Source organism: Stegodyphus dumicola, chromosome 3 (assembly GCF_044657685.1).
Source record: "Stegodyphus dumicola isolate Sdum_Otavi_A_Nest chromosome 3, ASM4465768v1".
Lineage (NCBI taxonomy): Eukaryota > Metazoa > Arthropoda > Arachnida > Araneae > Eresidae > Stegodyphus > Stegodyphus dumicola.
Window position 1 is genome coordinate 230,493,385 of NC_140770.1, and position 72,089 is coordinate 230,565,473.

The 72,089-nt window shown below is 33.1% G+C and overlaps 1 protein-coding gene across 1 annotated transcript; it reads right to left on the reverse strand.

The window, feature by feature from the left end:
- Window positions 1-2,588: 2,588 nt before the first annotated feature.
- LOC118192669 (uncharacterized) lies at window positions 2,589-24,025 on the reverse strand. Its single transcript, XM_035363671.2, has 3 exons — window positions 23,421-24,025; window positions 11,597-11,722; window positions 2,589-8,856 (listed from the first exon to the last, which is right to left on the reverse strand). Exons 1-3 carry the CDS (start codon window positions 23,427-23,429, stop codon window positions 6,532-6,534), a joined length of 2,460 nt encoding a protein of 819 aa, XP_035219562.2. The 5' UTR covers window positions 23,430-24,025; the 3' UTR covers window positions 2,589-6,531.
- Window positions 24,026-72,089: the final 48,064 nt, after the last annotated feature.

Genomic DNA, 72,089 nt, shown 5'->3' on the forward strand with positions numbered 1-72,089 from the left:
ATTTAAGAAATGAAGTAAAATTCAGAGTATATCGAAAATTAAAATCCTTAAAAGATATCTTAAAAATTAAAAATTTGCTCAGAAATTAAAGCCTTGAGAATCAATCATTAAATTCGAGACTAAGTTCTGTTAGGCGTACACATGAAATAACTATTCTATATATAGCAAAACAGCTGGAATGCGAAGAAAAATATAAAAGCTAAAAATAATAAAATTAAAGCATTTACGTTCGGAAAATAAATCAATAAAAAATAATCGATTATCAAAAAGTCTCTTATTTCAGTTCTTCCCTTTACCAATTGGTTTGCACCGCACACCGCCTGCGAGCTTGTTGCCCGCTACGCCTCCTGGCCCTGAACCGCCACTTCTCGGCCGTTTCATACTACTTCTGCCGTAATATGATCTTTGTGGAAAGAATATATAATCCAAACACGCAATTTTTTTAAGCAGAAAATCCTCAACTGTCTGTTATTACCAAATAAGAATGTTACCATTAAAGAAGTTCTAATGTTAATGCTGTAACTCTTTATATAACATAGCTTATGACGCTAATGCCAAAATAATTTGTCTGTATATGCACGCTTGTGTATTTATGCTTATTACATTTGTGTGTATGTGTGCATGTTGGTAATATTTAAAAAATAATTAGAAATACGTTATCGATTTGAGCGACATTTTGATATAAAATTTTTGCTAGAATATTGTTGATGTTGTGACTTATGTTGCTTGTCTAACAGTAAAGTCAGAACAAGCCCGCGAAATTCATCGTGGCAAGGAGTGCAAGATCTCGTTGGTAAGAACCTTGAGCACCATACAAGTAACAGTAGAACTTTGCCGAGTTCCCCCCTCACAGTTTTGAAGAGAGCACTCCGAGATTCAGGGGAACTGGTCCGAGGGTGTTCTACCATGCATGCCGGGATAGCATGTATTTCATGAATATACTCAGCCAAAAAGAGAAAATTCTGCAGAGCACTTGCGTTTCATAATTTAATCCCGATTAAATCGCTTCCCACAATATTTCAGATATAGAAAGTTTAGTCATCATTTCTGGGTTCCCCACGTGACATATTTTATATCCAAATAAGTCAATTCACATTAAAGAAAACGTTTTAATAAAGTAACTTTATAACGAAACGCCCTTTCGAAAAACCAACAATCAGATAGTGTAAAAATGCGTATAATGTGTTTATAAATGCGTAAAGATAGTCTACTGAAAATGATGAATTGGACTTTAAGATTTCTTACTCATAATTTTATAGAATGTAAAATAATGTACAATTCTGTGTTCCAAATCTTTAGATATTATTTTAACAACCTATAAGAAGTAAAGCATTTTGGTATTTCAAAGAAATGGGATTTGCGGGGAGGAATGCAAAAAAAATTTTCTCAAATGATGGTGGAAGAGTCCTAATAAAACTACAGGAGCTTAAAAAAACACTGTTGATAAAGACTAGTTAAAAAAAAAAAAGAATACGCTCTACTGAGAAAAATGCTTCTTTCAAACTAATCGTTAAATCGCATGCTATTGACATTTGCCGCTTCACATTTAATTTGATTTGATTAGAAATACTGATGAATTCCGGTATAAAATTGAAGAATCAATCAGTTTAGGGAAAATGCTAGCAATTATCTCATTTGCACTGACACGGAAAGCACGGACTAGATATAAATACTTATACTCTTATTTTCTCAGAAATCAAAAGTCGGAAAATTGAAAAAGAATAATGAAATGAAACAGATTACTGAATGAAGCTTTGCATCGCAAATAAGTTTTGCTTCTTACCTACAAATCAGTAATTCTAAGAATGTTAATTGTGATTAATTCAATCGTGATGGTTTCATAAATGAAGGTACAGATGAACTATAAAAAGCAAGGAATTTATTTTGCTTGTGTAATACTTTTTTGTACCTTACTATACTTGTATCATAAAGACCTTATTCAATGCAATGTACAGAAGAAAGAAGAAAAGGCATTTTGAAAAATTGAAAGTGCATTTAATGTTATTCAAAACGTTAAAATTTTGTTTGGGATGAAGATAAATATTCCCTAAATAGAAACACCAAACTTATTTTGATCTTGAAACTCAATAACATAAAAATTTTGATTTGGAATCACGAGTTTAAAGTAAAAAAGAAATCCGTATTTTAATCTGATGGTCAGAAAAAAAGTTTACTTTCATTTACCTGTATAATACAAAAAAATATTTCTAAATTATACTTTTTTTAATAAAAATTGTGTTTACTATTTTAAAAGTTTGTTTCAAAAGAAAACATTTGAATAGTTTGTCTTTTTTCAAAATTGATGTACATTCTGAAGTAAATGGCAAGTATAATTTCATGTAACTATAATGTGTACATAAATACAAATATACCATTGTTATAATTTTATCGTGTCCTCAGTTGGCAACAAGTTTTAGTCAGAAAATACACTTTCTGATTATACAAAAAAGAACGCTGTGTCTTTAAATTTACTAGAAGTGCCATTAAGCCTGCAATTTAGCGATTCGTCAGATTATCCTACGGTCACTGATAAAAGAAACACGCACTTCTAAAATAGCATAAATAATTTATTATATACTGTGGATTTACAAAATGAACATAGGAACAATTCAGTTATAAATACTTATTCAATGAAATGCGAGCAATAATAACATTTAAATAATATTATTTGCCTTTGTTTAATTAGACATAAGAAAGGTCTAAAATTAAATAATAAATATGGCAATTTGTAAACAAATCGCTTATAATACTGAGAAATTTCTACTAATTTGCAAATAAACATAGACTTAAACGCTCTGACATCTAATAAGCACACGTAAAGGAAAGAACAGAATTATTAATAAGCGAAAATATGAACTCTGTACAAGACTACAAAACATATTATTAATATATTTATTTAAAATCTGGCATTATATATTTTGCGCTTTCCTGCTGCTGCAAACATACATGTATGTTTACATACATACAAACATACAATAAAAAAAAACATGTATATGATGCCGAGAGCAATCTTTAATTGATTTTAGTTCTTATAATCTTCCAAAAATCTTAAAATATTTTAAAAGCGATGACTTTTCTCATTTACAAAACGCAAAGCTCATGCTGTTTCTATCTATCCAATTTTTTAATGTTATAAATGACATATGAATTGAATATCATATGTCTATTAATTCCACTGTCTTCGATAAACTAAATGCATTGAGGTAGAATTTGAGGAACAGAATAGTATATCTTCGTCATTCTTTCCTCGTATGTTCAACACCTTAATGAAAGAATACTTTCTAGAAGAATATCGCTAGTTATAAATGACTTTCTCCGGCAGGAATATCTGTGGATGCACACTACGCTATTACAATTCAAGAAAGACAAATTTCAAAACAAAAATGTTACATCATTAGGTTATTCAAAAAAGTAGTGTATATAGCTGTCTTTTAGCATTATTTCTTTAATTATATGTGAACTTAACAGACAGCAAATAGGCAAGTATATCATACACATAACTAAAACAGGCTTACTAGCTAAATTCATGCACATAGAGCATTATGAGAGAGAACGTATAGCATCCAGCCGTGACATTTCTGAATCATTCTGAATCAGAAATGTAAATATACATATCAAATTTCTTTTCAGACAATCTTAGTTTCGTTTCAGGAAATAAAGACTAACAGAATCCTGAATTTCACAGTGATTTAAATTCATATTTGACGTATTTTGGATACTGTAACCATCTAAAATATTTCATGTTTTATATTGCAATGAGTAAAATCAAAATAACAATTTAGTTAACTCTTTTAGGTGTATTGGTAAGTCATATTATTGCTTCCCAGGCTTCGAAAGATCCAATTTTGACTGTCATAGACATGCTGAATACTGGGTCCACAAAATTCGTTACCCGTCCTTTATTTTCCAATTATTTGGCGTAGGCAAATGCTTCCAGTTATAAAAATGTTTTAAGTAATTCAAAGTTTCATGTTTAAAGATATAAATTTTATAAAAGTTCAGACGTCAAACTTTTTGTGTTTTTTTCTGGTCCTTATACTAATATTTATAAAAATGTTGTGCTCTGTGTAAAAAAAAAATAGCATAAAAATTTTGACTTCAGTACGACAAAAATTGGCAGGAATGTTTAATTTCAAAATCTACGATTTTTGACGTCATATTCAGTTTGCATTAAGTAGTCACTTAGTAAGGAAAGTCGAAAAATTCGAGATTCTTTTTTTTTTCCTCTTAAGTGCCACTCGATGCTTTTTCGTGATTTATTTATTTTAATTATTATAATTTGTAATTTCATTACATCTGGTACGCCGAAAAAATTTCCACATAAGTAATTTTATAAGTTTTCAAAGACTAGAAATGCATTATGAACATTTTCATGAAGTTTTATTACTTTAGAATCATAATCTGGCAATCGTACAAAAAAGTCCTTAATCTATTAAGTATTTTTCATTTTTTAATTAGTGCAAATAATATTAGTAGTTTGCTAAGAGTCAATACTAAAACCTGCCAGAGTTTCGGGCGTAATATAAAGTCTGAAAGCTTTCAGATTTTATATATATATATATTGCTGTTAAGATTAGCACATGTGAATTTTCACCAGTTTGGCTTAAAAACTCACATTTTTCACACATTCAAACTCACATTCAATTTCACACATATTAAATTATTAATCTCAAAATAATAATCAAAGTATTTTGAAAGAAATGTAAAAATTCTTGTTCCCTCTGCTAACAGCATTGCATATTTAAATTTATAAAGAACTTTACATTTTTGCAACTCAAATAATTAAAATTTTAGTGAGGTAATTCTGAACTGAAAACAGATAAGTTTGAAGAAAATCGGCTTCATAATACTTGCCTAAAATAAAGTTTGAATTCAGCTTTCCCTATGATTCTGTGACGTACTCAGTTATCCGTATACTCAGTCAACATGTCGCACGACTCAGTTGGTGAAATGGCTGCATTTCGTATTGAATACCACGTTCTGCGCTTGCTCAACAAAACAAAAAAAAAATGAGCAAACAGTTTGTTTAGCAGAGACCTATTGTCGTGTTTCAACAAATATTTCCATCAAAATTTAAAAATCACTTTTATGTAGAAAATATATCTATAGTGTGTAAAAGCAGTTTAAAAAATGTGCGCAGGTAAAATTTTGGGATGACCTCACCTATCTGAAAAAAAAATTAATGGCATTCTTGAAGCTTTTCAACAAAATCGAATGAAATTAACAAGGAGAACGAATCTCAGTTTATATTCCGCAATTTGAAACATTATATGAAAGCTATTAAAATTCATTCAATACAAAGTGCAATTATTGCAGCACCTAAATTTGCTTGATGAGATCGAAAAAGAGGCTTTTTCGCTGCAGATGAAGTCATTTTGTTAACCGTGCTACATAATACACCGTGATCGCATACCTCGCACTGCGGGGGGGGGAGATCACATATCTTATGCGTACATACTCCTTTCCAGTTTAGTCGTGAAATTTTTCACTGTGCTTTTTTCCTCTCTAAGTTATTAAAACTGTATTTATTATAACTTTTGTAATAAATCTGTATATTTATACAGAAAATAAATATATAAATCTCTAAATAGTGCACATGATATGTTTATTAAATTATGCATTATAAATACCGAGTCCAAAAAAAATGGCGCTTAGAAAAGCCATAGAGAAAAAATAATGGCAAATCCATACGTGTAAAGCTAATGAGAAGATAAATCATTATTAAACTACATGAATTCGAAGTGATTTAAAATTTTCTCAGTATGAAAGGTAAATTAAGTAATTAAAATTTATTAATTGAATAGATGTATAAAGAGTTTAATAAAGTGATCAACGTTCCTAAATCTCTCTTGCTGAATATCTGAAGCTACTTTTATATGACCCAGACTTTTTTTTAAATCTTTATAGTCTCTTAAGTATAGATTTAACATGCGATTTATTTGAACATTAAATAAATAAAAAATTATCAAAATAACGTTTGCGTAACTTTGTGCCATTCTACTTAAAAATCGAAATAATTTTAACGAAATATACTTTCAGACATTCTTCCTCTTACATGTGATTTTACGGTGCTATTGTTTTAACAGATCCCAGGCTTTTAAAGTTTCAAAGCTCTCTTTTTTATCACCTTTTTGTCAATGTTGTCAAATTTTTAAAACATTGTCTTTCATTCAATGAAAAACCTAAATTAAATAGAAATTCGTTAATAAATTCCTTCGGGCTGTACAAAAAAGCAATTAACATCGATTATAAACATTATTTTAGTTTTGGTTTTTAAAAATAAATATTAATACTAATTAGTGTTCATAAAAAACAGCACCTTGAAAATCAAGCACATAACTTAAGTTCGAATATTATGATTAACGTAGACTAGGGATAGTAGGAAAAAACATAAGTAGTTATTCTCTCTTCTTAAGTTCCCTGAAGGATTCTAATCTCCAGCGTTCATTATCTTATTTAATATAAATTCTTCATCATATGTACTTAACGACCGGAATAGTGAAAAATCTTCTAAAACTATTATTCTCTATTTCAAGTTAGAACTGGAGGTTTAGGGGGTATATCAACACTCCTCGGTGGGGCTGGTCTAGGAATTGTAAACTTCCATGGTAAGGAAGTAATTCCAGACGGTGGTATGAATCTATGTAAGTGCAGAGGAACATTTTCAGGCTTAATTTGAACACCTCTTGAATCAAATAAAGGATTGGCTGGTTTATTTATCTCATATACTCTTTGGTCTGAATTCTGTAAGTTAGAGGGCGTAGCAGAGACCATGTCATGGTATCGAACTCCCTCCTGCGAATCGCTTTCCTTTAAACTTTTTTGTAATTCTTCTTCCAAGATCTTCCTCCAATTTGAAGTATTTCCTGTGTTATTTTTTCGATTTGCTTCCCCTGCTTTCTCACTAGAATGCGATTCAAAGTAGTCCGTATCATCTAATATGAAAAATTCGGAATTCTTGAAATTACCATCTAAGGCTCGTGTACCGGCTTTATCATTACTGTTAAATTCATCAATGGGTATTTTTTCTGAATTATCCGAGTTCAAATTAATTTTTGGGATTGTTTGGTGATTTTCTCTTAAAATATCATCAGAAAATAATTCAGTGTTGATACGTTTATCATGTTTCAGTAAGGCTTGTATGATACTGCTTGAAGTACTTTGGCTGTTCTTAATTTCAGATGAATTACTTTTCTTTGCATTCAAAGGCCTAATTTGACTTCCTTCTGGATTTAACGTTTCAGGGTCTTCTGTTGAAACCTTTACTGACTTTTCGTTTGTTTTATAAGGCAATAATACAAAACCAATTAAGTTTAAATACGCGAGCAGATTGATAGGTATTTTCTGAGGTTTATCGGAAGCCATGTTCAAGGACAGAAATAGCAGGTCCTTGTCGTTATTCAGAAAGCTATGCTTGTTCACATTTCCTCCAAGCGCCAAATGGTTTTCAGTGTCATGTGGGTTATATATTAGTCTTCTTCTGGACAAAATGTCAGTAAGTAAAAGAGAAGACATTACAGTGCTTTCCAGTATTTCTTCATTGCTTTGAAAATCAGGCATTTTATCTTCGGAAAATGTATTAAATACGTCTAATTTTTTTAATGAAGGAGCTAAACTCAATTCATCTTCATCAGGTATTAAAGATTTCTCATCACAAGGCAAACTTAAATCTGAAGGTTTCTGAAAATCCCTTGGATATCCTTTAGAGTCGGAAAAGGATTTATAGATATCAGACTGCAAAGGATATGAATTCGGTATTAAATGAGGTGGAAATGTTTCAATGGAAAGTGTTCGAAGAATCTCTGATAATTTTTTAATATTTGGGTTCGGACTCATACTATCCGCTGCGTCTTTCAAATTTTGAGCGCTATCAAGTATATCCTTTTGAGAAACATTAGCTGAGTTTTGTTGCACATAATTACTACTAAGAAAATTTGGTGGCTTGCATAAAACTCCACTGTTAACAGACCCACAGTCTGGCAAAGATTTATGAACTTTGTGTTGCGGCATACTAAGCAAAATATTTAATATTGGTGAATGAGTCGTAGATAAAGAAAAGGAACTCCCTAAACTGCTCCCTTTTCTGGAATTCAAGCCATATTCATGGCTATTATTGGAAGCTTTATTGTATGGTTCAGAATATTTTTCTTCGAAATTTTCGGGAATCCTTTTTACAGAATCCGGAAAGGAATTTCTATCCCCAGAAGGAAGAATTTGGTCTAACTCTTGTGGAAATCTCGATAACAGATTTGATTTTCTTTTATAATGAGATGGATCGTTATCTTTAATGTACGAATTAATTTCACCAGGAACTCCTAATCTTGAATTCCATCTTTTGCTTGAATACCTGTCATGCCGATATTGCATATGATAATAAGGATTATTATGTCTGTAATCATTAAATATTCTTGATTTCGATGGATCGTTTTCAATCTTTGGTGGCCGGTAGTATAAATCTCCACTGAAACGGCGCCTCTGTTGAGCAGGAGCAAATGAATGGGGATGAGGATAATCTTGATTTTCTAAGCTTTGTGACTCAACTTTATTATAACCTTTTTGATGAGATAAAAATGGATTTCTCATGAAAGTTTTCTCATCTTGGATTGAAGGTCTTCTAGCAAAACGGTTGATGTTCACACTTGCTGGGTTCTGTTGACCTAGACCATGCTCGTTTGAAGTTACATGAGCACGAAATCCTTTATCATCAGCTATGTAATGAACTAGTCGGAAAGCTCCTTCAGGATTCTGGAATCCATAACTTCCTCGGACAACACCATTAGCATCTCTTTGTTCTTGTCTAAAATGATTGGATCTGTCGAGCGAATCTTCTACAGAATAACTGAACCTCATGGGCACCTAGGATAAAAATTGAAACAGTTTTAATTTTCTGTTAGACAATTCGTTAAAAAAACTATGAAAATCTTTCAAATCTCTATTTTTACTCTTCAAAAAAATTTATTTGATTAACTCTCGCTACGTTATATGAATACTTTTCTTGCATTACTTAATATAATTAATGCATTAGGGATTAAAGTAAAGGTTATTTTTTTTTTCAAATTTTGAAACTCTTATGCAAATTTTGAAAATTATTATTGGGTACAAAACCTTTTCGCTATCAAAAATGTTGATCTAACTTCCGTTGAATGTGAAAGAGAAAAAATAATCGATTCAATAAATTAATTCTCATTAATTTCGTTAATTTAAAGAACAAAATATTTCAAAAATCTGAGTGATACGTCTAGATGTTTATTTATTTATATAGTAGCAATTATTATTTTACCTTAGAATAAACTTCATTATTTAAAATGACAATTTTACAAAAATGACACTTTTTTAAGCAACATATTCTACATACACTTCACGTGAATTTCAGCTGCATGTAAGCATTACAGAGTATAGTCAGAAAATTTTTAGTACAGTTAAATGCTATCAGCTGTTGCCAGTGACAAAGCGGTCTTAAGATACCCTGATGTGGAAATTTCAGTTTGCAGACCCAGCTTAAAAATGGAAGACTAAGGCAGGAGGAAAGATTTACGATGCTTTATAAAGTTAAATCCATGTATGTATTACTACTAACACATAGTAGAAAGCTATTTATATACAATGAAAATCAACAGCTCATTTCAAATGCATAAAAAAATTCTCATACTGATGTTTAAGTTTACATGTAACCCAAACATCAATATCTGAAATCCTTCATCAATGCATAATATGATTTGCACTTATTTGTTCACTTCTTGAAGCTAATATTCTCGAAAACGAAAGTGATTCATCCCAACATAAAAACAAAATCTTCACAAGAAAACTGGAACTGCATCAGAAAAAGATTTTGCTGTACGTGTGGTGGAACTGAGGAAGATATGATTTAATTTAAACTGTTAGAAATAACCAAAATGTCAATTCAAACATTTGCTGTTATCAGTTAGATGTTTTCAAACAAGTTTTTACCACCATGCGACTTCTATTCTCTATAAATATAATTCAGTTCTTCAGCAGGATAATGCTAGTTAAAACAAGGCAAGAATGACTTGAGAAAAGCTTAATAATAGGACATTATTATTCATTCATTTAAGAAACCAGCATACCCTCCGTTCAGAGATTGCCATTTAAGGTCACTGTAGCATTTATCTGTGGGTAAAAACCTTGTGAGTTAAGCATGAGATTGAAAATATTATAAATGAATATTTTGGGTGAAATCAAAATAATTCTTCCAAAAGGGTGTAGAAAAGGTACCTGAATGATGAGCAGTAATCATATAAAATGATGGATTTTATATAAAAAATTAAATTTATACAGCCACAGTTTTTGCATATTTGAAGCTGTGCATCTCATTCCTGCTTTATTTTTGATCATCATGATAATATAAGCCCTATTTACCAAACTTTGGTATTTTGTGTCATATCCAGATTTCTCGGATTTTTCATCAAAATATTAATAATAGGCCTTTTTCCTCATTTGTTCTTCAGTATGACAGCGGATCTTGCATTAAATTAAATTTTTGTTTAATTTTAGAATACTATAACATTTTACTTCTTAATCTCTTGTCTAACATTTAGCAGTAATCAACAGTAAATACTTCTGTAAAAATTATGAATTTTCAAATTATGAAATTATGAATTAAGAGCATTGCGCATGAAAGTGTTCAGAAAGAAGTGAACCTTAATATTTAATAACTGTAGCATCCAAATGACATCCAACATATTGGTAAGCCATAAAGGATTCAGTTTGCAATAACTACATTAAGCATCGTTGCTAAATGTGGCGTCTGTCTCCACAGCGTTTCATTTCGTTGTGAGACATTTTTCTTTTTATGTGTAGGCAACTGCAAGTCACCATAATTTTCGGTGAATGGATCGGTAATTTCGAGTGAAATTGTAGCGTTTTTCGTTAACACTTCGAAAGATCAACGTTCGGTGTTACATCAAATATGATTGTAAAATTGGACTATTTTCCCCATCAGTGGGCAATTACAGGTGCAACATACTTGGATACGGTAGAAGTTTTCGTGTTTTCTAATACTTATATTCAAGTCCAGGATTATATTCAAGTGTCAGAAAAGACACCATGTGTGAAGGACTTGTCCGCATAGAACACCTATGGGGAAACCATAGAAGAACAACCATAGAAGAAATTTCTGCTGATATGTTTTAGGGTCTCAGGTGAATATCGCTTTACACTCTGCCAGACTAATGCAAGCATTGATTTATATTAACAGATAATAAAATTTGTAACTTTGTGCTTTTGTGGGCCGTGCATTTCTACTTTAGAAATGCCATAAAAATGTTCCATTGAAAATGTTTTCTAACATCATGTACTAAATAGCAATTTTTAATATTCGCTTAAATTCGACTTTTTATATTGAAAGACTTAAAAATAATACAAAAATATTATTAATTTTGCGATTTTAAGAGTTGTATCAGTGGTATGAGACCTAACAATTTAAATTTTAACTTTGAGAATACTCCCCTCCCCAATTACTTATTCTTCTATTCATTATCTTGGTTTTTTAAAAAATTATCTTTCTTTTTATTTCTCTTATCTTCAAATTATTTTTAAAGATATATTCAATTTTTAATATATATATATAAGTTCTTACTTCCTTGGTCCTAGTATCTTCAGCTGCTTTATCTGCGCCTTTTACTTGATGAGCTTGTTCTGCTTTTCCTGTCAGGAAAATGGTTTGTATTCCAATTATCATCAGAAAATATCGAAATCGACATATCTGAAACAAAGAACACAAGATATACTTTCAAAATACATGAAGGTTTTTCTTCTCACAAAAAAGTGCGTTTTGTAACATGCTTCAATTCATAAACATGAACAATGAAACTTTGGCCCCTTACAAGCTTAAGTTGTGCACATGGAACGTGCTAATGAGTTTTGCTTTCTTTTGACAACACATTTATTGATGAACTGTTTTAAAAATATGTTATTTATTCTATGGCATAAATTTACTACTTTTACGGTATTAAATTTGTTACGAAATTTAAGCAGATGTATCATATAAAATAAAAACAAATAAAATAAATTGATCGATGTAGTGATTTATTGAAACTACGACTTTTGCTCTTGGTAGCAATTACAAAAAATATCTCCCTTACAAAAACTTAACATTACATGGTTGGAATGATGGTTAACACATTGAATGTCTCCCAGACGATGAAATACATTCCATAAAACACCTAGGCATGCTGAGTATCAAATTATCCCTTTGATCTTGTGGAAGATTACTTCACTCGGCAAGCAATGCTCTCCGAAGTTCCGATCACACGTAGGAGATGGTTGAAGGGCTGCAATTCGGGTAGCAAGCATGTAGCTCATATGTTCTATCGGATTCAAGTCAGATGAAAGTTCTGGCCATTCCATACGTGTGATATCCTCAGATTGCAGGCATTCCTTTACAATGTTCGCACGGTAAGGACGGATGTTGCCATCCATAACACAAATTCTGCGCCCATGGCACCCCTTAACAAACATACATGTTGTTCTAGAATGACGTCCCGATAAATCTGACCTGTCATGATTCCGATCTGAACATGCAGATCTGTTCGGGAGCTTTGTATAATTCTAGCCCAAACAAGCAATTCTGCACCATCGAAACGCTGTCGTTCAATGACTTGGTGGTAGCGGGTACCTGGAGTTCTCCATATGTCCGACGTGAATCAGACTGCAAGCTAAACCTGGATTCGTCGGAAAGCATCAGACAAGTGTGATGATGTTCACATTGCATGTTCTCTACTCCAGGCTAACCGCTGGAGACAGTGAGTTGCCGTGAGCTGAACTCATCTGACAGGCCTGCGAGTATATAGACCAATCTGTCTCAAACGTATGTACACAGTTTGCCTTGAAAATGTAGTACCCGTGGCTGAACATAGCTGACAAGACAGGTCTGATGCTATATTCCATCTGCTTCTTTTGGCAGTTACTGCCAATTAACGGTCGTCAGTCGGCGTTGTAACTCGGGGAAAGGGCGACCTGTACTGTAACGTCTACTGATATTTCCATCATTTTGGAATCATAGCCAAAGCCTCTAGATGACACTTTGGGCTATTTCAAGTTCCTCGGATACATCCATCAGAATACGCCCACATTCCAGGCGGCCGATAATTCTACCACGTAAAAAATCATCCACATGCGTTCTCTGTGTTATAACTATTCGGTTGTGGCACTGAGCGGCTTAAAGAACGCTTGTGAACAATTTTACTTCTTCCGTGTGATTCTGAATTATCCTTAATTTATGGCCATGAGTGTATTATAAAATTTTCATAACATACGAATCTGTTACGTAATAAAAATAATATCATGATGACTTTTAAAGTGATTATTATAAGTAAATATTAATTTTTGTGATAATAATCAACAATGTTCAAGTTACTTTTTATCCATGTTACTTAAATTGTTTTCAGATGTATGGAAATAACTTGCAGCCGAAATGTGTTCGCTATTTGTTTTTATTCAGATAGATGATAAAGCAACTAAATAGAAAAAAAATCACTAGGAGAACGTTCCTTCTAATTTTTTCACAGCTACGCGATGCAGAATCTAGTTGAATGTTGCATAATTTGGATAACTATAATTATATTTCAGTTAAGAGTAGCATAATTTGGATAACTATAATTATATTTCAGTTGAGTGTAGCATAATTTGGATTATATATAATATTATAATTATGCATTTATAATTGTATTTATTTAATGAATCTCTCAGTCCAATGTGTGTGTTTTATTATTTTAGTTAAGTTACATAAGTGCTTTTATTCCTGCGCACATTAATGTGTATAAGAGTAACTTCACAAAAATAAATACACTGTCGCGAGTTTAAGCATATTAGAGAAAATAATTAGCGAGAATATTAGCTAACATCATAAGCTTGGTTAGTTGCATGATTACTTGACTGTGCCGAAGTATGTGAGAATTGACGGCCTCAGGAAAATTGTTTTTGAGGATGCTAAAAGAAACTGTCTCATGTTCACGCTGTACATGAGGTAACCTTTGGAAGCTAGTCCTGAAGCATACAGCCCGAATATGGCCATATGCTTTAGAACGGATGCCTAGGGAAAACTGACTCGCATATATGTATCACATGGGGGATAACATAAAAACTCCACACAACCAAACTGCTTAGTTGACGAGAACAGAAACCACCCTCAATTCGCAGTGATCTTCTCTACTCTGTCAATGACATAAGAATATTTTCCTCAGTCAGAGAATCATGCCCTTATGTAAACGTTCACTCTGATCTTCACATTTTATTTATTTTAATACACGAAACAATTTAAAGATAAATAGCTACAATAGACACCAAAATTTAAAAATTAATAGTCAGAAATTCATGGTAGAAAACATAAAATTATACATTTAAAACAAGCTTTTCCAAACGATGATCCTAAATGGTAGGTCTTATTGAACACAGAAAAGGCTTATGACTAAAGCATTATTTATGTGTCTGGGGGAGTATATAAGGTATTTTCTCCTTCCTTCCAGCATGCTTTCGTGGTGTAAGGTAGCACACTCCGCTCGTATTCGAGAGGTCAAGGTTCGAGCCCTGGAGAGGGCATAGCACATTTTTCACATCTCCTGCATAAAAATCCTAATGACTCTACAAGGTTTCGAAGAAAAATTGGGTTGCTACTTCTGTGTGCAGTGTCGTTATTTCTCACATTGTAAGCCACCCTGGCGCTGCTACAGAATCAAGGAAGGGAGGAGCAACACTAGTCGATGTGCTGTACAGTCCGTGTTGCTGCATATGTCGTCGCAGTGTTCTTGGGACACTTGTCGTGCTACACACGAGCCAAGTTCCTGACTTAGTACTAACGCGGCTGTAAGATACCACAAGGCCGAGAGGGCAAAATATGTATCCTTTCAAGCATTAGTGGCCTAGGGACGCTGAGATTCTGCTCGCCGTTCAATATGGTACTTTAGGGCTCATCTTTACCATGCTCGCCTAACAGCCATCGGATCCCAACCTATAAGAGCAGCTGTGTGGGAGAACCATAAACCGTAGTTCCGGTAGGCCAAGATCCTTCTCAAACGTAATGCTTCTCCTTCTTACACGAGGCATAAAACGATTTTAGAGAAACAGCCAACGTTCAGATGCCATTTCCAAATGACAAACCGGCTGTACAATCTTCTCATTTATGCATAATGTAAATGCTGTTTCTCTTACCTCTTTTGAGCGCTTGCGCTGGAATGCTAATACTTTGCATTTCACAACATGTACTACTTCTCACGCAAATGTGTCGTTTATTGCCTGTCACCTTCATGGCGTAACAGTTTTAATGGTCAGTAGTACTCGTATATGTCGTTTCTAAATGAGGACAGTGCCTGGACTAATTCACTAAGTTTGTTTCTAAAAGTGTAACCTTCTGTTCTAATGTAATTTTTCGTGTGTTTAGTAAAATATTGTTAAGTTTATAAAGTGTATTATTGTAAAGCTTATGTTTCATAAAGCTTCGTAAAGCATTTTGTGTATTTCGCCATCTACAACTATGTAATAAAATGTAATGTCCTGAACCAGAACGTCAACAGTGTCTAGCAAGGTTATTTACATAACAATATACAGAAATGTTGTGTACTTCTGGTTTTAGGTATGAGGGTATGCAGGATGATAACTACTGTTAGAATAATGTATCCTCATGCTCCCATCAGCTATCAACTATATCGACACAAAATGCCAGTTTTGAATAAATATGCTTCCACAAACAGTATATATATATATATATATATATATTAAAAAGTGATTAATTGCAGTATATCTTAATCAAGAACGAAGGAATTTTCATGTGTGAAATGTATGTAATGACAACAGAAACTTACATCCGCAGACACATCCAAAAGTAAATCTGTTCAGCAAAAGAAGTATTTCAGTACACGTATTGGATTTAAATCTAACGATTTCTGTACTCTTCTACTCGAATACTTAAGAAATTCCAATCTTGGATTTACAAATGCTATCGGAGCCTTTACTTCTGGAATAACTTCATTCTTTAATCTAAATGATATAAAATTATAAAAAATTAGGAAAAATTAACACAGAAATATAAAATGTCTAGATGCATTTGCTTTCCAACAGCAAAATAGCTGAACATAATTAGTTCCCCCTGGTCTTGTTCGCAGCGGATGGGCTGACAACATGAGATTTCCGTTGTTTTTCCGAGCATAAATTTTCCCTTGTGTATGAGTCAGTTTCCTTCAAAAATTCCTCTAAGCATCCCTCCTATAACAGATAGTCTTAGTATATTCTACCGTAATCAATAGGTAATTGATCCTGGATATATAGCCACATGCGGTAGCGTAATAAAATCGTTGAGAATTGGTAATGCGAACCCGAACGAAAGTTACGGCTGTATGGGAGTTTTTATTGTTTTCTGTATATGCGTCCAGTATCCTTTAAAATGTCTTCCGCGAATGCACACCTCCCTTAGGCAGATATCCTTCTATGCATCGCAAAAATAAAAATAATAGTAGTAATAATGTTGCATAGGTGAAATTTAAGAGAAATGTTGGTGTTTTCAAATCTTAGAACATGATCAAAAAATTCGCAAAAATGATTGGTGACACTCGCGTCACAAAAAAAGAAAGAATGAATGAAAAAAAGAAAATCAAATCTGAAAGGTTTCAGATTTTAAATTATTGCGTTCAAAGGGGCCACTTTTTTTAATATTTTGTGTGCTACCTTTATTTATTAAATATTCTTCGCACTTTATTAAATATTCCCGATATAAGTTAAATAGGCATTTTTTTAGGAAGTATTCATTTTTAAAATGTAAGAATGATAAAATGTAAATGTTAAAATGTAAGAATGTGTGTTGAATAGAAAACTGACTCTCCATTAATTCTAATTATGTGTGAATTCAGAAACTCTTTCAATTTTGACATTTACACTGAAAATTTAAAAAAACATTTCAAAGCATTTTTGTATCCGAAAAGTACATTTATTCAAAAAGCACAGAGATAACTGATTGAAGTACTCGGATAAAGGAGTAAGAAATTAAAGAATTTCTACTTATCTGCTCTAATTTAAGAATTCCTAGTATGACGCATATCTGTAGCATAATGCCAATTAATTTCTTTGTTAACTGATTTATAGTTTGATATTTTGGAATATCAAACTGTAAATCAGTTAACATCAGTTTATCTTTTTTTCATGCTTCTTTTTAAATTTTATGCGGCAATTACTCATTTAAAATATATAGTTTTATAACTGTTATTTCTTTAAACGTCAGCTAGTTTATCTTAAAGTAGAAGTATGCATTTATTGGCTCGGTTTATTTTTAATTTGAATTTAAATTTTGAATCTATATCCTTGTTTAAACATAAAAATATAACTTTCGAGAGCTTTTCAAAAATTAATTAATAAAAGGGTAGCTCTTATCTTTTGGATAATTAATTATTAAACAATATTTTGCTCTAGCTAATCATACCGAAATTCAGATGCTTTCCAACTTTTCGTTCAAATAACTCTGACTAAGAATATATTGTTGATCAAGTAGTAATAAAAGGAAGTAAAACTTGGCAATATCCAAATGTTTTATTAAATAAAAATTATTAAAAATAACCTAATGTTATACTGAGACATACATACACATTGGGTATTAAAATGTTTTCATATCTCAGTTTAAAATTAGATATATTTTTCTCTTTTTTAGAAACAATGTAATTTTTGTTTTACCAATTAAACATAAAAAAGGACTAAATCAGACGAAAATAATATTAGAGCAGTGCTGTAAATATTTCAGTTTATCGGAATTATGAGTATCTTATACAAGAGCTGAAAACGCAAACGGATTATACAAAATTATAAAATTTACATAGAGCTAATAAAATATGCAAAACAAAACTTCCCAGTATTTCAAATCCCATTTATATTATTATTTTTTTTTCTTTTTTGTGCGTTTGTGTGCATGAGGTTAAAGCAGGAGGAAATAATTTAGTGATTGATTATTTTAAAGTCTAAGCGTTATGTCATTCACTCAAACTAATAAAAGCAGAAAAAACGTTTAAAAAACTAAAATACTTACTAAAATACTGGTAATCTTTTTAAAAACAATATTATTCCTAAAAATGCATTAATTAGCAAGTTCTAAACTGATTAACCGAATGTGGCGAAGAACGGATTTTTTTTTTTAATTATACTATTTAGTATTACTGTAGTTTCATGCAACTGCAATTATTCTTATTGCAGTTGCCTGCATTTCTGTTATTGTTGTTGCTGTGACTTATCTCACTTGTCTGACAGTAACATCAGCACAGGCCCAAGAACTTCATTTTGGCGAGGAGTGCAAGATTGCACTAAACATTGGTAAGAGTCTTGACCATCATGCAGGTGACGATACGATTTTACTCCCTTCCACCCTCCAATTTTGCTGGACAGCATCTGAAGGACTAACCTCTCGAGAGGACTTTCGCCTCACCGCATATTTAGAGTGCCCCCATGCCGCATAGACACTACATATTTACAGATATCCATGCCTTCTCCGGGATTCGAACCCGGGTCCTTCGCGACAGCAGTCAGCAATGTAACCAAATATTAACAGAAAATTCAATTATTAGAGCAACATTTTACTGAGCGGTTAACGAAACAGTTACTGGTGCAAGATACTGAATATATGTGTCAATTTTCCTGAGCAGCCTAACCGGGATAGATGTTAGTGACTCTGACTGCTGTACCGAAAGACCCGGGTTCGAATCCGAAAGAAGACATGGATGTTTGTAAATATATAGTATATAGTTTGTAAATATATAGTATCAGTAGCGATACGCTAAGAGACTCTTTCGGTGCACTCGACGACCCACTCGGCACTCGCTGCCCAGCTGTCAACTCGATCGACTCCGCAGTGATTGACTTACTAGACGAGACACCAACTCGATACTAACTAACTCGCACACCAGACGAGGCACTGTAAATATATAGTGTGGCTTGAGCGCACTCTAACTATGCGGCGAGCCGAAAGTCCTCTCGAGAAGTTAGTGGTGTGGAAAGAGGGATCAGAGAACCTAGGCGATGAATACCATGGGCTTGAGCTGATCATTGTCAGGCTAGTGAGACTGTAACAACTGAGAAGAAGAAAACACTCCGGAAAATTGAACAATTAAGGAAAAATGTCATCATGTCAAAAGGCAAAAGCTAAAAAGTCTGGTCTGTACGTATTGAGTCAAGAAGTCTTTAAGTGAATTAGAAACCAAAATAAGGAAGCAATTTTATCGTGCACAAAAGACTGTTGAAAACTTTTATCATTCTTTAATTCTGAGTCCCATATCAATGTTATAGTTCACTCAATGGTAACGTTGTTTTACAGTTTCATTTAATTTTAATGATACTTTTTAAAATTTATTATTAATTTACTCATTTTTCAATTCTTCTTGTTTTATTTAATTTAATTTATTTATTTCAATGATATTTTAATTTAATTTTTATATCAGTATAATTAGTTTTATTTAATTTATAAATATTTTTATTCATTTTTTTAAATTTATTCAATTTGAATCGCATATTAGTTACTAATTTATTTACTTATTTTTGTTCACTGTTTCTGATAATACTCAACAGGATTTCGGTATTTCTGATTTTAGAAATTAGCGTCGTTTAAATACCATGTTATATGGATTTTCCCTCTGTCTGTCTCTGAATAGGAGACATTACAAGAGGCTCTAGACATGCTAGTTTCTGCACTTTAATAGTAGTATTTCATTTTAACACTATTAAATTCTCTTCCTGGTTGCTCCTTTCCCTCTAACTGTGTTTTATATTTTCTCCTCGATTGCACATAGAACTGCAATGAGATAAACTAGGAGAAATTCATGCAGAGGCGTGAAGATTTTAAAAAGTAGATTATGCAAGATACTAAAAAGCAGTTCCCATTCTGGAAATCGATTTTGGTTTCAATCTTCTATCCGTGTGTTTCAAGAAGTATAAATTATTTGTCATTCAAGAAGTATAAATTATTTGTCCTATTTAAAATTTTTCAATTCCGACTTTTTCAAAAAAAATATCAGATTAGTATTTAATGTAACATACCAATTTCACATGTAAGTTAAGGAAACTGTTAGCAATGATTTCATCGTAATTAAAATAAGAACAAATAATCATATTGTAAGTTTAAAAGGTCTCACTTCTTTTTATTGTAAATTGACTCGAAAATGTATCCACCTACGGTTTTAAGTACACGAACAGTTGGATTTCACGTCATGCGGAAATTTACACAAAGTTGCAATAAAAATAGTGTATAATTTATGAAGCTGTAAATAAAAAATTCAGCTCCGTATTGCATACTTACGGCAACGATGTGCAATTTTAAGATTTCATAAGAATGAATCTAGTGAAAAATCAAATTGCATGCTTGTAACCGGCGATTACCAGAGGGGGGCTCATTTCAACTACTATCTTTTCTATTAGTCGCCATTAGATAGCCTAACAATAGCAAATGAAAACTTAAACAGCTTTCAGACAGACCAGCAGATGAAAATCTTGAATTTACTATTAACTTAAATTCAAACAAGGAACTATTGCTTGTAGTTGTATTAAATTATACTCAGATTTTTTTAAATCATTTACATATATAGCCAGAAAGTTTCCTGTCGTTAGTATTAGATAATGCGCTACACACCTTTTCTCATCTCGTTCTGCAAAACACCAAATTGCACTTCTGTCTGCGAGTACAGCTTCCTTTATTCAGCTTTAGATTAGAGTATTGTAAAGTTTTCAGTAATCTTTTCAGAAAAGATGTCGTTTTAAAAATGATAAACAAATTTACATCTTTGACGATGCAAGCATTTCAGAAGAAATAACTATGTCGATACTATTCGATATTATAGTCAGTACATGCAGGGAGGTAAAACACAGTTAAAAATTCTTGCAGTAATCGAAAAACGAAAGGATAGTTTAAATGACGGTAATATTCAACATGGATATAAATTAAATCTTACAGTAGGTTTTTCTATCTTAGCGTTAATAAATCTGAAATGCTGTTATTAAACAAACTCTCTAGTTAACTATGCATTAAAAAGAATTTTTTAAATCAGTTCTTACTTTTATCCAAATCTGCTTCAAACTTCGAGTGCCAGTTTAAGCATTCGAAGTCTTGAGGATTTATTATTGAAGTAACTTCGTGCAGGCTGTTCGCACACTTTTTAGATGCTTTTGCTTTGTTGTAAAAAAATAATCTTCTTGGAATTTTTTTAACTGCAGCTATGTTTTTGAAAATATAAATTATCATCTGTTTCTTGACAGTTTTGTTTTCATGCAAAGTGGGTTCTTAAAAAAGCAATGAACGGAAGGCTATGCTTGTGAACTTTCCGAAGAAAATTATTCGTATCTAATTATTAAAAAACTTTGTGAAAGCTGTGGTTTTTTAATATCTAAAACTTCTATAGATAATATTGTCAACAACAAAAGAAAAGGGAAGAAAAGTTCAAAGTTTAGCTTCAAGTGGAAAAATTGCTCCAAATACATATCCAAGGAGAAAACGGAAGGCTTCGATTGTTGCAAAAGTAAGATGTCTAATGTTATAAAAATTCCGCCAAGCCAAATAACAGTTGCAAAATCACTGAAATGCTCAGTGTCAACAATAATAAAGTGACTGATGATGGCGGGATCTTAAAGAGGCGAAAAGACATCGTGCATCTTCTGTCTCCCCGACATATTTCCGAATGCAGAATGCGCTGCAAAATTCTTTATAAGAAACATTTATTCGGACAAAAATGAACGAATGTTGTCACATTAGATGAATCTTGTGTGTAAAAGTTTGAAAAAAAAAGTTTAAATGACTGCAATAAAAAGAAATCCATTTATTTTCCTCAAACTAAAACTAAACTCAGTGGCGTAACAGCCCTAACGGGCCAAGGCCTGCAATGCCCAAAATTTGCTTTCTTGACTGTGGGCCCCGGGGTGCGTAAGCATATGCCCTGAATAAGTGCTCAGCTTGGACCCCCAGTGCTTAGTCCCCAAGTGAACTTGGTACTCATTTTATCGACCCAAGTGATGGAAATCAAGAGATGAAAGGCTGAGTCGACCTTGCCCAGCCCGGGTATCGAACTCCGGACCTGTAGCGCTGCTGCGCGATGCGCTAGCCACTGCGCCACTCGGCCTTTTATTATCATCGAACAGGAGGAAAAAATCTTAAAATATGGTTCAAAACCTCTAAAGAACGTTTTTCAAAGGGATTTGTGATTGCTATTGGTTTTTCATATAACGGCAAAATAAAAAATAAAGAGAGCGGAGAAAAATGTTAAGGTCAACTCTACATACTATGAGAAACATATTTTAGACCCAATTCTCAAATATCATATACTTCTGCTTACCCACAGTGCTATCAATCAAAAGAACTTCATCGAGACAAAGCAAGCAGTCACACTTCAAAAATTCATGTTAATTTCCTGGAAAAAAAGGAACACACACACACACAAAAAAAAAAAAAAAAAAAAAGGTATCAAGGCCATACCCGTTCCCTCATATTCCTACTATCTCATGATGTATCGTTCATTGATTTTTGAGCTTCTGGAATTTTAAAAAGCACATTTCCAGACTTAAGCTCTCCTTGGATTTTTGGAAAGCTGTTCAAGAGGAATGGGATAAAATACCTCTTCCGCTACTAAAAAAAGCTTTATTGCTTTGGAAATTACGATGTAAAAATATAATGAAAAATAAAGGTATGAATTGAAACATTTAAAACACAAATATTTTAGGCAAAATATTTCTGTATATACAATGAAAATCGTTTAAAATATGCGCAATCTGTCTTTGTAATTTTGCGTTTTAAGGAAGAATAATTACGTCTATACCGATATTAAAGTATCAGTTATTTTTTTAAATAAATGTATTAAATTAATGCCGTTACTGTTAAATGCGTATGTAAAATTATTTAATATTTCCTATAAGTACGCCTGCAGAAGTGCAAGAGTAGTTCGGTATGACGTCATTCAGCATGATGACCTAGCATAAAAACAAGAAATATTGTCCACTTTGAGAAATAAAAAAATGATCATATTATCCTTACAATTCTGAAATCGAAATAATTAGTTAAAATTTAAGCAGCCTAAATATTGTTGAAAGATATTTGAATAAATAGAGTATTTTTATTAGGTACGAAAGAAAAGACAAGATCTGTGAATACAGATAGAATCAATTCTTTAAATACAGCTAGATATATTTGGCTATTAATTCAAGCCGCTATTTGGCTATTAATAATTTCTGCTAACGGGAATTTGTCTCTATAGATTATAATCTCGATTGATATAATTCTGCAAAAACGAGCTAAATTTTTAACAAGCAAAATTTTTTCTACATGACATTTTTCAGTTAATACGTATCTACAAGAACTAGAAGAAAGTCTAAAAGTTTACTTCCTAAGCAGTTCCTGCAATACTTATGGAAATTAAAGAAAACTTGAAGACACTGCTGGTATTTAATATAAAATATATTACCTGACTCATTTTGTAGCTTTTCAGTTTAAATTGTAACGGTAATCCCGCTCTCGCCGTCTTAAATGCTGTAAATTATCCAAAGAATCTTCTCAATGTTAATATTTCACAGGGTGTTCATCCAAATGTTCTTTAAGCTGCGCTCCGGAAAAAAGGGCAGAAAGCAATAATGTTATTTAGATTACAGTGACAGAACTTTCACTTTTATATACAGGAGTCTATAATATCTGCTCAAACAATCAGTCACACCCGGCTTGGTACGATCTCTATCACAAATGGCAGTTCCAGAAATAGATGGAAGCATCATTTTTCTTCCCAATTTTTCTTTTTTACGACATGCCGCTTGCGGCACCGTTTTCGTTTTACTTTTGTTTGTTGACGTTCGTAAAGAACCCGGCGACCAGAGAAACAAAAGATGAAGAAGAAAACTACACACTGCTCTACATATATACATACATTGGCTGAAGAATCGGCCTCGTCAAGGTTGTTTTGGGAACTGTTTTCATCCTCAAATAAAAAAGGCGTTTACCATAATCTCGAAACAGCAGGCCAGCGACCAGAGGAAAACCAAGTGGGGCGAACAGCGAAAAGGGGGGAGGGCAAAGAAAAAATAAGAAAAATAGGGAAGGTGAGTGGGAAGGGGATGTTCTAAAGGGGAAGGAAGAGTCCGGTAGGGATGGGAAGATAAGCAGCGGATACCCGGACGTAATCCCAGGTAGTGTCTGCCCACTGCTTCGGGCAAGCGCAAAGTACCGGGTTCGCTGACTTGTTTCTTGCACTTACGTTGAGGTGCAGATCACCTGTTGCTTCTCCTGACTTCAGCACTGAACAGTAATTTATGGACTAATAAAAGGTAGGCGATAAATTTCATCACCTCCGAATTCTTGAACTCTTTGAGAATTTTTCTCTTCACTTTCAATGGTTTGGCTTTGAAAATCATAACTTGAATTACTTGAACTTAAACATCAATTTCGACTAAAATAGACTACTAAGTGAGGGCTATCTGCCAAAGTAAAGATTCCTTTGCGGGGGACATTTTAAGGGAAACTAGATAGCATTCCTCTACCTTTCGACAAAAACAACAAAAACGCCCAATCAAGCCTAGAAAATGGTTTTTGTGACCAGTTACCAGCATTCAGTGGTTTTTGCTTACATTCAAAGGTGAACATTTGTCAAACACATTTAATTTTGACGTGAATTTGACGTAAAAAACCTAATGACTCTACAAAATAATTACATCTTATAGAGCACCTCATTAAACTCCCTGTATATATATGTCCTACAAATATCTCACTTTACTTATATATTTTGAAAATTACATTCACATATATCTATATATTCAAAATATATAAGTAAAGTTGTAGAGAAATTAGGTATTTTTGGAAACAGGAGAAATGAAAAATTTGCAACGCCTTCGCCGAGAATCGAACCGCGGACCTCTCAATTACGCGTTGAGCGTGCAGACCACTACACCACGAAGGCTCCCTAAGAAGGCGGGAGAAATACCTTAACTCATTAATACTATATATACTCCTCCTTTTAAAGGACGACTGAGGTTTTCATGGGACCCAATCGCCAAATCCTGGGTGAGGAGAATCCTCATCCAACACCCTTTTAGTTCGGGGGCCATTATCAGGACTGGTTGAGCGTCTAATTTGTTTAGGGAACATCTGATGTCCTGAATGGGGACAGGGAGCTTACTCAAGCTATCTCCGAGTATGTGTGGAATGGACAACACAAGCAGAAAGGGTTAACTTTACCCTTTATTCTCCACGATATTACAGGCGCTCCCGCACTTCAGGATACAAAGACCAACCACTTGCGGTCTGAACGTGAAAGAACTAGTAACTAACTAAATTTAAATAACAGCTAAACTTTCTGAATACTTTATTCAATTCTGTAAAATTCTGGCATGGACAACTATAGGTATTTATATTTATTTTAACTAACAAGTTAAAGCTTAGAACTTTTCTATAAGCCTTCATTCCCCTAATTGGCAATGCCAGAATAGTTAAATTTTGTAGCGCGCGTGAAGGAATGCAAATTTCTACTTTGCAGGAAATATTTAAAAGCCGAGTTTCGGCAGGAGAAAAGAGAAAGTTAGGCTCTAACCGCCACCTCTGCCGTAGATATGCTTGCTTATTGCTGGTTCAAGTGGCTTAATTACATTTATTTGCTGCCACTAGTTTCGAAGGGCGTTTAAGTTACGGGATCTCACTGAGTCCTGTAGTTTCCTGCTACTCCAGTTTTCATACAGAAGTGCATCTGTTAAACCCTACATTGGCTCCCGAATTACTTCGCGAAGATGGCCAACGAAGAAGTATCTTCACAATTCTCGGAAGTGGCCGACCCATTGGTGACCTGCTCTCTACATGGATTTATTTTCCTAATACAGACAATGAGGGTAGCAATTAAACCAGCAGTGGTATTCGACGGCAAGAACTCGGAACTCCGTCACCTCATTTCTAGAAGCCCTTGATATTCACTTCCAATTGTATCCGGTACCGGAAAGACAGAATTTAGGTATTGCCCCTAGTTTCCTCCATGGACAGATGAAGACTTGGTAAAGGAATTGGGAAGTTCCCTCTTGGAGAAGTCGGAAGCATAAACTACCCTTTCGAGAGTTTCAAAGCGGCACTCCTAAAAGCATTCCCGATAGTTCAAAATCGTGCGAAGCTTGAAGCCGAACTATACAGCTTTTATCAACGGAAGGTTGAAGAACTGACAGAGTTTACCCTGCGAAAAGTCAAGCTAGTAAACATGCTGTATTATAGGAAACCCGATAGCGAAGTCATTGAAATCATACTACCACGGTTATTACCCTCTACTCAAGACTTCGTGAAACTCCGAAATCCTCGAAAGCCGGAAGAATTATTCGAATTAGCCGTAAAGTTTCAGAATCGGCGGATAGCAGAAGAAACAAGATTTCCTGCCCAGAGATGTAATCAGCAGTTCTCCCGACAGCCGGCCTCGGAAAGGAATAAGTACAACGGAGGAAAACGTTTTTCAGTTAAGCCGTCAACGAGCAAGAATGATAAGGATGAAGCCAAAACCCGTCAGCGTACCCAGAAAACATCAGGAGTAAAAACGCCTTTAAACCAATAGAGAGACCTGAGAATTTGAAGGTCCAAACCCCTTGGGCATCGAAAAATCCCTCTGAAATGTATGTGAATACTGTGGTAGTGAAAAGTTCCCAATTGCCTGTTAATACAGGTTCTTCTGAACAATATATCCGTAGAAGAACTCATGGACACCGGAGCTGAAGGCAGCTTCCTAAATCTAAAGTTTTATTACAGAAATTTTAGAAATGTTGGGTTATTTAAAAACAATACGATTGAAATAATAGCCACTCAAGGCAAAGTGTGCGAATGCATTGGGAAACTGTCACTTAACGTGCAGGTTAAGGAAGAAAATCTTAAAATACTATTTTACGTGGTGAAAAATTTGCAAAATAAAGTAATTCTGGGAACTCAATTCCTTAGGGCCGCAAACGCAAGAATTGATTTTTCAAGTAACTCAGTTACGTTAGACATGGAGCCAAGGGTAATGGAAGCTGCTTAAAAAGTTCCAGAAATTGAACTCCAGCATCTAAAGCAAGATGAAAGAGACAAGCTGCAAGAAACTGCTTCCGAAACAGAAAATTACGGTAGCAAGAACGGCGGTTTCGGTCCCATCAGCGCTTCCACCAGAGGAAAAAGAAAAAAAAACCGAGGAGATGACAAGGCCACAAACAACTCGAAGAGCCCCCCCCCAGAAAAGAACGCGACGACATATGGAAGCTCCAGCGGGGTAAAAAATTAAGACTACAGAATCGTCGAGAAGAAAGACCCCAGCTACGAACAAGGATAGCCGTGTCCTGACAAGGTCTCGCAGGAGACAACACCAGAATACGACTAAGAGGCGGTTTAAAGAAAGAACTACAAGACCACGGCTGGGTAGAACAAAGAGACCAGCCGAGGCTCAAGACTCACAACACGACCCGAAGCAACCAAGAATTACCACGCAACAGTCTTCAACTACTGACGCTCCAAGAACCAACGTTCGGACAAAAGAAGAGGACAGAAGCCCCCACCATTCCAGTCAAAAGGGAAAAAAGTATGCTTAGGGAAGAAAAAAGGCAAGACCGACACGGGAGCGAAAGCAGCGATTACGAATTGCCAGTGTGAGCAACCTTACATGGAGCCAGTTCTGCAATAAACAGATTTTGAGAATACCAATCAACGAAACGCAAAGATAAGGGAATTTTCAATAAACCTTTTCTGTTTGTAAATTTACACGTTAATCTTTTCAATACGAAGTTACATGTTAATCTTTTCAATACGAAGTTACATGTTAATCTTTTCAATACGAAGTTACATGTTAAATTCAATTGCCTCGGAGGAGAACCAAAATTAGTTTAGTTTTATTTGACGAAAGCACAAAGCTATGTTGTATTGGAGAAATATAACGTTAATGCAAAGAACAAGTAGGTCAGGTTTTGCTTGTCGAAAGACTTGTTATGTTAACACAACCAAAAGTTCTGGTCTGATGCAAGCAGCTTCGTATTAGTACTTGTGAATGAAAATTTGTTTTTAGTTTCGCTCTTCTGGAGAGAAGAAAAGAAGTCAAGTAAAATTTTCTTTTTCTCTCATTTTATTCTCTAGTATTATAAGAGTATGTGATTGTAAAATGTGAAAATATCTATTGTGCTAAGGTAAATGATATTGTAAGAGCATGTTTAAATTCCAAAGAAATTAGAGAATAATTATGTAGTGCGAAAAGCCTCGAAATATGTTTAAAAGTTAATGTATTTTAAAGTGAATATACTTAAATGTTAATGTATCTAAAAGTTAATGTATGCAAAAGAAAATCTTGAATTTAGGAAATTTTAGCCAAATCATATCATGCGTTTTCGAGCAAAAGCTTGCATGTTTTTAAGCTCGAATGTGGGAAAAATTTACTATGATATGAATGTGTTTTGTAGGGCTCTCCACTAACACTCCAGTTAATTTTCCTGTTTATTAGCTCATTATGAATTAAGATTTGAATTAGGGAATGTCTTAGAAGGCTGGTATGTGCTATGAATTGTGTGTTTAGGTGGAGAGTTTGTTCACTTTCACATATAGCACATGCGTTTCACACCACACATTGTGAAGAGCCGAAAGGGGATTAAGCTAAAGTAAAGCATGACTGTGGATTAATACTTGCGTCCCTTAAAAACCGCAATGTTCGGTAAACTTATGAAAGTTACGTTAAATGCTAGAGAGATAGAAATCTAATTAAAGAATCAATGTTTGTAAAAATAAAGTGTCATAATTTGTATTCATAAGTATTCCTTTTTAGATACCTGGAAAGACAAGACTGAAACAGCTAAATGAATAAGGAGAAGGAAACAAGCTAAGAGAAAGGAAAAGGAAGAAATACCACTAAATATTAAATTTTTGTTATTAAATTAAAAGTTTCAGGATTTTGTATGTAAACGGGACTCAGGGCTGTTTTATCTAGAATTTAACAGTTTGTAACAGAGCTTTAAGGACCTTTATTCAATTCTGCAAAATTCTGGCATGAGCAACTATAGGTATTTATATTTATTTTAACTAACAAGTTAAAGTTTAGAACTTTTCTATAAGCCTTCATTCCCTTAACTCAGCTAGAATAGTTAAATTTTGTAGCGCGCGTAAAGGAATGCAAATTTCTACTTTGCAGGAAGTATTTAAAAGCCGAGTTTCGGCAGGAGAAAAGAGAAAGTTAGGCTCTAGCCGCCACCTCTGCTGTAGATATGCTTGCTTATTTCTGGTTCAAGTGGCTTAATTGCATTTATTTGCTGCCACTAGTTTCCAAGGGGTTACAGGATCACACTGAGCCCTGTAAATTCCTGCTACTCCAGTTTTCATACAGAGTACATCTGTTAAACCCTATATAATAAAGGCCAGATTTAATAATTAAAGATGTAACTAAAGGGTAGATTATTGTATTCGGTCCCTTGCTTCAGAGGCTTGCTATAAATATTTCCCTTCAAGGGACAATACTTTTTTTTTTCCTAAGTTACGAAATCAGGAAACTAAAAATGATAAACATATTGAAGTGTTAATTAAAATGTTTAAAACGGATTTAAAATTACCGCTAACAATTTTTTCATTGAATTCGAAAATTCTTCTAGAAAAAGAAATGTTTCAGTTACTCACATATTTTTACTTAGCTTTAAAATAGCTGTCAACGCTGTCAATATGACTTCGGTTATAAATATGAGATTACAAATATGAATTTGGAATCAAAACATTTTCTCAGCTCTCTAAAGTATATCATAACCGACTTCATGTTCTTTTATGTTTCATAGATGAAGTTTATATTCTTATACAACCGGTTCACTTTTATCTATATTTATATAGTACTTCCTCTACCCTTTTCCTTTGCTAATTTCCTCTGAAAATTCAGTTCTTGGAATGAAATTACAAGAGACACATCATCGTCATCCTGAAACTTTATATCTTATTCTGATGCCTTTCCTTTTATAAAGCCCGACTGTTTTGAGCTTTCTACCATAGTCGTATCTTGAAACAGGTGTGCGGAAAAAAATGTCACCCGGAAAAAAGGGAAACGGAAAAAATGTCCCCGGAAAATAAGGAACGGAAAAAATGTCACTCGGAAAATAAGGAACGGAAAAAAAGGAACTCTAAAATCTCGCCAAATAATGTCGCCGATTGGAGATAGGGAAATCTGCCAAACGGGCAGGGTTATAGCGGGCTCTCTTGAGGGAGGTTTTAAGGGTAAGACGTTGAGCTGGCTGCAGCTGAGCAAGGTCATTTCGATAGCAGGTTTTTCCAACTTGCCTGCGGGAAAATCGTATGTTCTCCCCCGTGGTTTGCTTCACCCGTTTCCTTAAAGAAACCGACCCACCTCACCCGGAAGGAAAGAATTCACGGGGAGCAAATGTTTCTCCTCTGTTAAATAATGATTGCCGGTCTTTAAACTAAATTTCATCCATCCGTAACTGGAAACTAACAGCTTGTTCACATTAAAGTGTTGATAAATGACGAATTGTCAGTAAAGACGGCACACGAAAGCTGCTAAACAGAACTATTGGCGTAGTATAGTCTGTTATTTTTTATTACGATTTAACGAATCTAGCAATAATATTATATTATGCATTCCGTTATTATTTAAGCTATCCGTAATATGAAATATAATTTTCTAAACATTAACGGTTTATCATCAGTTAATTTATAAAACGACAGGTATTTTACAGTGTAATTTTTTTTCCACTTTAACGGTTTATCATTAGGTGGTGTTCCAAAGAGACTTTGATCCTGGAGGACTATTCTTTTCGTTTTGCGATTTTGCGCTGAATCACTATAAACGGCGAATCACTTTTCAAACTGTTGCCACCAAATGTTAGAGTCCTGCATTATATTCTAAGAAATTAAATAATGAAAAATCTGCATAAATATATCCATATTTCTCGCATTGTGATAAAACAACGGTACATAGAGCCATCGAATTTTGAATGACATAATCCTCCTGCGAATATGGGCATCTGGAAGCCCAAATTTGATATTTGTTTTATTATCTATTTCATATTTTGTAAAACTTTAACGAATTTTTGATTAACAAACTCAACGATTTAAAAGCGAGGAATGGCAACACTATACGAAAAAAAAAAAAAAAAATATCTACAGCGCGTGGAACTGTGTATCGGAAATTCTTCTAAAGATATGCGTTCTTAAAATTCTTTTGCGACATTGCTATTTAAATGAATTTTATGGTTTAAGTGCAAAGAACATGATATTTAATAAATAAAGGTAGCACACAAAACGTTAAAAAAAAAACGCCTTCTTTGGACGTAGTTTAAAACCTGAAAACTTTGAAACTTTTTTTTTGTTATTAAGTTTTTTTTTTTTTTTTTTTTTTTTTTTTTTATATGAATGATGGTCCTTCAGCCGACTTCGGCTTGACCAGAAGCAGTTGTCATTTTATTATGCAGTCACCTAATAGGTGGGCTACCTTTCCATCCTATGAAGGGACGGACAATTAGAACTATGCATTCCCCTGGATTCGAACCCAAGCCGTTAGGTATCGCAGTTGGCGACCCTAACCACTACACCGTCTGGGCGGCATTTATCATTAGTTAGTTTATAAAATATTATATTCTATACTAATTAATATAGTTATTTTAAAATAATTAGCTAAACCGGCTTGGCTAGTTCCCCCACCCGCCAAATACTTATTCGAGGAAATAACTTAATTATACGCTTTAACGGTAACATATATTTTACAATTTATTTATTTTATAATAAAATTTTTCCCATATATAAATAGATACAGCCATACACGCAATCCAATCGGCTTAATGTACTTTCATTTATAGAATAATGCACTTCCGAATGTGAACAGGGAACTTTCTTCTGGTGATTATCTTCCTATGATGATCAGTATTTCTGAGAACTTGGACATCAGTGCTGAGAGCTATTTCTCTAATTCGCAAAAGCTCAAAATCTTATGAACCTGTGGTCATCTTAGAAAGGGTTTACTGTACTTTCTGTCTTTAACTCTGGCAATTTATTGGTATGAAAAAATTTCTTGTAGTAGAATATAATCCATTCATGCAAGCCCTGTTATAAGAATAATTTAATAAAGAAGCAAAATTATCATTTTATTCAAAATTGCATTTTTCGAGTGAGGTAGTAAATAGTTCTGACTTTCTTATCGGTTAAATGTTGCTATTTCTGACTTTTAACTTGGTAATTTAACATTTATTTATTTTTTTTTTTTTTAGCCCAAAGGGGCGTTAGACCCAAAGGGCTATTAGTCTCAAAACGACATTTTGCGTGGTTTCACTTTCTGCGTTGATTCACTTTTCAAACTGTTGCTACAAAATATTATTGCCATGCATTATATTTAAAGAAACTAAATAATGAAGATTCTGCATGAATGCATGAATGTTTCTCGCATTTTCAAAAAACAACAGTACCTAGAGCCATCCAATTTTGAATAACGTAGTACTCCAATCGAACATGAGCACTTGAAATTCCGAATTTGGAATTTGTTTTATTAGCTATTCCCAAAAAATACATTTTGCAAAACTTTAACGAATTTTTTAATTAACAAACTCATCGATTTAAAAGCGTGCAACGGGAACACTGTACGAAAAAAGAAATGTATCTCCAGCGCCCGAAACTGTGTATTGGAAATTCTTAAATTTTGCGCTTTTTAAATATTTTGTGATATTGCTGTGGAATTGAATTTTATGGTAAAGTGCGAAGAACATTATATTTAATAAATAAAGGTACCACACAAAACGCTAAAAAAATCCTTTTGGGCGCAATATGAAATATGAAAGCTTTCAGATTTTCCTTTAAATAATGAAAAATATGCATAAATGTATGTATATTTCTCGCATTGTGATAAAACAATGGTACATAGAGCCATCGAATTTTGAATGACGTAATCCTCCTACGAATATGGGCATGTGGAAGACCAAATTTGAAATCTGGAATATGATTTATTATCGATTTTATATTTTTCAAAACTTTAACGAATTTTTGAGTAACAAACTCAGCGATAAGGGAGCAACGGCAACACTCTACGGGTGGAAGAAACCTTTTTGTCTCCAGCGCGCGGAACTGTGTATCGGAAATTCTAAAGATATGCTGCGGCATTGCTATTGAATGGAATTTTATGGTTTAAGTGCAAAGAACATGATATTTAATAAATAAAGGTAACACACAAAACATTAAAAAAACGCCCTTTGGACGTAATTGAAAATCTGAAAACTCAAATATTTTTTTTTTCCCAGTGGCGTGGTAAAATGAATCATTAAAAACGAAGCTGAGCTTCTTAATTACATTTTGCAGCTTTAGAATGATACCGCCAATTTGATTATCCAGAACTCGAAATATTGAATAAATTTGAGTTAAATAAAATTCAAAATTAATGCGAAAGAATTTGTTTTAGCAAACTTCGAGAGATAGATTATGTTCTGCTGTTCTGTAATTTTTAATTAGGACCGTAAAAGAAATGTTTCTTGACGAAGAGGTGAAAACTGTTGAAAACAGTCAATTCCCTATTTATGAGAAAACTTATGACTTTGGAGATAAAAAAGTACATATAAATATTATAGTTCTCATGTTCATGTTTAAATAATTAGTAAGAAATATGGATTCTAATGCAGCAATTGTAGTGTAATTCTAAATGAACTATTTATAACATTGTTATCAATGAAGCAACAATCGTATAATTAAAAAAATGAATGCAAAATTCTATTCTTATTGTTTTGAGCTCAAGTTCTATGTTTCAAGAGCTTTCAAGTCTGAATTAATTACTTTTCAGACTTAAAATTGCAGTATAACTTTTGTATTTAAAATTTTGTTAGCAGTTTCTTAGCAGTTCTAAAACAAATATCATGCAGAATTTTAGCAGTATTAGAAAAGGACTCAAAAACAAGGAAACTTCCTATCTTTTGGCTTTTTTAATTGTTGAAGTGTATGGAGTCAAAATTAAAGCTACTAACAACCAGTTTTTAAGGTTGTTATTAATTAAAACATCTGTAATTTTTAATAAGCATCATGTTTATGAGGAAATGACAATTCAGATAATAAGTATTATCTGAATTATCGTTTCCTAGTCATTCCTAGTATCATCAGGGCTGGTGCCAGAGCATATGCAATCGGTGTGGCCGCACCTGGCGGCAGAATTGAGAGAACGCAAAATTTTTAGAACTTTGGAAAGAGCTGGGCGGCAGAATTTTGAAGTTGTAAAGCAGGCACCGTGCGGCAAAACGTCTAGCGCCGGCCTTGAGCATCATTCCAAGTCTTAGTAAATCAGCTTAGAATAATTAGAACTGATTTATAACAATTTAGCAAAACTGCGCTACAGTAACATATCATTGATAAAAGTATATCCCAGGAGAAAATATTCTTATTATTATACTATAATGTTCCCTTAAAAAGAATGTAATATTTAGCAATCATACTTAGTATTGCCGATTTTTCAAGAAACACAAAATTCACAAGGTTTTGCAAGCGAGTACACCATTCAATACTTTACAAATGAATCGCACTTGATCAAACAAACCATAGGCACAACCGTCCAGGAGTAATTTAGTCAGGTATTTTTTTAAATGTTAATATGCAAAATATAGAATTAATACTAAATATGCATAAATTTTAGACTTGAGCCTTCTTCACGTGCTTTCGTGGTGTAGTGGTCTGCACGCTGGGCGCGTATTCCAGAGATCCGCGGTTCGATTCCCAGAGAGGGGGTTGCTCATTTTTCAAGTCTTCTGCTTCCATAAAATATCGAATGTCTCTGCAATCTAAGTGAAGAAATATTCGACATAACAGACATTTAACTTTTTCTTATAATATAAATTTTGCGTGGGAACAGTTTTACATTGAGCTGAAAATAAATTTATGTATTCTGCATTAAAAATTTACATTCATTCAATTAATTATTTATGTGTACTGAAAATTGTTTTTTCATTTTATGTAAAATTTATCTGGCGAAATTGAATTTAGAAATTTTCTGCATTGGCTATAATTTTCTTCCTTCTGCAAAGATTGGTATATACGTAAACGAGACATATTTTGTCGAATGCCGTAACAGCATTGCCGTATCCTTTTGTGTTAATATATTCAAAAATTTTAAATGCTATTACGTAAATTACAGCATTATATGTTACATGAAGGGGATTAAATTGAATCCAAATTCAAAATATATACATGTCTTTTCACTCATATTTCTAACAATTTTATTTTCATAGGAAAAGTTACCAAACACTGACGATATAATAAAATTGACAGTCATTTGTGTTCTATATTCTTAAGCAGAATACATAATGCAGCTCATCAGCGCTCCAGCGGTCGCCAGGGCCGTAGCTAGAAGGGGTCAAGGGGGGCATCTGTCCCCTGGCGCAGAATCCAAGGGGCGCCAAACTGATATTACGACATTGTAGAATTAAATGTTTTCCATCCTTGGCAAGCAGTAAGGGGCGCGAAATCTTCAGTTGTCCCTGGGCGCTGAAAACCCTAGCTACGACTCTGGCGGTCGCTTAACACTGATAGTTCGACAGGGGCTCAAATCCCAGCAAACAAGCTGGTTGCAAGATAATTTAGTTATTTCTTCATGTGTAAGGTAAATACAATCAAGTTTCCCTTTCTCATACTTCGTTAAGTCCTCCACGAAGGCACCCCTTCTCTTAGACAGACAGTTCCCGTGCTTTGCCATGATTCAAATAACCACCAAAGAAGAAATGAGGAGAAAATGCAGTAGATACTAGCTATTCAAGGGATAGAACAATTATTAATAGATGTAGAAGAGCATTTTTGAAATCATTTCTTGAGTACCAATTCCGGGGAGTTCTAAATCACCGAGAGTTCTTAAATGTTAAATAACTTCAGTGCCTTTAATTGAGTCTGAAAACTGGATTGATGGAGTTGAAATTTTTTAATTTTAAAATTTGCAATTTGCTAGAAAAGACGAATTTTCTGCTCAAGTGCTTGCAACAATATTGAAAATTCAAAATTTGCGAATCTATGGGCGACGTGCGTCATTAATTACATCAAATGCTTCTAATAATTCTTCTAATAACTATTTTAGAGTTTAACATAAAAACTCTAAAATTGCAGGGACTGTAAATAATCTAAAGATATTTAGAAATACAACAAGATTTGACAGTTGAGGAAAATTGAAAAGTACACTATTTATCATAAAAGATGAACTGAAAATAATTATAATGTAAGAAAGAAAAATGTTTTCCTTTCTTTTTGTTTATTTTCACAATTTAAAACAAAATGATATAAATCTAAAATTTGCTTACTTAGGGAAATTACTATAAATTACGCATAAAACAAATCAGTGCGAGAATGGTTTTGCATACGAACTGCGACTGCAACACATTTCAACCAGTTTTAACCAGCTTCAGATGTTAAAAAGTTCCAGAAAGATCTTCTTATTGTAAATGCACAAAGTTTAAATCTTGGCATAAAATTAAATAACTTGGGCATTTAAAGCCCGAATATTGGAAAATATCATAATTAAGAATTTTAAAATTTTTGCAATAACATACGTACAAAATAATGATCAACAATTGATTCAAGGCTTTCGTACGAATACAATAATCCGAATGGAATGTAAAAGATTATTACTATTCTATTTTATATTGAAAGTTGTTACACTACCTTGAAAAATCAATATTATAATTTTTAAGGCATACATGTAACTGAAATTATTAAATGCCACAAAAATGCAAATATAATGAGACTTTTCTATAATGCGACCACTAATGGCCGCTTCAAGCGATTTTTAAGCCACTTATATAGATGGTTGCATTAGAGAGGCAAATGTATAAAAGCCTGTTTGTTTATGTTGTAGGAAACACTTTTAGAGTTCACCGTCATGAGATTCTCTGTACTTATATGTAAAACAGTTGCAAATAATACGTCTTGATAAAGCGATCTGACATATTTAGGCTTCTAAAATGATGTCAAAAATTTCAAAAAGGAAATGTAACAGAAAAAAAATCCTGATTTGGTTAATTTAAAGCAGTTAACACAGTTTATGATAAATAAAACATTAATTAAAGCATCACAGGCTTCAGTATGAGAAAAAATTAGCATAATCATCAAATCAGATTATTTAGGTTATGACAAAGTACCATAAGATTATCTGCCGAAGTGAATATGGATGCCTTCATGGAGGACTGTTTATAGCGAGTAATTGACAAAAATTATTTCATACGTCTGATAGAAACTGACTCGTATTTATGTTACACATGGAGAAAAACACGAAAATTTCCTGGTAAGCAGCACATCCGCCATGGTTTGAACACCAGTCGAACTACCAATATTCAACGATTTTTACCTCTCGACTGCTAGTGGTCGAAGGCCATTTAAGTTATCCTCTGAATTTCAAAGTTATCGGTCTATGCTTTATTACACAATTATTCATGCTCAGAGTTTTGGAAACAAGAGATAAATTAAAAACTGGAATTCTAGATAACCAAGTTAAATAATTAAATTTATTTAATTTTCCATTTTGATACGTTTTACGTTATGAATACGAAAAGCTCCCACGTATGACTTATTTGGAGCTCAATTTGGAGAGTAGAAGGAATAAGCTTCTTTAATTTGGTTTGATTTACTTGACTATAACAAAGCGCACGAAAGGTATCTGCCTAAGAGAACGGTTGCCTTCGTCGAGGGCTTCCTAAGGAAAACTAGCTCGTAACCACGTTATATCGGGGAAAAACCACGAAAAGCTGCTTTGCTAGGAATCGAACCCAGATCTAACAACCAGGGTATTCAGCAACTTAACCGGTCGGCCGCTTTTAAGTTTCCATAAGCTTTACACGTAATTGTAATTAATATAACTACTATAAGTAAAAATACTTTCTAAGATATCCATCAGCCATCCATCAGATTTCAGCCTATCAGCGGCCGAGCGGTAAAGATGCTGAACACTGGTAGTTCGGTCCGAGATTCCAATACCGCGAATGGGCTGGCTGCATGGGCACTTTCGTGGTTTTCCCCATGTGTAATATGTATACGAGCCAGTTTCCCTTAGAAAGTTCTCCACAAAGGCATCCCTCCCTTTAGGTAGATAGCCCTCGTGCGCTTTGCCATAATTGAATAATCCTAATCCATCCATGTTTCTAGTTGATTTTTGATATTCTGTGAAGATCACCACCCTAGAAAGATGATATTCAGTGCAAGCGTTTGTTTATACCTATAGAAATGCCTGTCACTTTTGGAAGTGATCGTCTTAAGGAGATGGTCGCCAATCGTTTATGAGCTACTAGATGGTCAGGCTCTGAGTAGGTTACGCATTGGTGCATTGTAAAATGCATTAAATCCTCTCTAATACGATCATCCGCGTTTCTAATTATTTTGGCCTTTGGTGGAAGTGGTCGTCTTAAAGAGATAATACTCGGTACAAGTGTTAATTTCTACTTTGAGAAATTATTTTGGAAGAGGTCGCCATAAGAGGGTTCATTGCATATTAAATGTTTAAATCCAGATCGCGTGGTTATAGGATCCATTTTTATTAGATTTTAAAATTTTAGTAAAATAAAAAATCTGAAAGGTTTCAGATTTTAAATTACGTTCAAATGGGCCTTTTTTTTAACATTTTGTGTGCTACCTTTATTTATTAAATATCATATTCTTCGCACTTAGACCATAAAATTCAGTTCAAGAGCAGTATCGCAAAATAATTTTAAATTGAGCACATTTTTAGAATTTCCGATTCACAGTCTCACGCGCTGGAGATAAAAATATTTTTTCTGTACAACGTTGCCATGGCTCGCTTTGAAATTCTTGAGTTTGTTAATCAAAAATTCGTTACAAAATATAAAATCGATAATAAAACTAATTCCAAATTTCAAATTTGGGCTTCCAGCAGTAGGATTACGTCATTCGAAACTCGATGGCTCTAGGTACCGTTGTTTTATCACAATATTTGGTGGCAACAGTTTGAAAAGTGAAACGGACATTCAGAGTGATTCGACGCAAAATCACAAACTGAAAACATTAGTCCCTCAGGGACTAATAATTTTGAAATAAACCTCTTAATTTTAATAACTGTGGTATTCTTGTTTTCAAACTTAAGTGCAAAATTAAACAATTGTTTCCTGTGCAGATGCGTTACTTTTAATCAAAATCAAATGAGAAAAAAAAAATTATGCGAAAATTAATTAGGTAAAAAATTTAGTCCTGTTCTTATCGCAAACCGTAACTTGAAATTGCATCTACAACTGTTGCTTATACCAAAGCTCAGGATGAATTAGTTTTCTATAGTGCGTCAATAAATGTTTCACTAAACCGCAGCTTAAGGCTATAACTACATGGGGTGCGAGGAGAGTAATTACTAAAGACCTGACAATGACCGACGCTGGACAACCCGCTTTCCCCCCTGGCTTCCATTGCGAAAGCTTTCTTCTCTAAACAACCCTCTATTTTTAACCTTAACGAAGAAACCATGGAGGTAGGCTCCATGGAAGAAACAAGCAGCCAACACATCTGCTTGCTTCTACTCGCACATGTTTCCGGTCATCCGAAGTTACGGTTGTTGAGATAAAACTTTTATCACCCAGCTTGGCGATCTTTCTAAACATGCCTTATATTTCTCATTGCAAACGAAGGGTGACATTTTTTCCTTTCCTTATTTTCCGGGGACATTCTTTCCGTTTCCCTTTTTTCCTACAACCCTTGAAACATAATGCCACGCACTTTCATGCATAGGGGTCGGTGAAACGACATTTGTTAAAATGGGAATAATGATGAAAAGTAAATCTGCAAGCTCTAAACGACCTAATAAATTATGTTTCTTTACTGGGCAGGGTAAATTACGGTATTTCAATGAATAATTGAAATATTTTGAGACTGAGAAATAATAGTATGATAGCAGATATAGCGGCAGCATAATAGTGAATAATATCTGATGGGACTTAAAGAGAATTAACTACCTTAATCTATGGCTATGGTGAGAACTATATAGAAACATCGATTAGGTAAGGAAACTCTTAAGAAATAAAGTATTGAACAAAAAAAAAAAAAAAAAAAAAAAAGAATATTAGTGCGTATATAAGCCCTAATATCTTTTCGTCTGGGCAATATTCATTTTCTTAAGATATATGTATGTTTTCGAATCCCCATTGTTCTTCAGATCTTGTTTTTGATCTGGCACTTACATCTATACAAGACTACACGTTTTAGTTCTTAACAATAAAGTTTAAATTTTACGTGATTTCAAATTCATATACCAGGTTTAAAATTTATAGAGATACGATAAATTATATATATATGTAGTATATGTGTATATATACAGGGTGTCCGTAAAAGAATGTCCGAGTTTCAAATTGTAATAGTATCAGCTGTAATCTTTCGACAGTTGTGGTTGAAGGTGACGAATAAAGAATAACTCCAACAGTTTCAGATAAGCAGTTTTCACAGTCATCTAATGAAAATGGCGACTTCTGAGCGTAAAGCGTTTTGTGTTCTACAATTTGCTAAGAGTGATTCGGTAATTGCCGTTCAACGTGTGTTCCGATTAAAGTGTGAATGTGATTCCCCCATGTGACAGAAATATCCGCCGATGGTATCGACATTTCGAAACGACCGGATGTCTTTGTAAAGGTAAAAGCCCAGAACGACCCAAAGTTTCTGTAGAGAATGTGGAACGTGTCGAAGAATCTTTCCGTCGTAGTCCGCATAAATCTGTTCGGAAAGCAAGTCATGAACTACAGTTGCCAAAGACGGCAGTCTGGACGATTTAAAAAGAAATGTACACTTGCGTCTATACCGATTACAGTTGGTACAGCAATTAAAGCCAAATGATTGAGCAGTACGATTTCGCTTTGAATATGAAGTTCTTCAACGGCACAATGACTTTCTGCATCATGTGGTGTTCAGTGATGAGTCAACGTTTCATACAAATAGGAAGGTAAATACCCACAATGTTCGCATATGGGGTTCAGAAAATCCTCATCAACTTGTACAACACGAAAGAGATTCTCCAAAAATAAGCGTTTTCTGTGCTGTTTCACGACGACAAGTGTACGGACCATTTTTTTTTTTTCGCTGAAGCTACAGTAACAGGGGTTTCTTATCTGGATATGCTACAACAATGGCTCTTTCCCCAATTAGTAGAAAGTGAACCTGCAAACTTTATTTGGCAACAAGATGGAGCCTCTCCTCATTGGAGTCTCTTTGTGCGAGATTGGTTAATCGTCCAAGTCCCTGACCGTTGGATTTGGCGTCACGATCCAGACGACAGAGTTCTGTTACCCTGGCCGCCTCGTTCACCTGACATCACGCCTTGTGATTTCTTCCTTTGGGGCTTCGTAAAAGATCGGGTCTACCCCACGATTTACCAACCTTGAAAGGTAGAATTGCACAGGCTGTTGCTTCCATTACTCCGGACTTGCTGCAGACAGTATGGGAAGAATTGAATTTTCGTTTGGATGTGTGCCGTATCACTAAAGGCGCACACATTGAGCACTTATAGGAAAAACTAGGTTAGTTTTCCTTCAATTTCATGTATGATTTGTTATATTTAGTATAAAATAAACTCCTGTAATATAACATTAAAACTCGGACATTCTTTTACGGACACCCTGTATATATATATATATATAATTGTTTCATAAGAAATTTAAATACAAATTCAATTAAATAATTCTTTGCGCCATTGCTGCAAGGAATGAAATTTAAATTTAAACAAAATTAAATTTTAATTTTAACAAACACGTATAAAAGTAAAAAAGCAAATTTAAAGCAAAATATATATATATATATATATATATATATATATATATATATACCTACTATTATTATTATATATATATATATATATATATGTGTGTGTGTGTGTGTGTGTGTGTGTGTGTGTGTGTGTAAACATATAAAAGATTTAAAAGATTTAATTCTCGAACTAATCTACAATATCATTTAAATTCAGAAGCAGAAGCAAATCAAGTGTAAAAACAATCCATGAAAATAAATTATTTATCACTAATTTAGCAAATTAAAATAATCAAAACATTTTTTTTTTTTTAAATGCATAAGTGAATGACTGCTGAGCAGGCAGGAGACAGACTTATCAAGGGGAAGTTGCCTCCAAACCTAACTCTCCAGTCATTCAATTCGTGTTTCGTCATTCATGCAGGCAAGGGTAAAAGTGACTGATACTTATGCCATTATTAATACTTATTAATACTGCCATAATTAATACTGAACTAAATAATGTCATTACTTACAAAGACACCAATATACAAGAAAATGTTAATGCAAAAAAAAACCAAAAGCATAAGAAACTGCAAATTTTACAACCATCTAGCTACAATAGATTAGCCAATCTATATGCTCTCCCAAAATTTCATAAATCACCACTCAAATTTAGATTTATTGCTAATGGTACAAATAATTATAAAAAGAATATAGATTACATATTTGCAATTATACTTAAAAAAATCTGTAATTTAATCCAACAACTCGTTAACAAACAACACAATTATAGTTGGATTATTTATAGTAATGCTCCAGTTCTCAGCAGTTTTAAAAGTTTAACAATCAAGAACATTAACTGCTATGACTTTGAAAACCTTTATACTTCTCTACCATTAGAAGAAATTTTTAGTAGTTTAATGCAACTCCCACAACTTTTTCCTGACATACTTGACATCCTTAGTATTGAAAGATGGAATAATTATCTGAAATGTGCATTATTTAATAACTACATTAAATTCAATAATAAGATCTTTCAGCAAGTTAGAGGAATTCCTATGGGAGCAAACAGTTCTACACAAATTTGTAACCTATTTCTTTTTACTTTTGAATATAAATTCCAACTAAGTTTAAATAATAATGAATTGAAACTATTTGCTCATACTTTTAGATACATAGATGATATTATAACTTTCAATAATAATTTACTCAATAATAATACTACTAGCCATTCAAAATTTATCCAAATAGTTTAACACTTAATAAAACGAATACGAATCAAGATACAATTGAATACCTAGACCTGCAAATTATTAAACACAGTAAAATTAAATTATATGATAAAAGAAGGAATTTCCATTTTCATACTATTAAACTAATTAATTGGAACTCTGATATCTCTAGAAAAGTAATAGAAAACACGTTTCATAGCCAAATAATCAGAATAAAAAATATATGTACTGAAATAGACGATTTAAAGGAAGAAATAATAAAGCTAATTAATGTTCAAGTTGATAACCAAGTACCCCCAAAATTTATTAATTTATATATTAAAAAGGCAGGCATTAACTTTATAATTTTTTGGCTTTTTTTGATATGATAACATTACTTTAAACCTTAGCTGGAGGGTAATGAAGGATAAAGAAGAGTAAAGAAATTATTTGTCAATTTTTATTGTAAATAAATTTGTAAATATGTATATTTAATCAATACTGGATTCTTTCCTTTTACTAATAAAAGGCCAACTCTTTTCAAAAGTCTCAATTAAAGCCCGAATTGAGTGAAGATTTTAATCTTCTTCTTCTAATTTTCCACACTTTAGCCAGTATTTAGTTAAGTTTTGATATACCAGTTAAAATCTAGTTCATTAAACTTTCAATATTTTCTTTCTTTAAATTTAACTTCTTTAAAGAATTTTTGGGAAATTACTGGGAATTTTTTTAGAGGTTTTTTAAGGACTTCGTTTCACAAAATTTTGGGAAATTTTTTGACATTTTAAATTTTGCTTTAAAACTTAAATTTTAAAACATTTCATTTTTACTTAATTACTTTAATTATTTGCCTTGCAATATTTACACAATTTTTCAACAGAACACACATTTCACATTACAAACAGTTTACATTTATTAATTCACAATACCACTTAACTCTATTTTACTTCAAGCAAACTTACCTCTCTTGATTGGCTTAACTCCCTAAATAATTTCTAGTTAAAATTTAAACTTAATTACATACCTTTAGAATTTTTAATTTTTAATTTAATTTTTCCTAGATTTATTTTTATATATTTTAATATTAATGTTTTCAAAAAATTTTGAATATAACAAAGATAGCAGCTTGGCACTCAACTTTACCTACATAAGCGCCATCTATATAATTAATTTGAAGAACACACTTACTTCTCTTTAAAAACACTTTTGCAGACCCCAACGCTCATTTAGCAGGTAAGTTAGAATTAAAACTTACTATTTATTTGGTTATAAGTATTTTTTAAAATTTTTTATGTAGTATTTAAGTATTTTCTAGATATGAAATTTTATTTTTAAGTATATTTTTGTTTCTTCAAAATTGTGAATTAGTTCTTCATGTTTCTTATTGGTTTATATGGATTATGTCTAGTTCTTTTTTAGTTTCTTTTTATTGATATGCATATTCGTGTCGGGGAGGTTTCTGTAGACAAGGGTTTCTAAAATACATTAGTTTCTAGATTATTTTTTATAAAAAATTAAATTTTTAATTTAATTTTTTTAAAAAGTTTAATTTAATACTTGACTATACTTGCTTGTTTCTCAGAAGACTTCATTAGTAGTTTCCTTTTAAAACTTTAATTCTTAAATGCTAATTTCTAAGGGTACGACTTTATTGGTATTTCTTTTTGGACATTCTTCACTTTTTACTTTTGGTTTTGACTTTTACCCTTGCCTGCATGAATGACGAAACACGAATTGAATGATTGGAGAGTTAGGTTTGGAGGCAACTTCCCCTTGCCTCCAAACCTAACTCTCCAATCATTCTCAGGTCTAATGCATAAGTGAATGACTGTTGAGCAAGCAGGAGACAGACAGATAAGTCTGTCTCCTGCTTGCTCAACAGTCATTCACTTATGCATTTTTAAAAAAATTGTTTGGATTAATTTTAATTTGCTAAATTAGTGATAAATAATTTTTTTCATGGATTGGTTTTGCACTTGATTTGATTATGCTTCTGAATTTAAATGATATTGTAGATTAGTTCGAGAATTAAATCTTTTAAATCTTATATATTTTTTGCTTTAAATTTGCTTTTTTTTTAATTTTTGCTTTAAATTTGCTTTTTTTTAATTTTGGCTTTAAATTTGCTTTTTTACTTTTATACGTGTTTGTTAAAATTTAAATTTAATTTGTTTAAATATATATATATATATATATATATATATATATGTATATATATAATGCTGTATAATCTTAAATTCATTTAGTGCGAAAACAAGTTATTCTACTACTTGCGCAATTGCTGCAAAGTAAGTTAATAATAATTTATTTACTAAATAGTATTGATTATATTATCTCCTAAGTTTAATTACAATAGAATTATCTTAAATGAGTGAATCCATACTTAGTAAGTCCTATTTTGAAAGTTTTGAAGTAAATTGAATGTAGATTGTTAAAAATGTTTTAACGGGGACTGGAATTAAATCATGAATAACAAAATTTCAATTGTAAAAGGAATAAATTAAAGGCAAGAATTAAATTAAATGCATGTAATCATTGTCATTGATCGGAAATTAGTTGACTTTTTAAGGGGAACAAACCAACTCCCGTTCAATGAACAATAATTAAGAAATAAATACGAAGGTGTTTCGTCCTTTACTCGAGCAATAAGGCGAAGCCAAACCGGCAATTCAAGTCAGGCCAAATATTTCCGTGAATAGAAGGGATTATGAACCAATGCTGATATCCAAAGAGTTCATTACTATTAAGCATTTTAGCTAATTCAATTTTGAATGAAAAGCAATTTCTGCAGTAAAATTAGATAATGCTCGAGTAACCGTCCCCCGATACCCTCATCTTTATTCATTTGAGTTTAATATTATTTGTAAAAATTAAACATTTGAAATTGTCATTATGAAATAGAATTAAAAGTAGTTGAAATACATTAGAAAATTACAAAATATAAGAAAAATAATGCAAACTTTGTAAAAACAAATAAAAATATAAAAAATGAAACATATAATAAGAAAAGTGAAAGACATGAAGATATAAAGGCCAGAAAAAGTATTAACTGATGTTCTTTCTAGTTGGGAGTGGGCAAAGTGTTCTCTTCGCGTCTGACTCAGAAGGGTAGTGTTTCCTAAAATTCTTTGGCCGCAGCGGGGGCTTTGAATAATATCAGTCGGGAAGACTTGTGTAAAGTAATTTATGGTAATGGGTGGGACTAGGAATTCTTGAGGGATGTATTCTGTGAAGTTCTTCTTTGAGTGAAACCGTCTGTTAAATTTTTTTGAAAATACTAGTGAATGTAAATTAATTAATTTCTGGCTAATTGTCGTGTCGAAACGGTTAAGAATTTAAGAAAGGAAAAAAGGAATTTTCACTTTCAAAGAGCTATTTGACAGACTAAAGATTATGAAATAGGCCCATTTTTTTAGTTACAGCATAGTGACAGCATAAGTCTGAAGACAATTAGCTTTTTACATTATATACAGCTGAGTAATTACACTATATACAAATCCTTCAACTGATAGTCGTCCAATTTATACCGCCTTCTCAGGTTTAGGAACAAATTATCATATCCCTATCAGTTAAATGATTTAGAGTGAGTATTTAACGTCTGCTTCTTTTAAGGCAATGGTTAATAAATTGATTGGGTATTAGATTATTTTTGAGAATTTTAATAAGGAGCAAAATTTCGCTCTTGTATCTGTGCAGATATTTTTAATTCGTTGTATTTGATTTATTATTGTATTGTTAATTACTTTTTTGGATATGTTGGAATTCCAATTTATTAATTTGTTAGTATTGAGATTGATGTTTCTTGTTTTGTCAAAAAGTAAAATTTTTTTGTAGATAATGATTTGAAGATCTAGATAGTCTATGCTATTTTGTGAATTATTAGTTTTATTAAATGTAAGACAATTTGGATAAATTTCGGAGTGTTCAATTTTATTAAAATTATTAATTGTAATAAGGTCATCAATATATCTGTAAGTGTGCTTGTAGTAATTCAACTCTTGTGGTTGTAGATTTTTTAGTCCAAACGGGCTTTGTCCCTGAAGGACTATTGTTTTCGTTTTGCGATTTTGCATCGGACTCATAAACGTCGGTTCACTTTTCAAACTGTTGCCACAAAATGTTAGAGTCCTGCATTATATTTGAAGAAATTAAATAATGAAAAATCTGCATAAATGATTGTCTATTTCTCGCATTGTGATAAAACAATGGTACATAGAGCCATCGAAGTTTGAATGACGAAATCCTACTGCGAATATGGGCATCTGAAATCCCAAATTTGGAATTTGTTTTATTATAGATTTTATATTTTGTAAAACTTTAACGAATTTTTGATTTACAAACTCAATGCTTTAAAAGCGAGAAATGGCAACGTTATATAGAAAAAAAATACTTTTATCTCCAGCTCGCGAGACTGTGTATATCGGAAATTCTAAAGATATGCTTAATTTAACATTATTTTGCGATATTGCTCTTGAACTGAATTTTATGGTTTAAGTGCAAAGAACATGATATTTAATAAATAAAGGTAACACTCAAAACGTTAAAAAAACGCCCCTTTGGACGTAATTTAAAATCTAAAACATTTCAGATTTTTTTTTTTTTTTTTTTTTTTTTTTTTGAAGTTAAATTCTTTGATAAATAAAAAGATATTACAGAGCGAGGTACTGGAATATGAGCCCATTGGCAGACCTCTGACTTCTTTAAAAAGTTGATTTTGAAATTTGATGTAGTTATGAAAATGTGTGCATTTTAGGTAGGTTTTCCATTTGTTTAAGAGTCATAATTGTGAGCATATCAGGGAAGAGTTTAGGCAGATCTAGTATACTAGTATAGATTTCTTCTAGAGGAAGTGAGGTATACAAGTTTTCAAAGTCATAGCAGTTAATGTTATGTATGTTAATTGTTTGAATGGCATTAATGACAGGAATGTTATTATGGATGATCCAGCAATAGTTATGATTAGTGTTACAATCGTTGAAAATAAATTTACATATTTTTTTAAGTTGAATTGAAAAATAATAGTCTACATTTTTCTTGTAATTATTAGTTCCATTAGCTATAAATCTGAATTTTAATGGTGTTTTATGGAATTTGGGAAGTGCATATAGGTTAGTAAATTTGTTGTAGTTTGGATTTAAAGTAATATTTAGCTTTTTATGAAAAGTTTTAATTCTGTTTATTATAGATGTTTCTGTAAGGTTGGCTAATTGATAAGCAGTTGCGTTGAGAAGTTCTTTATGAATAAGTTCTGTGTAGAATTGTTTTCATATAATGCTAAAGTTATTATTTGCTTTATCTATTTTTGTAATAGTAAAAAAGTTGTTTTAATTTTTTAATATCTGATGTAAGTTGCGACCAATTCAATGTACTTTTAAACTTGAGGTAACTGATTTCGGTGGATAAGCGTGGAAGAATTGTATCTTTCCATTTTAAAAAGGTATATATAGGTAAATTCAGTTCATAGCTTACTTTAACTATAAATTCGTGGATGTTGTTTTCGAAAGTCTTGTAACAGTAATTTTTAGTTATGTTTTTGACTGGTCTAAATTTTGCACCATAACTCATTAGTGTTTTTAGTTAATGGTTTTGTATGATATTCAGGTTGCCAGTAATTATGTGCTGGTGATGAGAATCTACGTAAATGCTGTAAACTGGTGTCTTACAATGTCATTCTGCTGTTTCATCTATTTCATGGTGGTTAGTGAGCAAGTTGCTTAAAGGTCCTTTGATATTTAAATGCAACTATTGGCATTGTGTCTACAGCTGGGAAGTAAATTTTATGATTCTTGAGAATCGAATATTGTCAAACTGCGGATGCAGAAAATTGACTTTAAAATAAACTTTGCGTTGAGTTAGACTATTAGAAAGTCTGAATGGACTAAAATTGAGAACCATGTCTTTAATGATTTGTATTTCTTCGTAGCTTTCTTGAATGAATTTTTTTAGTTTGATAAGGATAGTACAAGAGTGTAACCAGTTGAGAAGTTTCTTGGGGAAGTTTTCTGAGTCAAAAAAGCATTTCAATTGTTTTTTCAATGCAAGTGTATCCAAAGTGGATAAAAATCTCGCATTATTTTTTAATTTGCTTCCTCTTTTACCTCTTTGCGTTTCGTTGCTGTAAAGTTTAAATTGGCTGAAAATGGATTTTTTAGAAGTATCTCTGTGACTATGTATATAAGTGTTAAGTCCATAGGGATAAAGTGAACGTTGTTTTAGTATATAGAGTGATTCCTGAGAAATTCGTGTTTTGTGATTGGGTATTATATCTAATATCTGAAGTTGAATAGAGTTGAAGTCATGGTGTTTAAAGGGCTCTAATTCTGCTGTATTGAGTGGCGATGGTGTACTTATTTTAATGCTATTTTTTTGTGCGTTGAATTTTTTAATTTGAGCTCTATGGCTATTGATTCGAAAGTTAAGATTGTTTTTAGTTTGTCCTATATATTTAATATGTCAGGTGCTGCAGGTAATCATGTAAATACAGTTAAATGTTTTTCATAGAAACTGTCTTTTCGAGTTGCCTGTAGTGGGCATGGCGTTAAATTTTCAAGTTTGTCATCTAGTGGAATGACATTTAATGATTTCAATTTGTGATAAACGAGCAAGATTTAAAAGTAAGGAGGCTGCTAACCTTCAATACAGTAAAGTTTTTGTAGAAAAACTTTAAAACTTAAAAATTAAAAAGAATAAAAGGTGGAGATAATATATATAGTAGGTACATTAGGTAAGAGATAAATAGCGCTAATAGCTGCTATTTAGCATATCAAATGTTGTATGATCTTAAATGCATTTAGTGCGAAAACAAGTTATTCTACTACTTGCGCAATTGCTGCAAATTAAGTTAATAATAATTTATTTACTAAATAATATTGATTATATTATCTCCTAAGCTTAATTATAGTAGAATTATCTTAAATGAGTGAATCCATACTTAGTAAGTTCTATTTTGAAAGATGTTTTGAAGTAACTTGAATGTAGATTGTTAAAACTTTTTAACGGGGACTGGAATTAAATCATGAATAACAAAATTTCAATTGTAAAAGGAATAAATTAAAGGCAAGAATTAAACACGAGGATGTCGGGGGACGGTTACTCGAGCATTATGTAATTTTACTGCAGAAATTGCTTTTCACTCAAAATTGAATTCTAAAATATTTAATAGGAATGAATTCTTTGGATATCAGCATTGGTTCATAATCCCTTCTATTCACGGAAATATTTGGTCTGACTTGAATTGCCGGTTTGGCTTCGCCTTATTGCTCGAGTAAAGGACGAAACACCTTCGTATTTATTTCTTAATTATTGTTCGTTGAACGGGAGTTGGTTGTTCTCCTTGAAAAGTCAACTAATTTCCGATCAACGACAATGATTAAATGCATTTAATTTAATTCTTGCCTTTAATTTATTCCTTTTACAATTGAAATTTTGTTATTCATGATTTAATTCCAGTCCCCGTTAAAACATTTTTAAGAATCTTCATTCAAGTTACTTCAAAATATCTTTCAAAATAGAACTTACTAAGTATAGATTCACTCATTTAAGATAATTCTACTATAATTAAACTTAGGGGATAATATAATCAATATTATTTAGTAAATAAATTATATAATATATATATATATATAAATTAATAATTTTTTATAACTATCTTCCCTTTAATTTATTTTTCTGCATGATTGAATACCTGTTCCTTTTTTTCCTTCCGTATGGTCAATACAAAACTATACTGAAATGAAAAAAAAGCATTTTTAATACCCCCCTTTTTTTCAGGTTTTTAACTGGATAAAAAATCTACTTATTTTTGAACTGCAGATAAATTTTGCGAATGATTTATCTAAATAATAAAACTATCTTCAGTATTTGCTTAACATTTTTGCTTCAGATATTATATGACAAAAGTGACATCTTATTCTTCTGCAATCTGAGTTCTATATAACAACTTTCACACTTTTCCCTAAATTTTCTTGGTTCTCCTCCCTCCCCATGCAAAGGAAATGAGAGCCACCTTTCCCGACAAAAGCCTGTATGTCCTGCACGAAAACGTCTCCTGCTTTGGCAGATAGCCTTTGATTGCTTAAATAATTAACCTGACCTTTCTTGCTTTTCTGTGCAGCATGAGCAGATAGACTTTAATTGCCTTACTAACTAACCTAACCTTCTTTGCTTTTTCAGTGGAACAATTTCTGAAACATAGTTCAAGCGCTGTAATAAACAAAATTTGAACAGAAAATAGCATAAATGATTTGAAAGATGTTGCCTGGACAGTACAAAAGACTATATTTCGCTTAAAATGCTTATAATTTGCTCAGAAATATATTTTCTTGATAAATAAATTTTCCATACAGATGTAAGATCTGTTTAGTTATGCATACATCTTGAACTAACTTCAGCATTTCATAAATTACGATTATGATTTTTTCAGCAGAAGACGAATGTGTCTTGTCTTCTTTCGCTGTGAAGCTCTTCCAAAGAGAAATGCAATTTAATATAAAAAAAATCGCCTGAACAAAGTGCAAAAGACGAAGCTACATTGCCAATATTAAACTTAAAGGCAGAAAACTGAATTTAGTTGAAACGAAATTTTATAGTTTTGATAAATCTAGTGATTCAATCTAATGTGTCATTTATTTAGCTTTGTTAATAAACTAAATAACGTATTCCGTATTAACATGGAAGTAAATAGAAAATGTTTATTTTTATAAGCTACTGTAAACTTAAGACGATTATTTATTTAGATGGTATTAAGTGAAATTAATTTGCATTTAGTCATGGAAGTCAAGCGAATACAATAGTAAGCACTTAACACTTATTTTGGTGATGAACGATATAAACTGAAACTGAATACTGGTGCACGAACTTCAGTGGTTTCATGACGTGGCAGGACACGAAAAAACGTGACACACACCACTAATAGACTGGTGCCAGCTCCTGGTTAGGATAACCGTTTTTTCGAACGCACGAAAACAGCAGTTGGAAACCAGTTATTTTTGCATTCGGAACTTCACAGCGAGCAGAAGGTTCTGGCCCCCTGCAGTGCTTCATCGAAGTGAGGTTTTTATTGAAAGCAAACGTCAAACACAGCACGATTTATTAAAGCCAAATGCCATATCGTTACATAACTTTTTTCATCTGATTGGGGTACTTATAAATATACAAAGGTTCTATGATCGACAGGTTTCCTTTCTCAGTTGGTTATTGCCTTTCATACTGAAGCCCACAGGAAGGCATGGGCTTTGGTTTGATTATCCCATGAAAGAAATCAAGCTTAAAAGTTTATTTATTTAAGAGTTTTTTCGATGCTGACGTAAAGAGTCTTAAACAATGTTTGATAAATAATTATGAAATAGTTCTAACAGGAAACGTATTCAGAGCATCGACTGGTTTCTGATTGCAAAAAGCAAAGAAAATACGTTTTGTAACTAATTAACATATAAAATGCAGCATTAATGATTATTTTATTACGCTTCTAAACTCGTCCTGAATGACATGATTTCAATTTTCTGAACAAAGCTTCAGGTCTTCAGGATTCACCAGATTGTTCTGAAAATTTAATGAATTAGAAAAAAAATAAAGAATTGTACCGGTACAGATTAGCAAGGAATGGTGTGTTTCTATTATTTTTCACAATTTGCAATAAACCAATATTCAGATTTTATAATTATTATTATTAGATTAATGTAGTTTTGGAAGAAATTGGTTTTGTTTAAATCCTAGCAATAACTTTAGTGATTATGACTTTTTCAGTGCATGGAAAATTTAACACTACGATTTTTCGGTCGCGGTACCCTATAGATACAATTCTGGTCATGAAGTAGGAACTTTCTCTGAATACGATTTGGTAACAACGTGAGAATAAACGCAAGACCTCCTCTGTTCATACAGACGCGCGCAAGTGACAGCAAAGGTCCTCGCAATGGTTCTGCAGTAGGAGTCAGCAGAGTGGCACATGCACGACCATGGTGATCACTTTAATACATTCAGGAACGAGAAATTTACCCGCTGTCATAAATTCATTGCATATCCTGGAGAATAGGCCTTCGGCATGTGGAAGGGGCTTTTCTTTCCTTAAAAGTCTCAACTTCTGCCCAGGGTTTGAGCCCAACGGAAAGATAGGCTAGCATTCAGAAGTTAGAATCGAGTTTTAAGGAATGTGTTTATCATTAAAATAAAATCAGACTGCCAAAATTGTGGTTCATGTACTTAAAAGAAAGGCCTGAGCTATCTTTTATTTAGGGTTCCGATGCGCTCCAGCTAAAATTGTGATTTATCTCAAAAATGAAAAGTACCGGAACCGGGCTCCGGCGCAATTTAAGCTCTGAGTGCAAAGGAAATTGACGTACCTTTCGATCATTCGCCGCGATGCAGCAAACTTTGAACAAAGAAGCTTAGATTTTTGCCTAGTCATTTTGATTATTTTCTTCGAAAGTGAGCATCATTTATCTTATCTTAAATGAATGCCAATAAGGCGCACTTCTAATGCTGCTTACTACGTTACAGTTTCTCGTGCATTTGGTGACTAAGGTCAGAATAAAACCCAAAAAATTGAAGAATGAATGTATTCAACTAAACCTTGTGACCTCTCAGTCACAAGACCCTGCCAATCAGGGAATTAAGAAACCGATTCCTTTTGTGCCATAGCCACGTTATGTACCAGGTTTCTCCACCTCTTACTTCTGATTACCTTTGACTTCTCACTTTTTAAGACGGATTTATGGGTACACGGTTTAAAATAATTCAGGCTATCCAAAGCTAAGGTTAGTTTACGATGTGCACCAATGCAGACATTTTTCCTTTTTATGTTTCCAGGAATAGCTGGAATGCTGAAGCCACTACGTAGATATTACTTCGAAATGAGGCTAAATAATATATATATATCTATTTTTTTTTTTTTTTTTTTTTTTTTTTTTTTTTACGTTTCAAATAACACTGCTTCCGAAAATTTCTGGTCGCAGGGATATTTTTGTAAAGAAGCATACATTGGCTTTTCTTCTGTATAAATACTTTGAATCGTACTGAGTTTAAAGTAATTTTGCATATTAATGAAACGTATTTAATTTAAAATCTTCCAAAGTTCTTCAGTTATAAATAAATTTCCAAAATTTTTAATTTTTAAGATAATCGCATGGGCACGAATTCAGTAACTTAGTAATCATCAGTGCAAAATCATTCTTTTAGCGTTAAGTGAATTAACACTCTATCAGCTGCGTCAGAAATTTACTAGTGTATTGTTGACTATCTCATATCAAATAATGTAACTAATTATTTTTTTTTCATATAAAATATTATTATAGACACAGATATGAGTCACTCTTTGTCCCTGATATAGTTAGAAACTTTATATAATAGTGAAGACTCAATATAACTATTTTTACTGACATAACAGCATTGTGATCAAACATGTTGGTACGCTGTTCATGACTACGATATCTGTACGTCACTTCTCTAGATGGCTCTGCATCTTAATACAAAACCTCAACGTTTCTTTAATGTCTTCAGTAAGAATACTCTCTTTACATCCTTCCTTCCTTTGAAAACAGTTTATTAATCAATGCTTTATAGCTGCTCTACAGGGCGTAGCTAAGGTGGGGCAAGGGGTAACATCTGTCCGCGGCCGCAGCATCCAGGGTGCGCCAAATTGATGCTAAAAAGTTTGAGAATAAAATGTTTTCCATTCTTGGCACACAAAAAGGAGCGCAAAATCTTCAGTAGCCTCCGGACGCTGAAAATCCTAGCTATAGCTCTGATGCTCCAAATGTAATTCCTGCTGTTCTACGGTTGAACGTTTCAATATTGTTTTGTTCAACCAAATCTTCAAAATCTTTGTTATCCCATTCCATGTTATTGGACATTTTCACATATGCAATTACCTCTCATCATTGCAGCATTCAAATCAGTCTGCTCTAAGTACTATTTCACAAATGGGCAAGACGGCCGGAAACAATCTGTCCAAACAGATCCTTATCTTCCTGTAAAAAACTTCCTATAAGGTGTATTAGTCTCTGAAGTCACCTTTGAAAAAGAGTCTTCGTGAGAGATTTTAGGAATTATGCATTATTTATTAAACCTTAGACAAGACGAGAACTGGCGTTAGAACACAAGAATTTAATCTAAATGAGACCCTACTTAGACTAAAATCTCTTAATCCTGAAGGATATGCAAGCGCCTTTTTCCAGTAGCGGATGGGTCTTTAGAGTAAACCTTTTCCACTTCAGAAATCTCTTAACTCTTTATCAAAAGCTTCGTTAAACCAGTCACTGTAAAACTGCCTAGATACTCAGGATTCGGTATTATTTCTCTGCATTACACTAAAAAAGGTTTTATGTATGCAGTTTTTTTTTTCCTTTTTTTAAATCCTTTGATTTTTTGAGAGGTAAACCATCAACAATTTTTATCTTGATATCTCGATTAACACTAACGCACAGAAAAAATTTTCTTTTATAAGCTTGTAATTTATTTCTTCTTTTATGTCTTCTCAGTTTTCTTCCAGAAGAGAGCCTTTCTCACCATACGTGAATGCTTATTTAGGAATAAAATTTCCCTTAGCCATATAATCTTTAAACTCCGTCAAAAATCTTTTAACAGCATCCTAAATCTACATTGGTACCCTCCCCATGCCTATCCACATCATAATCTCTTATCTTGAATTGTCAAATCATCCCTTACTTCTTTTAAATTCTTCAGTAATGGAGGAATTATTTGCTGTGTTGCTGTTCAAATGCCTAAACTCCTCACATACATTAGTTAACACACGCTATCAATAGCTAATTATTTTTCGTTAACCTTAACTATTAACTTCTTCCATTTCTTCCACTGCTGGAAATTTTTTACTAGTTAGAATTGCCCTCAGTCGTATGGCAAACTTAGCCATGTGTTACTTAATAGCTCAGCTCAATAAACGGGCAATATTTCTGTACCGAAAGATAAGTCCTTTTACAGAAATTTCTGACTTAGAAGTTATGACCTTCCTTTTATTTATTTACAATAATCTTAGCATTGGTCGATGCCGCTATGAAATAAAAAGTCTTAAGAGACAGATTGAATTTGTGAAATAATCACTGAACAAAAGTCATGAAAGAACTGATAATCAACTTCGCCACATCACCTGACTGAATACTAAGATGGACTAAAAAATTCCTTTAATTTTTTTTTCTAATTTTTTCTATCGTTATGCCAGAAAAAAGTTGCCTATTGCTTACCTAAGCAAAATGAAGAAAAAATTTCAGACAAAATTATATCATTCGTTCGCAGGTGCGACCGTTAGGTGCAATTTTAAAAGATTTCGCAGCTCATGATCGTGGTTCGCTTTTGTCCTCAAGATGGTTGACGACAGCAGGTCGAGTTCTCAGATTCTAAGTGAGTTTTCAAAAATTTCACAGATGATCCAAAAATAGTTTTTGAAGCCATCAGAACATTGCGATACCTAGCTCAAAATTTACCCAGTAATCATCAAAGTCATCAACCCAGTAATTCAGCGAAATGCTTTCTTTGTTCATACCGAAAATCTGATACTTGCAATGATTGTAGATGACGCAATGATGAAAAAAAATATACAAGGGAGCAAGGGATACGCCTATTGTTGAACGCTCGGTCACTTTTCAAGAGAGGGACTAGTCCAAACTTTACCAAGCCAAAATTCAACTGGGAAGCGACAAACTACGTCAATATGATTTGGTGGGACAGTTACAATATCTTTTCTTCTCCAATTAAGAAATATAACGGATGAGATCATCGAAAATCTATTGAAGACTGGCACACCGCAGTAAGTGATTTCCATAGCTTCTCTTGTTACACCCAGGTTGTAGAACTGTGTGTCAAACTTATGACGGAAGCATTTGAAAAGGTGTATGGCGCTGACGCAGGAGACGGCTTTGGTAAGGAGAATGGCCCTCCTATCAAGATGTATGATGTCAAGAATTTTCCCAAATATGTAACGTTAAGGTGCACTATTATGAATAACAAAATTAAAAATTATAAATATGTTTATTAATTTTTTTAAATGAAAGAGTAAAACTATCGAAAATTACAAAACAATTCTATTTTCACATTTTTTTTAGCTTAATGAACATACAAAAAATAATTTTAAATTATAGATTTTAAACCTTTTTAGTGGTCCTCGTTCCAAAATTCCAGGAACAAACGCATTTCAATAGTAATAAGTTTAATTAGTACAAAAAATTGATGGGAAACAGATAAATTTCGCAATTTTTCAAAACTTGGAGTGTGATGCGAGAATGGAATTAATACTTTAACATGAAAACATTTTTCCCTCAGTTTGCATATCGATTGACCCTATTGTCATTTTTGTTTAGGGTCTTAATAATCCCCCGGGGGGCGACTGGGGGCAACTCTAGGACTGGCGTTCTGTCTAGACAGACTCGACTTCTGGGGTAAATAATCAGTCTTCGCAGTGACTAGAATCATCGTGTATAGACAGTGATAGGTTCCGACTCGGCAGGAACCATATGGTACTGTTTTGTCTGTCCATTCGTTGTGGGGACGCTGCATGGTCAAGATTTCGAAGGTTGTCCAGGGGGTTAAAACTGGGGCACAGACCTTCTTGACTTGTGTTCTCTTCATTGACCATTGTGTCACTGACTAAACGTTGTATTTACCCAGATTTTGTGCATTTCTGTCCCTCTAAGTTGATTGGGGCTCATATCTCCTCGGATGGCCTCTAGGGGTTGGAGTGTTTAATTAAAATTAAATTATTTAAATATTTTTATAATTACGTTCTTGATGAAATTTTATCTCTTACAAACAACTATTCTACCTGCATTTGATTCAGACTGTTCGACAATAGGTTTTTTAATTATTGTCAGTTTCGTAAAATTTCCGATACGTTTTCTGGTTAGGACCTTTCGTTCAAGAATTTTTTTCAGAATTCGCTGTCCTTTTCAAGATTCTTTTTGGTTATAGATTACGCTATCAGTTTGTGAGGTTTATTTAATTTGCATAACTAGTTATTTTATGTTTTGAACCTTTACTGTATAAGGCATTTCCTCCCTCCTTTCCTCACGCCCTCAGAAGCACATTCGATGTGTATTCGAGAGGTCCGGAATTCGAATCTCGGCGAGGGCATTGGACATTTTTCCTGGTCCTGCATCGATATAACCTAATGACGCTAGGAGTGGCGCCCGAACTAAAAGGTGGTGGACGATAATTCGTCACCACCAGGATTTAACAATTGAGTCCGCTCATACTCAGTCGCTCTTTACAAGGGGAAATATATATTTTCTCCCACTTTTCCGCATACCTTTGCGGTGTCACTGGAAGCACACTTGACTGGTATTCGGGAGAGCCGGAGTTCGAATCTCGGCGAGAGCATTGCACATTTTTTCCATTCTTGCATCGATATAACCTAATGACTCTATAACTGTCACTTCTCTCTTTCTGTTTTTCCGCCAAAATGCAAATTACTTCGCATGTATTTGAGTGAAGGTTCGAGATTCTTTAGACACAGGGTGTTCTACGTCTTGAAATCCAACTTACTAATTTTGCTATTCTAGATAAGAGTTCCTGTCTTCTGGGTTGCATTATATTTGTTATAGTAAGATTCAAGTCGGTGAAGCCCGAGCCAACTTCGTGATAAATTACTTTGTCTAGCCTTTGGCTATTCGATATTTAAATTTAGCTTTACATTGCATTTTTACCTTGAGTTCTCGTCATAAATGCTGGCGGATTCGTAAGCACCATTTATGCCTTCTGTTCATCTATTTGAGTTTAAAATAAAAGGGTCTTTTACGCCCTTCTCAAGTTTCTGTACTTAAATTAGACTTAGCGATAAGTCGCTTTACTCTGTCAAGGGTTTGATCACGGTTCTAATAGTGAAAGGCTTTAAACCTTACAAATTTCTGAAGTTCTTTTAACACAGTCTGTTTTTATATAGCTTGTGTCAAGCGTATTGACACATATTCTGAAAATAAGTTTTCATAACTTCTCTTTCCGATATCCGAAACATTAGTTTGCAGTTCCTTTGAGGGTTCTTCAACACAAAAGCCACATTTTCGAAACAGTTTTTAAGAGATGCTAAGGGATTAACTCCCTGTATTGATGATAATACGGGCCTCTATTAGGCCTCTAGCAGAGATATCGACTTACTTATCTTCTTCGAAAGACTTTGCATTTTTACAAATTTCAGTTCTGTTCATCATTTGCTATACTTTTTTCCTGTAATGACATTTGAAAGCTTTTTCACAGCTCTAGAAGACTTTTGAGCTCTGTGGATGCGGTCCTTACGTTCTCAAAAATACCGTTATTTAATTTGCTGGGAGAGGGGTCGCTATAATTATTTTCTGTTATATTGTAGAGACAATAGGATTTTTTGAAAGCAGGAAACTTGAAAAATAAGCAACACCTTCGCCGGGAATCCAACCACGGACCTCTGGAATACGCGCTCAGCGTGCTGAGCACTACACTACGAAGGCATGCTAAGAAGGAAGAAGAAATACCTTATAATGGAATTAATTTAATTTAATGTCAATAAAAAATGGCTGTTTGTCTACGAGAGATTTAAGAGTAACCTTACAACATATAAGTTTATTTGTTTTCATCATATTTTTCATTGTACGTAACTGGTATGCAACATACGCATTATGAATCGTTAAATAATTAAGATTTAAGATATTAAATACAACTTTTCTATTATTATGCATAATAATACTATTTTTGAATGATGAATTAAAGTATTATTAAACTCACACAGAATATTAAACGCACTCAGAATACCCTCAGAACTCTGAATTTTAATTATAATTTTTAATACGCATTCGCATTACTACAAATTTTTATTAAAAGTCTATTATATGTGTAGTTATTATTTGTAATCTCTAAAAAAGTGATAACATGGTGCATATAGAAGTTATCACCGTTTTTAAAGGATTTGCACATTGCAGATCGTAACCTCATATTCTCTAGGGTTACTTTCTGAAATAAACAAAATTTCTTTAAACTCTACTAAGAGAAGCAGTAAGTTGTAAGCACAAGCCGTGTAAGTGCTCAGTTAAAAAACTGCATGATTTGTTCTTACAACTTAAGTCTTGAGTCTTTCCAGTTTGGGAGAAATCAGTAATCGAAAGGTGAAATTAAAATTTATATTAATTCAATGCTCGAGACTATATATCAACCAGTCTAATTAACGTTTGGCTGAAATTACTCAGCCAGCTATATACTTCAACTAGTTAAATATCTAAGACAAGATAACTAATTTGCACAGCCGGTCTAGAGAAAAAGCTCTACGAGAAACATCGCTGACAAAATATGTCTATCTAAATTTTCAAGAACTCTGACTTAAATATACGTATCTCATTTGGTGACAGTTAACAAAAATTAAAAGTCACCATAAAGCTAAAAATTGTAAGAAAATGGGTTGATTAAAACAAAATATACTTCACAATTCTTTCATGAACAGAAATAAGTTCTACATAATTAAAAACACATAAGATAGGTTGTTGGTATTTCTTATTGCACTTAAGTTTCCAGAAGATAAGATAGCAAGTTAAAGCTCAAATTTACGGATTTTTGTAATGAAATCTAATCTCAAATCTTGTCCTGGCGTAAAGTATCGTTCAAAATTTGCTCAATTGGAGTAATTTCGTCATGAACCCCTCCCCCCTTTTTTTACTTTATAATATATTTTTTATCTTCTTCTTAAACTATGACAGGAACTCAGGTATAATTTTTAGCCCAAAGGAGCGTAAGATCAGAAAGATCTTACGCTCCTTTGGGCTAAAAAATGAATTGATTTAAAATGGCTTTAAAATGATGGCCTTTGGGCTTTAAAATGAATTGATGCAAAATGCCAAAATGTTAAATGTCCGTATCACTTTTCAAGCTGTTGCCATCAAATATTATTCCTCTCTGTTATATTGTTATATTTAAAGAAATTAAATAATGAAGAATCTGCATAAATGTATATATATGTTTCTCGCATTGTAATAAAACAATGGTACCTAGCGCCATCAAATTTTGAATAACGTAATGTTCCTCCGGATATGGGCATCTCGAAACCCAAACTACGAAGAATTGTTTTACTATCTCTTTAAAATTTTATTGGAATTTGTTTTACTAACTCTTTAAAATTTTGTAAAACTTTACCGAACTTTTGATTACCAAACTCAACAATTTCAAAGCGAGCAATGGCAACACTGTACGGAAAAGAAAAAAAAAAAAAAAACATTTTTATTTCCAGCGCGCGAGACTATGTGTCGGAAATTCTAAAGATATGCTCATCTTAAAAAATTACTTTGCGATATTGGTGTTGAATTGAATTTTACGGTTTGCGTGCGAAGAACATGATATTTAATAAATAAAGATAGCACACGAACAGTTTAAGAAATGCTCCCTTGGGCGTAATATAAAAGCTCAAAACATTCATTTTTTTTTTTTTTTTTTTTTTTTTCCGTCATCATCTTCAAAATTTGTTAGTAAAATTCCATTGCAGTAAGTTTCTCTGCAAACTCAGCACCTTAGCGCCTTATTGTCATTCTTTAAATTTCAGTTTTAATATTTGTGAACCTTCGAAATGAACAATGAATTACCAAGTTCAGTTTCAATAAATTTAACATTTCGCTCAATTTATGATCACGTTTTAAACAGCCGCGCATAAAAGTATCAAATGGCAAATTTAGAATAATCACATGTGATTGAAAACAGAATTTCATTTCGCACCTATGCTTCATTCTAAAATTAGTTCACAGCAGTTGTCACATTCCTGAGGATTATAGTTAAGTTAAATCTCAACAAATGATTCTTTCAAAACCAGCTTTTTTAAAGGGGGTTGAATCGAGAATAATTCAGCCTTCTGTCTGTAAAGGTTATTGATGATGCTAGCAGCGGATGAATTGGGAAAGATTTTCATCAGTGAGAGTTATTGATGAGGCGGATTGGGTATAGCAGAGGGTGATTGTAGTATAACACTTACATAGAATTCAATATAAAATCTGTGTATTTTTTTTTAGATATTCAATATTAAAAACAAACTTAAAATATATGTATTAATTTCAGTTGCTTCTGACATGAAATAAGCAATATCCCTTAATACAAATATTAATTTAAAAGATGAACAGCAGAAAACTGGACAATGAACAGCAGAAAACTGGAAAAAATGTACAGCAGAAAACTGGAAAATTACTTTACCGGAATTTATTAGATTAAATTTTAAAATGTCATTGAAAAATAAACAATGGATCGAAGGCAATACTTTTGCACTATCCGAAGAGTAATACTCTTATTCAATTACTAGCAGCTTAGCTGCTAGCCTCCGTCTGGCTTTTTAAATGTACCGTAAAAATGCCTGATGGGAATACCAAAAGTTAAAATTTAAAAACTGCGCAGAATTTTACTCTGAAGAACAATTTCGTCAAAAAAATGTATTACATTTAACAAAATTACAATGAAATAAGCAATATCCCTTAGTACAAATATTAATTTAAAAGATGAACAGCAGAAAACTGGAAAATTACTTTACCGGACCTCTAGTTTCTCTACTGAACTAAGATAGCAGCATTATGTAGTCCACTTTTGGGACACAGACTTTTCCTTACAAACAGATGCTAATTTCATCAACACATGTCTAAAAAACACCTGTTTACCAGAGTGGTCTGTGTCCCAGAGTAGGCTATGTATACTGCTTAACAGTACCGCCTTAACGCCCATGTTAATGCATGAGAAAAGATAACTAAGTTACCATATCTTTTGTTATGTTTCAATCTTTGACCTTGTAGAGACATTAGGCATTTTTTGGAAGCAGGCAACATGCCTTCGCCAGAAATCGAACCACGGACCTCTGGAATACGCGCCCAGTGTGCAGACCGCCACCCCACGAAAGCATGCCAAAAAGAGGAGAAATGCCTTATATACCCCCCTGTCAAAGGGCGACTGATGTTTTTAGGGGACCCAATTGCCAAATTCTAGGTGTGGAGATTCATCATCCACCACCCGTTTAGTTCGGGCGCCACTGTAGAGATATTCGGTATTTTTTGGAAGCAGGCAAGATGAAAAATATGCAACGCATTCGCCGGGAATTGAACTACGGACCTCTGGAATACGCGCCGAGTGTGCAGACCACCACACCACGAAGGCATGCCAAGAAGAGGGAAGAAATACCTCATAATCTGAGCTTGGAGAAAGCTGAAAATAACATTGCTTTTTAGAACACGATATTTGTTCTCATGAGACTTATGCATTCACATACTTATTCGTGTTGGTATAAGGGTGAGTGTATTTCTTTAATCGAATGCATAAAGGAAGTAATTGTTTCCTTTCAAATAATCACTCATCATATCATCCGAATATATACAGGGGATGTTCACACATTTTTGTAACGACTTTGATTTTCTCCGTGGATTTAAATATTAATTTTAAAATGCAAACGTGATTGGAATCAAATTAGAATATGGTTAATTATCATCTCCAGCATTAAAAATATTTTTTACTTTAAAATGTCATTGAAAAATAAACAATGGATCGAAGGCAATACTTTTGCACTATCCGAAGAGTAATACTCTTATTCAATTACTAGCAGCGTAGCTGCTAGCCTCCGTCTGGCTTTTTAAATGTACCGTAAAAATGCCTGATGGGAATACCAAAAGTTAAAATTTAAAAACTGCGCAGAATTTTACTCTGAAGAACAATTTCGTCAAAAAAATGTATTACATTTAACAAAATTACAATGAAATAAGCAATATCCCTTAATACAAATATTAATTATCCTAATAAATACCCATTGCTTTCTCTCAACAAACGTCCAGTATCCAAGAGAAACATTAAGTTTAAAAACTGCACAGAATTATCGCCCTCATTTTTCCAAGTGGCAACAGTGCTGATTTTCAACAGTCAGTAGTCCAGAATACAACTGAATGAAAAACTGTTGCCAAAACCACATTTCTAAAAGAATGAAACTATTCAAAATGAGGCGATAAAATCAGAAAGATAAAGTTTAAAAAAAAAATCTGATTCGAATTTTGAAAAAATAGCTTCGAGGCGCACTGGCTCACCTATATACCAAATTTCGTAGCTCTGGGTCTATTAGCTTGCTCGCAGAATGAACGAAAAAGACACACAGACTTTTTCTCTTATTATTTGTAGAGATTAACAAAAGATGTAAAAAGCATGGTTTTAAAGTTCTTGCACGTAAAACAAGTGACATAATTTATATGAAAGGAAAGAAACTTCAAAGTTTACATTTGACTGCAAAAAAGGGCAAAAACTGCATACCCAACAAAGGTACGTACAGCTCTTATTAAATTTAAAGTCACATCTCATGTTTTAAAGGAAAATCCAGCCCCCTTATGAGCTATTGCAAAATCTTTAAATATCTCTGCAGGAACTGTGAACAAAATTATACAATCTTATTTAAAGCTAAGCAAAACAAACAAGCAAGCAAAAAAAAAAAAATTTTTAATTATTTGGCAGGTGAAAAATGGAAATATATGGTGACAATTGATGAGGCCTTGATTTACTCAGCTGATTGCAATAGAAAAAGATCGATTTACTACCGGAAAGAGGAGAAAAGGACTTAATATGTTGGTTCAGAGAAAACAAGGAAAGTTTTTCTAAAGGTTTTATGGTTATGGCTGAATTCTCTTATAACGGAAAACTTAAAATAAGGAAAGTAGAAAAAATGTTAAAATTAATTCCGATTACTAATTCAGAAGTCAAACAACAAAAATCAGCATTAATTTACAAAATTTTCACAGGACTAGTTTTTTGCACGTGGTGTGGCCGCCATTTTGTGATTGTAGGAGTTTCGGTGAGTACATTTTTGCAATTTTCAAGTTTGTTTATGTTTTGTACATTTGGATATTTTGCTTTGCTTGTCTGATTTCATGCATTTTGCTTACAAACATTTTGTTTTCTATTCATTTCAGTGAGGGATTTTTCTGCTATTTTGTGTGTACTTTATTATTGCTCAGTTAATTTAGTTTGATTTTCTGCATTGTTTATCATGCCTTCATCCGTTAATCGTTTCACTAAATTACGCCTGAAACGGCAAAAATTCCTGAATCATCTTGACTTTTTACTTAAATGTAAATGTAAAAAATTGATCCCCAATTTTATTCAAATCAAATCTAATCAAAAACCTTCGAGTCGCGTTTCAAGAATTCTGTTAAATTGCAAACTTGCCTTACTTCGGTCCGTGATAAGGGATACACGTCAACAATTGTCCAAAATTGAACATGAACTCTATAAGCTTCATCTGGAACTCGCTAAAACATATCCAAAATTCACTGCCCTTGAACAAAAGTCTTGGTCTAGAACGGAGAATGCAGTTAACCGTCATAAAAACACCCTTGCAGTCAAATTCGAAAAACTTCTTTTACAGTCTTCCAGTCCAAGTAGTTCAAAAAATCTTCCCATTGTAAACATCAAGCCAATAGTTAATATTTCTAATGTTAGTCTTTCAGAAGAACAAGAGAGAATTCTTAAATATAATTTTAACTTCTCACAAACCTGTAAACCCTCGATTCCAAAGATTTTGGCTCCTATCGAAAAAGCTTTCAAGTTCAGTAAAGTTTCAGATTCACAGAAAGAAATGATTAGGCATCTTATCGCTCATAATGTGAAATTCAATAATAAACCTTTGAAACCAAATCTAACTGCGAGAGAAAGAGCTACAATGCGCGAGATTCATTCTAACCCGGATATTGTCGTTTCAAAGGCCGACAAAGGTGGCCAGATAGTCGTCATGGATAAGAACACTTACATCGATGGTGTCACTAAACTCTTAAACGAAGGACCATATAATCCGATCCCTAAAGATCCTTCACCTTCGGACTTATCCAAAATAAAAACTGCGATCAAATCTTCGCAAATCATTTCAAGCAACTTAAAACATTCGCTTATCCCATCTGTTGCGAATTGTGCCAGATTATATGCTCTTCCCAAAATTCATAAAAGTGGTATTCCTTTCCGCCCTATTGTATCAAATTTAGGTACTGCCTCGTATCCATTAGCTAAATATTTAGTTTCTAGATTTTCCACTCTATTAGACAATAACATTTACACCATAAAAAATTCAATAGAGTTTGTAAAAAAGGTTAAAAACATTTCTCCTCGTAATTTACTCATGGTTTCTTTTGATGTAAAATCATTATTCACCAATGTCCCAGTGGAGGGTGCATTAAGATGTCTAGAAACCAGACTTCGCGAATTTCATTTCTCTTGCATCGAAATTGATGAGCTAATTTCTCTCACTCATTTCTGTTTGAAACAAACACATTTTGTTTTCCAAAATAAATATTACAAGCAAACTGAAGGATTAGCCATGGGAAGCCCCCTCAGTCCCATCCTGGCTGATATCTACATGCATTATTATGAATCAAAATTATTTGAAACTTTAAACTTCCCGGCATGGTTCCGCTACGTAGACGATACTTTTACCCTGTTTGAAGGTAATAAAGATGATTTAAATAGAGTTCTTTCAACAATGAATTCTATTGATCCTGCTATTCAGTTCACTTTTGAACTTGAGACTTGCAATACTCTTCCGTTTCTCGACATTCTGGTCACACGTAACACATTCAACTTCAGTACTACAGTTTACCGTAAACCTACATCGGTTTGCCTTCCACCACACTTTAAATCATGTCATCCGACTAAACAAAAGTTAGCTTCATTTTATTCCTATGTTTTCCGTGCTCTTCAAGTTTGCTCCTCCAAACTAGCCCTTGATGAAGAACTAAATTATTTAAAAGCAATAGCTATTGACAGGGGCTTTTCACCCAACATTATTAATCAAGCAGTTAAAAAATTCTCATCTCAACACACTAAAAGCCACACTCTTATTTTAGGAGATTATAAAAATTCTGTTGTCATTCCCTTCTTTCCATCAATTAGCTATAAAGTTGCACATATTTTGCAGAAATTTAACTTTCGGGTTGTTTACTCTCCCATCAATAAAATTCCAACTTCTATACTCAAGGACCCCATTCCGGATATGAATTCCTGGGGTATTTATAGGATTCCTTGCCAGTGCGGTTTAATTTACATTGGCCAAACTAAGAGAGCCTTAAAATGTCGCGTCAAGGAATATGAGGCATATGTTAGAAAAAGGAAACACAGAAGTCTTCTGTTGCTCAACATTGTTGGTCCGAAAATCACACTTTCAATTTTTCTGCTGCCAAAATTATTCAAAAAACATCTTCCATTGGAGAACTGGATTTTCTAGAGGCATTTCACATTCATAAAAATCTTTCTGTTCTAGTTAACGATCCTAATTCCAATCCAAATTTGCCTTCGGCTTTTAGAGAAATTATGTTTTAGTTCTGGTTTCGCCAACAGATGGCGCCACTTGCTTATTCTTGTCCAGGCTTTCTTATCTTATTTAAACATTATTTCCTATCTTGTTCATTTGCGGTTTTGCAGCTGAAGATGATGGTTCCGTAAAACCATCGAAACTAGTCCTGTGAAAATTTTGTAAATTAACGCTGATTTTTGTTGTTTGACGTCTGAATTAGTATTTATTCGGCGTGTTTTTGTGTCTTAATTAATTCCGATTACTATCAGAAATATGTTTTAACACCTATTTTTAAAGAACAAATTGCATTTCTTCATCCAAACAATCTTCACTCTGTTAAGTTCCATCAGGATAAAGTTCCAAGCCATACCTCTAAATCTACTCCTCTGTTTTTTGAAAAAAGGAGAAATGAAACCTGAATTGAAACTATTTTCTTTAAATGCATCCTACCCAAAGTCCCCTGATATGTCTCCTGTGGATTACTGTGCATTTGGACTTTTAAGAAAAGGACATTTATCTTGGAAATCAAGGTGTAATATGATAGGTCAATAAAAGGGCTATCATGCTGAACATATTAGAAATAAAATTCTACGATTTCTTTATATATAAATCTTTGCAAAATCATTATAAAAATGTGTGAACACCCTCTGTATACGAGCTGGCAAATCAATTTTTATTCTCCAGATAACCACGGCTTTCATATCATCTCCCTCCCCCCTCTCCCCGTTGTTTTTTTTTTTTTTTTTTTTTTTTTTTTTTTTTTTTTTTTTTAAGCAAGGATTCATATTATTCAGTAACTTTTCATTTTTCAGAAGATCTACAAAAAGACCTTTGAATCTACCAACTAAGAATTTTAGTAAGAAGTATAAGTTTATATGTTAATAAATAACGCATTCACGTTTGGAAAATAACTAAGCTCTCGATAAACGCATTCACGTTTGGAATAACTCATTCACGTTTGGAAAATAACTAAGCTCTAAAACATTATAACGTCATACTAATTCAGAAGTCAAACAACAAAAATCAGCGTTATATTTACAAAATTTTCACAGGACTAGTTTCGATGGTTTTACCGAACCACCATCTTCAGCTGCAAAACCGCAAATGAACCAGATAGGAAATAATGATTAGATAAGATAAGAAAGCCTGGACAAGAATAAGCAAGTGGCGCCATCTGTCGGCGAAACCAGAACTAAAACATAATTTCTCTAAAAGACAAAGGCAAATTTGGATTGGAATTAGGATCGTTAACTAGAACAGAAAGATTTTTATGAATGTGAAATGCCTCTAGAAAATGCAGTTCTCCAATGGAAGATGTTTTTTGAATAATTTTGGCAGCAGAAAAATTGAAAGTGTGATTTTCGGACCAACAATTTTGAGCAACAGAAGACTTCTGTGTTTCCTTTTTTCTAACATATGCCTCATGTTCTTTGACGCGAAATTTTAAGGCTCTCTTAGTTTGGCCAATGTAAATTAAACCGCACTGGCAAGGAATCCTATAAATACCCCAGGAATTCATATCCGGAATGGGGTCCTTGAGTATAGAAGTTGGAATTTTATTGATGGGAGAGTAAACAACCCGAAAGTTAAATTTCTGCAAAATATGTGCAACTTTATAGCTAATTGATGGAAAGAAGGGAATGACAACAGAATTTTTATAATCTCCTAAAATAAGAGTGTGGCTTTTAGTGTGTTGAGATGAGAATTTTTTAACTGCTTGATTAATAATGTTGGGTGAAAAGCCCCTGTCAATAGCTATTGCTTTTAAATAATTTAGTTCTTCATCAAGGGCTAGTTTGGAGGAGCAAACTTGAAGAGCACGGAAAACATAGGAATAAAATGAAGCTAACTTTTGTTTAGTCGGATGACATAATTTAAAGTGGGGTGGAAGGCAAACCGATGAAGGTTTACGGTAAACTGTAGTACTGAAGTTGGATGTGTTACGTGTGACCAGAATGTCGAGAAACGGAAGAGAATTGCAAGTCTCAAGTTCAAAAGTGAACTGAATAGCAGGATCAATAGAATTCATTGTTGAAAGAACTCTATTTAAATCATCTTTATTACCTTCAAACAGGGTAAAAGTATCGTCTACGTAGCGGAACCATGCCGGGAAGTTTAAAGTTTCAAACAATTTTGATTCATAATAATGCATGTAGATATCAGCCAGGATGGGACTGATGGGGTTTCCCATGGCTAATCCCTCAGTTTGCTTGTAATATTTATTTTGGAAAAACAAACACATTTGGAAAAACAATCATATGGAAAACTACGGTTTACCATAAACCTTCATCGGTTTGCCTTCCACCCCACTTTAAATCATGTCATCCGACTAAACAAAAGTTAGCTTCATTTTATTCCTATGTTTTCCGTGCTCTTCAAGTTTGCTCCTCCAAACTAGCCCTTGATGAAGAACTAAATTATTTAAAAGCAATAGCTATTGACAGGGGCTTTTCACCCAACATTATTAATCAAGCAGTTAAAAAATTCTCATCTCAACACACTAAAAGCCACACTCTTATTTTAGGAGATTATAAAAATTCTGTTGTCATTCCCTTCTTTCCATCAATTAGCTATAAAGTTGCACATATTTTGCAGAAATTTAACTTTCGGGTTGTTTACTCTCCCATCAATAAAATTCCAACTTCTATACTCAAGGACACCATTCCGGATATGAATTCCTGGGGTATTTATAGGATTCCTTGCCAGTGCGGTTTAATTTACATTGGCCAAACTCAGAGAGCCTTAAAATTTCGCGTCAAAGAACATGAGGCATATGTTAGAAAAAGGAAACACAGAAGTCTTCTGTTGCTCAACATTGTTGGTCCGAAAATCACACTTTCAATTTTTCTGCTGCCAAAATTATTCAAAAAACATCTTCCATTGGAGAACTGGATTTTCTAGAGGCATTTCACATTCATAAAAATCTTTCTGTTCTAGTTAACGATCCTAATTCCAATCCAAATTTGCCTTCGGCTTTTAGAGAAATTATGTTTTAGTTCTGGTTTCGCCAACAGATGGCGCCACTTGCTTATTCTTGTCCAGGCTTTCTTATCTTATTTAAACATTATTTCCTATCTTGTTCATTTGCGGTTTTGCAGCTGAAGATGATGGTTCCGTAAAACCATCGAAACTAGTCCTGTGAAAATTTTGTAAATTAACGCTGATTTTTGTTGTTTGACGTCTGAATTAGTATTTATTCGGCGTGTTTTTGTGTCTTAATTAATTCCGATTACTATCAGAAATATGTTTTAACACCTATTTTTAAAGAACAAATTGCATTTCTTCATCCAAACAATCTTCACTCTGTTAAGTTCCATCAGGATAAAGTTCCAAGCCATACCTCTAAATCTACTCCTCTGTTTTTTGAAAAAAGGAGAAATGAAACCTGAATTGAAACTATTTTCTTTAAATGCATCCTACCCAAAGTCCCCTGATATGTCTCCTGTGGATTACTGTGCATTTGGACTTTTAAGAAAAGGACATTTATCTTGGAAATCAAGGTGTAATATGATAGGTCAATAAAAGGGCTATCATGCTGAACATATTAGAAATAAAATTCTACGATTTCTTTATATATAAATCTTTGCAAAATCATTATAAAAATGTGTGAACACCCTCTGTATACGAGCTGGCAAATCAATTTTTATTCTCCAGATAACCACGGCTTTCATATCATCTCCCTCCCCCCTCTCCCCGTTGTTTTTTTTTTTTTTTTTTTTTTTTTTTTTTTTTTTTTTTTAAGCAAGGATTCATATTATTCAGTAACTTTTCATTTTTCAGAAGATCTACAAAAAGACCTTTGAATCTACCAACTAAGAATTTTAGTAAGAAGTATAAGTTTATATGTTAATAAATAACGCATTCACGTTTGGAAAATAACTAAGCTCTCGATAAACGCATTCACGTTTGGAATAACTCATTCACGTTTGGAAAATAACTAAGCTCTAAAACATTATAACGTCATACTAATTCAGAAGTCAAACAACAAAAATCAGCGTTATATTTACAAAATTTTCACAGGACTAGTTTCGATGGTTTTACCGAACCACCATCTTCAGCTGCAAAACCGCAAATGAACCAGATAGGAAATAATGATTAGATAAGATAAGAAAGCCTGGACAAGAATAAGCAAGTGGCGCCATCTGTCGGCGAAACCAGAACTAAAACATAATTTCTCTAAAAGACAAAGGCAAATTTGGATTGGAATTAGGATCGTTAACTAGAACAGAAAGATTTTTATGAATGTGAAATGCCTCTAGAAAATGCAGTTCTCCAATGGAAGATGTTTTTTGAATAATTTTGGCAGCAGAAAAATTGAAAGTGTGATTTTCGGACCAACAATTTTGAGCAACAGAAGACTTCTGTGTTTCCTTTTTTCTAACATATGCCTCATGTTCTTTGACGCGAAATTTTAAGGCTCTCTTAGTTTGGCCAATGTAAATTAAACCGCACTGGCAAGGAATCCTATAAATACCCCAGGAATTCATATCCGGAATGGGGTCCTTGAGTATAGAAGTTGGAATTTTATTGATGGGAGAGTAAACAACCCGAAAGTTAAATTTCTGCAAAATATGTGCAACTTTATAGCTAATTGATGGAAAGAAGGGAATGACAACAGAATTTTTATAATCTCCTAAAATAAGAGTGTGGTGTTGAGATGAGAATTTTTTAACTGCTTGATTAATAATGTTGGGTGAAAAGCCCCTGTCAATAGCTATTGCTTTTAAATAATTTAGTTCTTCATCAAGGGCTAGTTTGGAGGAGCAAACTTGAAGAGCACGGAAAACATAGGAATAAAATGAAGCTAACTTTTGTTTAGTCGGATGACATGATTTAAAGTGTGGTGGAAGGCAAACCGATGAAGGTTTACGGTAAACTGTAGTACTGAAGTTGGATGTGTTACGTGTGACCAGAATGTCGAGAAACGGAAGAGAATTGCAAGTCTCAAGTTCAAAAGTGAACTGAATAGCAGGATCAATAGAATTCATTGTTGAAAGAACTCTATTTAAATCATCTTTATTACCTTCAA

Excerpts from the sequence above, each read along its gene's own strand:
- LOC118192669 (XM_035363671.2), bottom strand. Across the intron at positions 8,857-11,596 it reads AAGATACTAGGACCAAGGAA|GTGCCCATGAGGTTCAGTTA; the intron begins GTAAGAACTTAT and ends TTTTTATCCTAG.